The 71284-nt window shown below is 33.9% G+C and overlaps 3 protein-coding genes, 1 long non-coding RNA gene and 2 pseudogenes across 5 annotated transcripts; 3 read left to right on the top strand and 3 right to left on the bottom strand.

Annotated features, from left to right (window-relative positions):
- Positions 1–1776: 1776 nt before the first annotated feature.
- Positions 1777–3245, bottom strand: LOC147382349 (uncharacterized). The gene is made up of 3 exons (XR_015173219.1): positions 2555–3245; positions 2215–2359; positions 1777–1954 (listed from the first exon to the last, which is right to left on the bottom strand). It is a non-coding gene; the product is annotated as an uncharacterized LOC147382349 (long non-coding RNA).
- Positions 3246–7907: 4662 nt separating this feature from the next.
- Positions 7908–10424, top strand: LOC147382348 (uncharacterized). Its single transcript, XM_086429435.1, has 2 exons — positions 7908–10081; positions 10184–10424. Exon 1 carries the CDS (start codon positions 7913–7915, stop codon positions 10067–10069), a length of 2157 nt encoding a protein of 718 aa, XP_086285561.1. The 5' UTR covers positions 7908–7912; the 3' UTR covers positions 10070–10081; positions 10184–10424.
- Positions 10425–10507: 83 nt separating this feature from the next.
- Positions 10508–19574, bottom strand: LOC147382347 (uncharacterized; annotated as a pseudogene).
- Positions 19575–32050: 12476 nt separating this feature from the next.
- LOC147382346 (uncharacterized) lies at positions 32051–34293 on the top strand. The gene is made up of 2 exons (XM_086428749.1): positions 32051–32326; positions 32501–34293. Exon 2 carries the CDS (start codon positions 32639–32641, stop codon positions 33956–33958), a length of 1320 nt encoding a protein of 439 aa, XP_086284875.1. The 5' UTR covers positions 32051–32326; positions 32501–32638; the 3' UTR covers positions 33959–34293.
- Positions 34294–38911: 4618 nt separating this feature from the next.
- LOC147382345 (tRNA ligase 1-like) lies at positions 38912–52170 on the bottom strand (annotated as a pseudogene). The gene is made up of 8 exons (XR_015173657.1): positions 52066–52170; positions 51885–51945; positions 51137–51213; positions 50952–51022; positions 50791–50868; positions 39765–39845; positions 39237–39339; positions 38912–39084 (listed from the first exon to the last, which is right to left on the bottom strand). The product of XR_015173657.1 is annotated as a tRNA ligase 1-like (transcript).
- Positions 52171–59785: 7615 nt separating this feature from the next.
- LOC147382344 (uncharacterized) lies at positions 59786–62307 on the top strand. The gene is made up of 2 exons (XM_086428646.1): positions 59786–61974; positions 62078–62307. The coding sequence occupies exon 1, from the start codon at positions 59821–59823 to the stop codon at positions 61960–61962; it is 2142 nt and encodes a 713-aa protein (XP_086284772.1). The 5' UTR covers positions 59786–59820; the 3' UTR covers positions 61963–61974; positions 62078–62307.
- Positions 62308–71284: the final 8977 nt, after the last annotated feature.

Below are 71284 nucleotides of genomic sequence, written 5' to 3'. Positions count from 1 at the left end.
CTATTACATTCTAATTTGGAGTAGGGCTTAGACCCATAAGCTCAATTCTGAATCAAAACTGTAGACGATTTACAGAAGACCACACAGGCGAGGTCTGGAGCAGAACTGCCTCCCATTAGCTTCCACTACTGCCATTACACCAGCTGTCAAACCAGCCCATAGTATGGAAGACATAAAGTGTTGTGCATTTCGTCCCACAAAAATATAAATCATGGATTGAATGTAAGACACTATCAATTACCTATAGTAATAATCGTCACAAAGCCTTATCCCAAGAATTTTGCAACAATGACTCTGCAATTGCAACTAGATTTAGTGTGCGACGAAAAAAACCAACTAGAACTGAAAATTGAGAGATGTAATGGAGACGCTTTAGAATGTCAAAAGTTTATGGAAAGCTTAATCTAGAAGTTAACAGGCAAGGTATTGAATCAACAAATAATGTTGAGAGAGCAAGAAAGGTAGATGCAATGGAAGGATATAAGGATTGAAGCACTAGAGAGAATGCAGGGAGAGCATCTAAGAGGGATCATGAGGTGCCATTCTTATTGCCTAATTTGTGATGGTGAATATTCTAGTTCATGATCACCTTCTTTTTGCCATTTTACATAACTAGATAAGGTTTTGTAAATTTTATAATTTGCATGCACATGTTTTAGTAAACATGGTAGCATACTAAAGTTTCAGGAAACATGGTTTACTTTAGACATCGGTTTTGTAAAAACAATGTCTAAGATTTTATATTTTTTTAGAAAAAGATACTATTTGTCTTCACCTATGTCTAAAATAGACTAGTTTTCAATAATTTTCTGCTTTTCTCCACCCACCCCACACTCACCCACCACCTTACTAGAATAGATCTTCCAATCTATTCATACTAAACAAATTACATGAATGAAAAAAATCTAGCAATGGGGAATCAACCCCAAAAATTCAAAAATTTTAGTATGCCAGCATATAAAAAATCATACCTTGCATATTTATACTACCCATCTCTTGTGTTCACCCTTTCAATGATCCTACCCAGAAAATTTTATGTTTATATCCGCTACCAATGCTAGGGTCTTATGCTGTCAAGGAGCTTTATCATCCTTATCTACAGCTCATGGATCCGCTCCCCTGTCACCAAAGCCAGTTTTGAGTCATGAATTGCAAATAATGTCACAAAAGGCTAAAGAACATTTTGGACACATTCTCTAATGACCATATGCCAAAATAAGACAATAATTTTTCTGTGACAATCATAAAAAAAGGGGGGGGGGGGGGAGGGATGTGCTAGCAAAATTACTAAATGTATAACCACCACGATGGGGCAAGGATAATAAAGATCACCTTGAGAAACGTAGTTGGGCAAACAAAGTTCTACTTCTGATGAGAATACAATTGTGCAATGGTATTTGGCCTCTTGAATCAGGAGCATTAATGTTAGCAAAATTAAATTAAAACAAGTAAATGATAACCAAATTAAGATTTTAAATTAGTAATGTTCAAATGAGTGCTCTATAAAGCAAGATGTGATACTTTATATTGGAAAAAATATTTGAATAATGGGAGGATACTTTAGGTTCAAGTTGATATCCCCTTTAGTGTACCATTGACTCTCAAACTCAAATGGCCCTTAATCAAACCATGATTTATTTAGGTTAAAATAAAACCTATCAGATTATAAGATACAACAACAATACTAAAAATATTGTTCCTTGAGAAAAAAATCAAGGGCTCCCTCAGCATTCAAACAGTTGGACATCTAGACAGACATGGTAAACTCATCAACGCCACTAGCCATCTAATATGCATGTCTAAAAGGTTGGGTTCTGGGTTCTGGATCATGGGTTCTCACAAACCAAAATAAACAAATGTTCGGGCATATTAACATACCAGCCATAGACATTTTTAACAAAACTTACCATTTCACGTACACAGCTGTCATAGGCACTGCACACAAGACTCCCATCTGAGCCATAATAAGAAGCCACGAATGTAAGGAAAATTCAACATCACCACAAATTAAACTAAAACTAACACCATTGAGTTTAAATTATATTAGATCAAACCTGACTACTATACAGGACGTGGCAAGTAACAACTACATTGCCCTACCTGAACTATGCCATGTGAGAAACAACAACAAATAAGGGAGTTATGCCTATGAGACAAAAAGAAAAAAAAAAAAAAAAGGAGAGAGAGAGAGAGATCAAATATGATTATATTTACCTAACAGAAAATGAGCCAATATGAGTAGCTTCTCTACTGGTAAGAAATGGAGTAGAGATAGATGGAACATCAGCCACTAACCTTCCTTAGTTGTTTCTTCTCATTGTTGTTCTCAACACCTTTAGACTTCGCCGATTCCAACAATCTTGAACATCAATCCAAGATTAGAGATGAATGACAACCCCACAGGAAAGATACACAAACATGAGAAATGAAAAAAGTTTAATCACCATCATCAAAGCATGCCAAGTGTAATAAGACACCTAAGACTTTCCATAAGAGGATCAAACAAAATATTCCAAAAGAAGTAAAAAATGAAGACAAAAGTAGTCCATCTAACCTGGAAGACAAGTGGTTTATCCAAATCCATAGTAAAGCCGTGTGCAATCATCTTAGAGCTTCTTTTATGTTGGTGGAGGTAAATTTTAAATGATAAGTAGGTTAGACAAAGAAATAAAAATTATACTAAAAAAAAAAGACTATGGAAAAAAAATAAAAATTAAAACTAAAAGGCAAAATTAACTTCATTGGATTGACTCATAAATATGTAAAGAACTGGAATTGTAGTTTAATTATGATTCAGAGAGGGGACATGATACAATTGTTCATCTGTTCGAAATATCTAAATGTTGATTGTCGGGATCATTTGAAGATTCCAAAGAATAACATATTAAAGAGATGTGATTAGCAATTCAATAGGATGATTCCAGGGACTGCTATAGTAATTTATGTAGGTTCAAGTTCATCAAAAAACAATAGTGGAAACTCTAGTAAAGAAAGGAAACTCTAGTAATTTTTCTAGTTTTAGTTATAAAAAAAACTTGTTTTTAGATGTGTCCTATCTCGAGTGTTACTAGAAAGTTAGTGGCCCAATAGATGACATTAATAGAGGGAAAGTCAATTGAGATGTTTTGATCATGTGTAATGAAGAACTGTAACATCCACAATTAGATTTAATGTACAAGCGGTAAGGTCTAATTGAAAATGACCTAAATATAAATTATTTTAAGATATGAATGACAAGTGCATCAAGCACGATAACCCAATCATGGTTGTTGATAGCTATAAACAACCATAGGTGATGTACCTATTCTTAACCCAATCAAGGATAACTCAAATCTTAAAATATATAGATGGATGGAGAAATATAAAAGGAATTCCCCATCGATAATCTCATCCAACTTCTTTCCAAAACTCCTCAATCTGAAGAGTCATTTACTAATAAAGTATCTTGTCTTTCAGTTGTAATCTTTATTCGAATAGCCACAGTTGTGCTACCAAATGCCCTTAATTCTTCTCTAATTCGTACATTAGATGAAGACTTTGAAATCATTTATTTCATTGAAAACAAAGAGATTTCCACGAGCGAAGAAAAAAGTGGTCATGTAGTGGCAAAAAAACCCGTGGATGAATAGGAGCAATAAATGTCATTGGTTCCATAAAAAATTCATTGGACCGTCGGTGGAGAAATTTTATTCACATTTGTCTAAAGAATCTATTGATGGGAGTTCTCAGTGTCAACCTCAACTGCCATTGGACTTACGATGTGCACTTGGGCTTATTGAAAAATTAAAAGAAAGATGCGATGAAACTTCATTTTTTAAGTTTGAAGAAGATTATTTTGCAGTTCGTACAATATCATCAGACAAAGGCAACTGCAAACATACTCGTCAATCAACGACCTATACGTACACATGGAGCAACTATTTGTGGACATGTTGCACTTTTTCCTCTCTCAACTCCCACTTGCTATATTCAAGCATCTTGTTGAGAGTCCCATTCAAGAATGTGAAGAAAGAGCAAGACTTGTGCTGAAATTCCTTTACAAACTTGAACCATTGGAGAATAAAGTTCATTGGTCATTTCCTGACGAAACTAGTATCACTAGCTTGATAAATACTCAAGTTCCAATCATAGACACTCAGAGTACCAAACAAGTGGAAGGCAATGTAGATGTAGATGCATATGCTGCTAGTTGAGTGATTGACAGTGATGAAATTGAAGAGCTTGTTTTAAAAGAATGGAATGTAAGTACCTTTTAAATATATATATATATATATGCATGCTGCTAGTTGAGCGATTGACAGTGATGAAATTGAAGAGCTTGTTTTAAAAGAATGGAATGTAAGTACCTTTTAAATATATATATATATATATGTGTGTAGATGTAGATGCATATGCTGCTAGTCAAGCGATTGACAGTGATGAAATTGATGAGTTTGTTTGAAAAGAATGGAATGTAAGTACCTTTTAAATATATATATATTAGCCCTAGTTAGATGATTTCTTTTTTACTTTGTCTTTAGAACCATTGTTTTGAATAATTTATTTTCAAATTAGGAGAATCAGAATAAGGGGAAGGTCTTACTCTGATTTAGGGCCTCCGATAAGCATGAAGTCAAGGGGAGCTTCAAAAAAATTTTAGCCTTGAAGTTTGAAGAATTTAAATGGTTATTCTCTTTGTTAAGAAATTTTAGAACTGTTTAATTCCTCCTTTTAAGTATTTTGCGAAATTTTCTTCTGTACTCTATTAGGGGTATGCCCCTCGTAACTTTAAATTGTATATTATAAATATAACTATTTTTGTGCTTAGTAACAAATTTTCTCCTATTTGTTGGCCTACGAATTTTTTCGAGATCCATGTTTAAAAATCTGGGACGTTATAGAAAATATGACCAAATATGAAATAATTGAGTCGTAGCATGGTTGGACTAGATTGAGTAAACAAGGCTTGTATTACCCAAGTTAAAATCTTTGGGCTATTATATTAATATTATAAAAGGCCTTTGGACTCTTATAACTCATGTAACCTCAAACCCAAATCCTATTAAGCTCGAGGTCAAGTCAAAACTCAAAAGACCATTGACTAAGATTTATGTAATTTTCAAGAGATCATTGACTAAAACTTACTTAGTTTCTCCCATCATCATTCCATTCACCTTGCCACCTCAACTCACTTGCCCTCAATATTATTCACCTCATATCCTATTGTCCCCTACCATTTCACCTCTTCAAATCTTATAAATATCCCTCAATTATAAGTCAAAAAAACATACCAAAAACACCTTAGCACCTATATTTTGCCAAATCATCTCCTTCCCCCCTTTTTCTTATTTTCCATTTTTAGTTTTAATTTAAGTTTGTTGTAAGAGCAAGGAGGGTCATCACGAATTATAATTGAAGATTCAAGAATTGATCAAGCCTCTTTCTCCATCTGTTCTCTCTTTTACTTCTTTTAATATTTTATTTTTAGTTACGATGACCTCCGACTAGACACTTCCTGTCTAAGGAATTGAGGAAATTGTGAGCAAGTATCCGGTTAACTTAGTATTTAAATTATGTCTTAGATAATTCCTTGAATAGTAGATTCCACTTTCTTATTGCTTAAAATTAAGTTCAAGTAATTTTTCTTATTCACCATGCACATCGTGATTTTTCATGCTTGGGTTAAGTTCATTTATGATTGATGCTCAAAATGATGAATAATCATTGAGAATTACAACTCGAGAAGAGAAGAGAATCTTGGATTTGGACTCCGAACTTATGGAATTATGAACTTAAAATATTAACCTAAGTAGTAAAAGGATATAAACTAAAATGTTAAATTAACTAATATTTGTTTCATGGTGGATTCAATCCCCTAGACAACTTTACTTTTTGTTTTTACTTGTTTTCATTTTTGTTATTTACTTTCGTGTCTTAGAATATTGTTTTTTTAACTTTCTTATCTTTAAATGCAATATTTTATTCCTTAATTGTAAACTTTCAAAAACAAAAATTGGTTCATTTTAGTTTTGAAAACCTCGCTTCCTTTTGGACAATCCCTACTTGCCAAAATAAGTAGTTTTTCATTAAATTTATCTCAATAACAGCCAACATAAGTATATCCATAAAATTACAATGAGCAAATTGATGTCACTACCGGGGAGATATTACGCTTTAATTATTCTTTATTTACTGTCCTAGTTATATTAGTTTTCTAATTCCATTTAGTATTATTTAAGAGAGTTTTTATTTTAAGTTAATTAGGAGTTTAGTATGAGTCTAAGTAGGTTTTAGAGTTAAATTAGAAATTGCTGTTGTAGCCGAATTTGCAAGTTAACCCTCTATATATACGGGGGCAGTTTTTATTATTTATAATAAGCAATAATCATAAATTTATTCCCCCCCCCATGTCAGAAACTTTTCTTATTCTTCTTAATCTCTCATTCTCTTCTAATTCTTCTTCTTCTTAATCTAAGAACCGTAATAGATCAATGGTAGCCTAATATCAGAGTTGGAAGATACCAATGGTCCCAATGACATGCTTCCTACGTTTGCCTCATATTCACAGATCTAGCGATTAACACTCATTGCATATTCTCTTAATTAAGTTCCAAACACAATTTTTTCATCAAAACAACAAACAAAAGTAATCGATGAATCGTAAACCCTTTATAAACCATTTATTGACTTGGGTTTTGGCCTAGATCTATTATATTCATAGAAAATAAGTAAAAAAGCGTGCTAAAAACTCACCTTTTATGTCGATTTTATTGTATGGAAGATTGGATAGAGGAACTTGAGGGAATGAGAGTAAGATCGATCTATTAGAGGGATTTCTAAGGTTTCATATCATCAACAACAAAGAACATTTCACATGCCAAAAATGGTGAAAATGGTCTTCAGGGACCATTTAGAAAGAAAAAGTTTACTATATGTCTTATTTAGTTACTACCGAAAATTTAGGGACAATTTAGAAAGGAGTCCCTCCGCGAAGGTCCTTTAAGTAATATTCCCTACATTTAGATATTTTAGATTATTAAATACGACTTGCTAATGTTTGATCTATTAATTAAAAATAATATATTTGGATATTTTAAGTTAATAAGTATGACCAAAGTTAATTAGGAAAAGTCTTTCAAAGCATAAGATTTCAAAAACACTAATTATTTTTTAACTAAACAATTTTCACTCGGATTGTACTCGGTTAATGTGGCAAAAGGATACAAAACTGTAGATCATTTTCCTTGTGTATCCCCAGAAAACAATCTATGGTTATGTGCCCTTGCTACATACGGACCAAGTGAAAATTTTCGAGTGACAAAATCAGCCTCTTCAAACAAAGGGGACATACTTAACTTGAAGTCTTGAACCCTGCTTGTCCGTACAAACATGAATATGGCCTTAATAGCCATTTTCCCTTTAAAAATAAAAATATGAGAATAACTAGCAATAAAGCCAAAGGGTTGGCCGGTGGGCGATCAAATGGGATTATTTAATAGATTTTTTCCTACTATCTTCTTATTTCCAGTCTTATTTTTTTCAAAATCTTTATCAAAAGTCCACTAAAGATTTTAAAAACTCTTCGGAGTCTCGGTCTTCCCCATTATGTGGTAGGTGAAGAATTATGGGTAGGGAGTGAGGACGCCAGCATAATATTTATATTACAGCTGGCATCAGATGGTTTAAAATTTCAAAAAAAAAAAAAAGGTAGAAAAAATACTTATCTCTCTCTCTCTCAAATAGCCGTTTCTACAATATTATAGTTTGGTCACAGGTGCTGCGTCATGATTAATATTAAGAAAAACCAACTTGATTATTATACTTGTTTGTTTACCATAATCCCTATTCTTCACCATCAAGTCTGAACTGATAGAGGAGAAGAAGAAGAAGAATAACACAACTTACTTGATTAGATCAATCCGAAGAAGGAAAAATGGAGAAACAAGGTTGTTTGAATGTAACGTTGGATGATCAAAAGTATTCTTCCCCAATGCCAATAATTGGCCTATACATAGCAGCAGGTACTTTTGTATGTATTCTGTTTATGGTATATGATGTATTTCATGGATTATGTCGTAGGAAGCCATGGATACCATGTAAATTATTCTCACTCAACTCTCTTACACTTTCTCTTCTTGCAATTGCTTCAAAACTCCCAATAGATCTCACCACCCCAATGCCTTCTGGTCATGACCAACCGTCCAAGCTTAGTGGCACTGTCTTAATATGCGTCTCTATGTGTGTTTTCTTTCCTTCACTTGAAAGTCAGAGTGACTCTGAACGCCTTTCAAACATGCTTTCCTTGAGCATCTTCGTAGTAACTGTTGTTGTGAATATTTGTATGCAAATGGTCACTGGTGTTATCTTCTTGTTCATAGTAGAACACGTCATAATCATGTCAGTTATGCTACTGTTGCTCACAGTGTTGTGGTCTGCTTCAGATTTTGGCAGGATTTCTTTCCCCATTTCTAACCCCGTTGATGAACTTAAAACAAGAGATCCTCAAAATTCAGAGAATAAGAGTATGATACATATATTGAAGTCATTTTATAAATCTAGTTCTAAACAAAGCCCTGAATTGGTCATCATTGATTCTCCAATGTGCTTAACTATATGCATACTTTCTACACTTTCTTCACTAGTTCTATTACAGGCTGCACTTCGATCATTTGTTCTTAAGAAGGTGGACTTTCTGTGTGGAATTTCTGACTATAAATGGTCAATGTGGATGGTGCTTGTGACTCAGATTCTCACTGTTCTAGTAGGGAGTATAGTCCCCATATTTAGAGGGTTGTTGATACTCAGCGGAGTTGAGAATGAAACTGATAGAGAAATAGGTCTTTTAAATTTTTCACCACCATTGTCAAAGTTCGACAGTTTTTCTACTTGGGTTTCATCAACTTTGTCAAAGCTTCGCACTATTTCATTCTTCAAAATCTTTAGAATACGTTTCGTGATCCTCTTTCAAACCATTGAGCGGAATGTTCTTATGGTATTGCTCAGAGTGCACTTCATTCTGTCCATACTGGCTTTACTCTTATATTTGATGCTCAAGATACCTTGTATGTGTGCCGAGCAAATTAGCAAAATCTGTTTTGGTGAAAAAAGAAATGATGAAGGCAGAGTCGATATGGATATCAAGGACTGGATAGAGAGAAACTGTGAGGAAGACATTGATAGATGGATGGAGAAATATAAAAGGAGTTCCCCAATGGATAATCTCATCCAAGTTCTTTCCAAAACTTCTAAATCTGAAGAGCCATTTACCAATAAAGTATCTTGTCTTTCAGTGGTAATCTTTGTCCGAATAGCCACAGTTGCATTACCAAATTCCCTTAGTGTTACTCTAATCCGTACATTAGAGGAATCCTTTGAAATCATTTATTTCATTCAAAAGAAAGAGATTTCCACAAGTGAAGAAAAACGTAGCCTTGCAGTGGCTAAAAATCTGTGGATAAATAAGAACAATACCTGTCATTGGTTCCATAGGAAATTCATTAAAACATCGGCAGAGAAATTTTATTCACATTTGTCTAAGGAATCTAATGATGGGAGTTTTGAGTGTCAAACTCAACCTCAATTGGACTTACCTTGTGCACTTGGGTTTATTGAACATTTAAAAGAAAGATGTCATAGAACTTCCTTTGCACCGATTGAAGAAGGTTATTATGCAGTTAGTGAAATACAAAAAGTCTGTGAACTGATCATCGGACAAGGGCCAGTGCAAACATACTCATCAATCGATGCACTATTCAAACACATGGAGCAACTATTTGTGGACATGTTGCACTTTTTCCTCTCTCAACTCCCACTTTCCATATTCAGGCATCTTGTTGAGAGCACCGTTAAACAACATGAGGAAAGAGCAAGACTTGTGCTGAAATTCCTTTGCAAACTGGAACCATTGGAGTATAAAGTTCATTGGTCATTTCCAGACAGAAGTGGTATCACTAGCTTGATAAATACTCAAGTTCCAGTCATAGATACTCAGAGTACCGAACAAGTGGGAGGCAATGTAGGTGATGCAGATGTCGCTCGACATGTTGCTCGTCAAGCGATTGATAGTGATGAAGTTGAAGAGCTTGTTTGAAAAGCATGGAATGTAAGTACTTTTTTCTAAAACTTATATTCTATCATTAGTTAGATGATTTCTTTTTTTATTGTCACTAGAACCATTATTTTGAATAATTCCTTTTCTAATTAGGAGAATCAAAAGAAGGGGAAGGTCTAGCTCTGATTTGGACTCTCCAATAAGCATGAAGTCAAGAGCAACTTCAAGAAAATATTAGAGGCATTCCGATACCTCATCACCTTGAAGTTTGAAGAATTTAAAAGGTTATTCTGTTTGTTTAGGAAATTCTAGAAATGATCAATTTCTTCTTCTAGTGCTGTGTAAAGTTCTCTTCTGTAATTTTATATTATAAATTATATTTATTTTCTTGCTTAGCAACAAAAAAAAATATAAAGTAAGAAAGGGGGTACTCACTCGAATTTACAAGTCCAAAAGAAGGCAAAGCAAGGCAAAGAAAGAGACGTTTCTGACTTCCCTCCATAATCGCCAATTCATCAGACACCACATTACCCTCTCTTTGCATACGTTTCACTTCCCAAACAATATCCGAGTGAGCACTTTGAATACAGCAAAACTACATATCAAGACACCAAGGAATGTTCTTACCCTTTAGACCCTCCACAATCAGCTTTAAGTCCAATTCAATAATTAAATTTATGCCACAAAGATTGATTAATTCAAGAGCTGAGACCAATTCAAGAGCTAAGACCACAGTACAACATTCAGGAAAACTGTTGGTGTCCAAATAAGAAAGCTTGAAGGTAGTCTTATATAGACCATCTCTTTCATAAAGAGTCCACTGGGCAGCGACCATGAATACATTTCCACCCAAATGAAATCATTTTAGTTTTCGGTCCCTAAATTCTGAAGAAGTCTCCATTTAATACTATAAGATCCTTTTTAATCTGACTGAATCTTCAAGCATTTGTTTTCATTTGGAAATGAATTTATCAATCAAAATAAAGATCCATTCAAGAAGCCTCATCCAAAAGGAATGTGGTCATGACAAAATGACTAACAATTGTTCTCAATTCAGCCCAAATTTAGCAGCGAAGGGGGAAAAACATATCAATTGAGCTATTGCTGTCCAATTGATAAGTTCGAGATGGATAAGTGGCACAACTACGAAAAAAATAACTAGAAATGCCTTACAAGTGAATAAATTAGATTGTTAGAGATATTCTGATCAGCATGCAAAGATATTCATGGACTCCAAATATTTCGATAGCATTCTTATGATGATGAAATAGCTAGTGAACAATTTTCATACAAGAAATAATACAATAGCAAATGACAAAGATTACATAATAGGATGAGAAATTATATTTCCCCAATGCCAGTCCAGTTGAATTTAAATATTGTTGAGCATACAGTTTACATTCAATTTCAAGATTTGGGAAAACATTCAACACTTCCAATTGAAGTGATTCATATAAACTAGGTCTAATTATTAAAATGAATCAGAACAAGAACTAGAAAGCCTAATCATCCACACTCAATCAATATGTAGGAATCAAATATTAATAACCAAGTAATAAACAAATAGTAAGGCAGAATATAGTGGATCTCATGTTCACCAAATAAATCGGATATTTCCAATACTTCAAACAAGCAAAAATAACTCAAAAGTATCCCCAAAATCAACCAAAACAATCAAGCAAACACATTGAAAATCCTACAATCCAACACCACATCCCTCTAAGTAGCTTTGAAAAATATAAAGGAAAACAATGCTCCTACTGCAGAAGCAGTGGTCTCGGGATGTTTTTTACAACCATTTTTTCTTCAGGTTCAACTTCGATGATTAGAAGGTATGTATCAGAATTGCGATTACAAATGAAGAAATTGTCTCTAAATGTTCTTTTTTGTCTCTACATCTCAAAATTCAACATTTGTTTCGAGAGGATTCATATTGCTAATGATTTGATCATTACATTCCAACAAAAGATGTCTCTCTGACAAATTTTGATGAAAACTTTAAAGGCTCTGTCGACATCTCCACATTTGGCATACATTTCTATAAGAGCAGTCCCTACTATTACTCCCAATTGAAACCAATCTCTTATCAGTAAAAAAATGTATCCATTTTCCAAACACTAGAGAACCTGAATGGGCGGAAGCCGACAGAGCAGAAACAAACGTAAACCCATCCAAATTTACACTTTCCCATGTTGCATGTAATTTGAAATCATAGAATTCCAAGAAACCAAATTCCTTTTGGGCCTTTTTAAAAATAATCTTCTCGTCGTCTCAAAGTCTCCTGAACTAGCATAGGCTCCAACCATAGTAGTCCAAGACACAACGTTCTTCTCTGGCATCCACTCAAACAAATCTCCCGCATTTTCCACGTCCCCAACTCTAGCATAGCATGAAACCATTGAATTCCAAGAAACAACATCTCTTTCAGGCATCACTTCAAACAATCTTCTTGCTCTCTCAACTTCGCCTAGATATACATAGAAAGATATCATTCGATTCCATAATTCTATCGGTTTCAGAATCATACCGTCAAAAATCTTTCGGGCATCACTTAATTTCCTATTTCTCACAAAAAGTATCTATCTTTATGTAGAAATTTAGAAGCGAGTCTGCAACATAAGAGATCCATTCGAATCCACTTTAATAATCTGACAATGTTCCTTTCTCCCATCTCTATTGTTTCCGATTTCTCCAAACAAGTTCAAGACATAGGGGTATGTGTAATTATTGGATTTGAGTCCTCTTCGGGTCATTCTATCATACATATAGATGCCTTTCTCGTATGGGCCATTGAAAGCATAACCTCTGATCATAGCATTCCAGAGAGATGTCTCTGGGTGAAACATTTGATCCATTTGGGAGAAGATGAGTTCCGAGTATTCCACCCCTCCAAACTCGGTACTTCGTCAAAGAAATTTAGATGAAATTTCAATATTTTGGTTTAGAGAGGTTTGAAACTACATTGCTGCAAAAAATTTGAAATTTTGAATACTATTAGAAAGATAAGGGTTCAATATGTAATTTTCCCTAATTGCTTTTCTCATCGAGTTAAGTGGTAAGACCTTGTGAACCTTGTTCTTAGGTCTTAGGTTTAAACCTCTTGAACGCCTTATTATGCTAACCACAACCCCCACCAAGAAGAAGAAAAAAAAAAAAGAGAGAGAGAAACAAGTTTGGTAAACTAGTTGGCACGTGCACTTTTAGAAACAAGTTAAAAAAAATTAGTAATTTAAGGGATTATTTTAAAATTTTCAAATAAATAATCTTACTATTTTATTGTGTGCATGCTTCAATACTTTCGGCACTAGTTCTATCACAAGCTGCAGTTCGATCGATTGTTCTTAAGAAGGTGGAATTTCGTTCTGGAGTTTCCGACTATAAATGGTCAATGGGGATAGTGTTTGTGACTCAGATGTTCACTGTTCTACTAGGGAGTATAGTCACCATATTTAGATGGTTGTTGGCTGTCAGAGCTTGGGAGACTGAAACAAATGTTTTCACAGTTCTATCAACATTGTCAAAGTTCCACATTTTTTCTACCTGGTTTTTATCAACTTTGTCAAAGCTGCGCATTATTTCGTTCTTCAAAATCTGTGGAATGGGTTTCTTGATCCTCTTCCAAACCATTGAGAGTGATGTTGTTCTGTTATTGTTCGTATTGCAAGTGATTATGTCCGCGCTGGCTTATCTCTTATATTGGATGCTCAAGATACCTTTTATGTGTGCCAAGCAAATTAGCAAAATCTACTTTGGTGAAAAAAGAAATAGTGGCGACATAACTGAAAAGCAATGGATACAGGGAAACTGTGAGGAAGACATAAACAGATGGATGGAGAAAATTAAAAGGAATCCCCCAATTGATAATCTCATCCAACTTCTTTCCAAAACTCCTCAATCTGGAGAGTCATTTACTAATAAAGTATCTTGTCTTTCAGTTGTAATCTTTATTCGAATAGCCACAATTGCATTACCAAATGCCCTTAGTGCTTCTCTAATTCGTACATTAGATGAAGCCTTTGAAATCATTTATTTCATTGAAAAGAAAGAGATTTTCACAAGAGACGAAAAAAGTAGTCATGTATTGGCAAAAAAACTGTGGATGAATAGGAGCAATAAATGTCATTGGTTCCATAAAAAATTCATTAAACCGTCGGTAGACAAATTTTATTCACATTTGTCTAAAGAAACTATTGGTGGGAGTACTCAGTGTCAACCTCAACCTCAATTGGACTTATGTTGTGCACTTGGGCGTATTGAAAAATTAAAAGAAAGATGTGATGAAACTCTCATTTTTAAGTTTGAAGAAGGTTATTTTGCAGTTGATATGATAGAATCCGTCTCTGAAATGATCATCAGAATTGTTTGTGCCTCAATAAAAAATAACCAAAAAGTTGATCTAATAAAATCCACCAAGGAGTCGCCTTAACTTTGTGGGAATATTGGGAGCCAACAGACTACCAACCCCAGCCAAATAGAGTATGGAATTGATAAGGAAGGTGGCTTTCTCAAGTTAAAAAACAAAAAAAAAAAACTTCCCACAGCTCCTTAGAGAAGCTTCACTTGAAGGTTTCTTCATCATTTTTGCATAAAGCACATCTTGAAGCTAAGACTCATAGACCATCTCTTATGTAAAGAATTACCAATAAATTGCATATAGAGAAAAATACGATTGACCTCCACAAATCAAAAGACAATGAGGACTAAAAGTTGGAAGAAACAATGAATTTAAGAGACATCAGACCTCGTCCCAAGACTCAACAAAGTACCAATGTTTCCATTTACTTGGTTTTTGACATGGAAAATGGATCTATGTGATCACACTTAAATAAATGGCACAACATTAGCATATTTACCAAAACGGTACACTGTAGCAATTAATTTCGAAAATGGTAAATTTACCATTTTCAGAATTAATTTTTTTTACCAAATCGGTAAAAACAGTAAATAAATTTTTTTCCAAAAATACCATTTTCTTAATTTTGACTGAAATTACGTATTTGTCCTCTCCTCTTTCATAAATATTTCTGTTTTTATTTGTAATGGTTTCCTTCGAACAACTTCCAAGAGAGTTATTCCTACGTTTTTTTGCAATTTTTTTGGATTTTAAAGGTGAAGAAGATGAAATTCAACTTTTTCTCAAAAACTTTTTTAGATTTTATGTTGTTGTGAGGGTTATAAGTGTAAATCCACACTTAAAACAAAAAAGGGCATTTTCGGTACACAATTTAATGTTGTTACTGCTTTTACCGTTTTGGTAAATATTTTCAAAAAATTTTATTTCCAAAAATGGTAACTTTACCATTTTTGGAAATATTTTGTACAGTGTACTGTTTTGGTAAATAATTTCAAAAAGTCTACCATTTTGGTAATTTATTCTAAATAAATCAAATAGCTTGTTGTTAAACCCACCAAAAACAAATGTGAAACTAATATCCCAATGAAAAACCAAGTAACAAATTTTAAAAGACCCTACAATCATTTGACATGTATTGTTATTGAAATTCTACATGTATGATACAAATAGAGTATAAATTAAAAAGACCAAACTATTATCAAAACTCCCTATCATCAACTGCTGAGGATGACTCGTAAAATAAGAAATAAAGTTCCACCATAGATTGAAGAACAGCGTTCCTAAGACTCATATTGGGACTCACATTGCGACACACCGTTTTGTCTTATATGGGCAAAAATATTTGGAATGGGCTGATTTTTTGTGAGGATGATCTCTATGGTGAGGAGATCATCCTTGCCAAAAATCAGCTCATTATGAAACTTCTAGACCGTCCAATTTTTGTTGAAAAATTATAGACCGTCCAATTTTTGTAAATCAATTTTGATGGGGTTAGAAGTTTTGGAATGGGATGATTTTTTTTCAGGATGATCCCCTCATCACAGAGATCATCCTCACAAAAAATCAGCTCATTCCAAACATTTTTTCCCATATAAGACAAAACGGTGTGTCGCAATGTGAGTCTCAATATGAGTCTTAGGAACGTGACCCTAGATTGAAAGCTGCCAGCAATGATCAACAATATAAAAGTACTCCCTTAAAAAATTGATAGGAGTTGAATATGATGTTTGTATAAGCATGTTTAAACAGAACAAGTAAGATCTGTTTCAGACCTAAGTTGGCCTCTTGGAGGAAACATGTTTCTGAACTTCAACAGATGTAATCACCACAAATTAACAATCCAAACAAAGATCCATTCAAGAAGCCTCATCCCTAAGGTCTGTGGTCATGACATCATCATGCACAATGTGAAAAAAGCCCAAATTTGACGGCCTTGGGCCATCAAATTTCATAAAATTCGACGGACCAAGAGGTCGAATTGACGTCCAATTTTTCATTGTCATATATATATTTTTTTCCAAAAGGCAAAATCTGTCAAATTAGTAAAGGATGAGAGAAGTTCAACAGCTCTAAACCGTCAAATCTGGGAACATCAAGAATTTTGACGGTCCTAGACCGTCAAAATTCAGTCTCTAAGATTTGTGGGCCTTGGCCCATCAATTTGTTCTATAGAATTTTCCAGTTTTCACGTGGTGATGATAACAACCAAATCGTTGAACACATTGAAGATGCAGAGAGAGAGATAAAGAGGAGGCCATTTTATGGACCAATTACTTTATGTGATTTGTAGAAAGAATTACTTTCTCCCACAAATTTTGGGGTAAACCAGAACTTATCAATATAATATTAATCATTTTCATTTAAGTTCAATTTTTACGTTCAACAACACTATTAAGTTAAGGTGAATAAGGAACGGTAGTTTGGTGAATAATTTCTTGTTTTATACAAAACTCACTAATTTGTAATTCATATTCACTACCTTTATCTTTTTGTTAAGTTGATTTCCAATTTCCAATTTCAGAGATCGAATGAGTGGGCTATGAGTTACACTACTTATGTATAAAGAAATTATATCGGGTCTTAATCGATTTTGGATTCAATCCTAGATTTTATCGATATTTTATATTATGATCCAAATCTGATCCAAAAGCTGAAATTGTGTATCTAAATCTAACTTTTTTGGATCAAATCAGATTTCAAATAAAAAGTTGATCATTGCCAACCCTAGTTTCTTGTAAACCGTCTGAAATGGATCATCACTTTCATTACCAGAGTCACAAAGACTTTGGCTAGAATGATGTAAATCTAGTTCTCGCCAATGGGTCGATAGAGGTACTAAATGCAGTGAAATTACGTGCCTCCTATCCAGAGTTTGACTACTCAAAATCACTTTTTGAGCTGATTCATCCCATGTAGTATACAATGCCTTGGACTTTCCTTTCCCTTTCCTAGAAGGACAGTCAATAGAAATGTGTTTTTGACATTTTTAGCATTGCATTGATTTAATTCTAGATTTAGTATTTTATTTCTTTCCAAATTTTCTAGACTTGTCATGGGTTTTGGCTTAGCTCTAAAAGGTTGACTTTTTCTAAAGGGCTTCCCATTCTTGACGTGAGGATTGTTTTAAAATATTTGCTCAAATAAGCTAATTCTTAATCATCGATAGAGTCATCCTCATCTGACTCTTAAAACTCAATTGTTGAACTTTAAAAAGCAATACTTTTTGTGTTCTTGGAGGCATCAAGATTTCGTTCAAATGTCAATCGAGAGCCAACAAGCTCATGTAATACTAGAGAGCCACCATTCTTTCTATTTTTTATGATTGTGACTTTTGGAAGAAATCTTTCAGGAAGATATCACATTACTTTCTTGACCACTTTAGACTCTAGAATGACTTATCCTCGGCTGTGACTAGAATTGAAATGTGTTTGAATTCAGCCTAGAATACAAAAAAAGTCTCATTGTCATGCATCCTAATTATTTCAAACCTAGTAATTAACACTTGAAATTTAGAAATTTTAACAGTGGTAGTTTCTTTATATGTCACCACAAGAACATCCCAAATTTGTTTAGAAATATTACATATAGAGATATAATAGTGGGGGTCGCAAAATATTGTCACCTTCATGAGATTACATAATTACTCAATTTTGAGCAGGATCACCACTTAGGTTGTTAAACCAAAGAAGCTAACTTAGCTCTTATACAAATGAATTTTTTTTTCAAAATTAAAGTTTTTTGCGTGAACAAAACAATTACAATCGATTGATTGAAAGGAAGGGTCGAAAGATCGATTTATAGCTCTATCCAATTGATTGATCGATTTTTAGCTAATATGATTGATCAGACTGCTATGGTTGATTGATCAATATACAATAAAAACACTACAAAATATGAGGTATTTAGAGGCGATTTTAAACTGCCTCCAATTTCGACTAAACCACCTCCAATATATTTAAGGACGGTTTAGTCAAACCGCCCACTATAGTGGCGTCGCTGATTCCTTTTAGTGGCCAACTAAGGGCGGCTCTAAAACCGCCTCTAAATAATGATTTAAGGGCATTTTTTATATTTTTAGAGGTTATTTGAAAATCGCCTCTAATAATAATAATTTAATGGCAGTTTAAAAACCGCCTCTAAAGAATATGATTTAAGGGTAATGGCGGTTTAAAAACCGCCTCTAAATAATATGATTTAAGGGTGGTTATTATATTTTAGAGGCTATTTGAAAACCGCCTGTAATAATAATGATTTAAAGGCAGTTTTAAAACTGCCTCTAAAGACTATGATTTAAGGGCGGTTCTTATACTTTAGAGGCAGTTTAAAAACCGCCCCTAATAATAAATTTAGTTTAAAAAAAAAACAACATTAGAGCCAGTTCAAAACCGCCTCTAATGTTGTAATAAAAATTTAATAAAATATTCATTCCAAAATAAATTATGCAATTATATAAAGAAAAAGAGCTGCAATTGGCACCCCAAATTTCACTTATTACATGTTTATTAAAATATGCTACAACCTGTAAATGAATATTTTACCAAACATGTTTAGGATTCCTCAAAAATGACAGACTTGAGTTCTATCATACACGTTTGGTGACAACAGTATTATTTTATTATAGATAACAATAACATTACTAAACAAATAAATAAATTATAATTAAATGGTATAAAACCAAGACCATATGGTCACTAATATCATAGTGAAACAATACCTGAGACCAGAAGCACCAGTTTGAAGAGAAGCCTCAACAGCTAAATCATCATACAAAAGCCAACCCAGCCTCACCTCACCTCCCACTGTAAATTTACAAAAGCCAACCTTGTAAACTCTATGTACAAATTAAAGACTCTTTGGGTTGCAACCAAAGAATCCATATCCCTTAAGTTTACAAATTAAAGACTACAAAATTAGAATATCACAAAGCCTAGTTCTATGAAGAATTTTCGTTTTGCAAGATAGTACTGAAAAATGCATAAACTGCTAATTTGAGATGGAAACCATACTCATTTGCTCCATCAGAAGCAGATGTAGTGCTCACTGGGGCCCTGTAGCATGAGATTCCGTAAGAACATACAGATTGAAGTCAACAAATTCAAATAATATTGCCAAGAAGCATATAAGATCAACTTACAATGCTTGGGGAGGAACTACAGGTGCCGGAGTAGGAATAGAAGTTGGTGTAGTCATCGCAGGTTGTTCAAATATAGGTACAAGTTTTTAATAAAGAATTATGAAATTAGAAATAGATACATCCTATCACTAAAATGATGCAGCAAAGGATACCTGAGCAGATGAGGCCCCTGCTGAACCTATGAAACTTATTGATGCCTGTACTTGCCAGTGACACATACCAACTATTTGGCATATACACTGATGACAACAAGTTCAATATACCTGGATAACATTTTTAATGTTAATACCACATATTATATACATTTTCAAATTAATTATGTTCAAATAAGGAGATAGCATAAACAACATGTATGAAAATCAGAACATCAGATATGAATTTTGGAACTTTAGGGATGATCAGTTTGGGATCCATCAAAACACATTCATGAATTGTTTCCTATATGCAGGAGCATCTGTCTTGATGAAGGTTCATTTGGACCGAGAGGAAACATTAATGTATCAGATATTTATAGACACACCATTTGAAATGTTGTGAAGTTATCCAGAGATTGGTAACTCTGCCCATCAACCAGAACAAAAAACTCAAAGGGAGAGATTCATTGATATTCAAGTATGGGGGTGAGGCAATATTTTTACCTTTTTGGTGCTCCCCGTGGGGCATGAAGGAAGAAGCAACAGAAAAATCTTAGAAGAAGACCATACACACCACATCCAAGAAATACCACAACCTCCAGTAGGATGGAAAATTAAAAACAGCAGGGATATCCCGGTGGAGGAGGAACAGACCAATGGGGGGAAACGAAGACCATGATGAGGAAAGTGCCCCTAGCCAACAACTAGATGTTCAAGCTATCCTGCATAAAAGGCCCTTCATACAAAGAAGGAAAAGTTGGCTCAATGGTGGATCAGGGGATCATAGCTCCCAGGGTAGTGCCCCCACAACAAAAGAAATAGGAGGCAAACAGCCTGTCTACAAAAGGCAGATGATGGGTCCCTAGGAAAGAATTTAAGGGGAAAGAAGTTATAGTAGGCTTGGCCGAGAGGGAGAAGCCCCGGGGCGTCCCTCTATTCATCTCTTGCACTCCACAAAGCCCAACTAAGCTTCTAGTATACCTCATTGGCACCAGTTACTAGTCTGATGATGATAGATACTTCTATACTATATTTGTGGTTGTGGATTGGGCCTTTGACCACGTAGAATTCAAGATCATTGTTGCAGACGCATCTGCAAAAAAAAAGCGATCAATAAAGCAATAAAAATGAAAAATGGATGGAAATATTGATGCACAAACACTGAATCAATCAATCAGTTATAGGGAATATTCATGCTTTATAACAAATTTTTTGACACAGACCAAAACGAAGAGGAACTTTGGTGCAGGTTGAATATGCTAAGGTGAGATGCTATGTTGCATGGACTCTTCTAAAAGAAGGCAGTACCTGTGTCGGGCAAGTGTAAAGTTTGAAAAACTATCTACCCCAAATGTTATTGAGTTCCTTCTATTTTGGAGGGAGGGAAGGGGCTTTCACAGTGAAATCTTTTTATACTTATCTAGTGGATCAAAGTTGAAAAATATTCTGTAATGTAAATTGGACTAAGAATATACAACAAATATGGCAACTCAACATAATACATGAGAATCTTAAAAGTAATACCACTTATTAAAGCACATGGTGTCTCTTCACAAGCAAAATGATTTTTCTGATGTTCCATTTTTTGTAACCCCCAAAATAATTTGTTTTGCCAATAGTGCACTTTTATTATACAAGAGTTTGTAATGATGTGTCACGTGCCAATATAATTTTAAATTTTCAAAGAAATATACAGGGCATTAAAGATTGGTCTTAAGAAAGCTTGGGTTACTACCTGCACCAATTGTCATGATGCAAAAGATCTCTTCCCCTACCATACCATCCAACACAGCATAAGCTGATCAGTTATTTTGAACTTTCTCATAGAGGTCACTAGAATAAATGACTATACTGAACTCGTACTCACCTCATGCAGTAATTTTGAAATCCTATCACGATTGGCTTGAATTCCCCTTACATAGTTCTTTTCGAATGAAACAGATGCATCTTTGAGTAACCTCAGTGGCTGTCAATGAAGAATCAAGTTAGTAACACATTGATTAGTAGAACTCAGTAAACAAATTTTTTTAACCATATAAATTTTACCAACTGAAAACTCTTCTTTTATCTAGCAATAAGCATGCTAGTAAACATCCAAACAACAACTTGCCTCCTCTGCATGTACAGTCAAGTAGTGATCATTTATGTTATTGTTCTTTTAATTCCATAGGTGAGAAAATTTGCAAGGATGTTCATAGAGTTATGATCTAGACGACGAAGAACAATTTACAATACTATAATAACCTTTATTGCATTAAGCATATCACTTTAAGGGTGAATCACAAGAAACATCAGTCCAGAAACTTCAGTTCCTCCAACAACTCATTTCACAGGGCTCATCACACTGAAGACATTTTAAAGGGTTCTTAATGAGTCTGGACCATGTTAAGGCAAATTGTACCAATTTGACAGAGTTTGAAATCAAGGGATACAAGTTTTTCAGCTCAATTTCTAAAATAATATGACACCAATCAACAAGTATAAGTATGCTTACACATAAGATGAGAGCCACAATTATCACAAAGAAATCATGCATAGTGAGTTTTGTTCCAACTAAGGATCTTTTAAAAGGTTGGCAAATATCACTGCACCAATTTTAGACATAATAAACAAGTTAATAATGGCTGTTAGTGATGACCTAATGAACTGCTCCATATCTAATTGTTTCCATGGAGTCTGCCTCAAAAAAATCCCCCTAAATGAACTAGACTATTTCTATACACAATGAACAAATTTGAAAACAATACATATGTCAATGGTAAGCACAACAAAGAAAAAAAAATTGTCAATCCTTAACAATTATCACTCACATTCTGAAAAAAAAATTGTCACTCACATGACCCTATTGTTGATTTGTAAGGAAAACTGAAATTCAACATTCTGAAAATCACAATCAATTATCGGGATACGATATAATATTTTAGATTTCTTAACCTTGTCTCCTTAACAAAAGGCTAACTGAGACGTCCACTGCACTTCTCTGGATCTCTGTAATGGGCTGCAAAGTCTACCCGGCAAGTACCATAAAATTGTCAATCCTTCAAATCTAATCCGGATTCTAATCCTTATAATCAAGACCTCTAAACAAAACCATGTGGTACAAGCAAATTAGCTATGCGTGACTTCCATATATCAAACTCATTCACAAACTTCTTTATTCTAGAATGAATCTCAATAATAAAATTTCCAAACCTAAATCTACTAATCAAATAGGGAAAAAGAAGAAAAAGAAGCACATAATGTTATAATATGGAACAAATAAATAAAATAATTAGCGGTCAAGTAAATGAAAGATTTGCAGTGAACTGGAACAAATAGTAAAATCTTCACGGGCCTGTGCTCCTCTACTCTCCTTCCAAGCCTTTGCAAAATGCATGGTAATACATGCATTTATAAAAAGGTTTCCCAGTTCCATAGCTTCTATCATGTAAGAATTCCTGCCCAAATTATGTAAAAAAATCAGGTCCATTGAAGATCAATGATTTATGAATAGTGGCATCACCAACAAATGTGAACAAATCAATTGGGAGATGATATTATTATTGGTTACCTTCTTCTAATGTCTCCTGAGTACGGAAAACAGCAGCATTATTTTGCATCACACTTTGCATATTAAGGCGGAGCTTTGAAGTTGGCAATGGACCATTTGAGTTCCTTAATTCACTAAAGCACAAAGAAACATGCTAGTTTAGACTAATATATGAAATGCAAGCCCAACAAAGCAACATCAACTGCAAAACTTGAGAAATTGTTCAATACAGATAAAGGAGCATGAAAATTTAAGAAAAAGTTGCACAGTTTACAAGTTTACAAAGTCACCCACGACTCAAACAAAAACTCACCAAAGCTGGAAAGCTGCGTCTATCCAACTCCTTAGTGCTGCCCTACATTATCTTGGAAAAACATATAGAAATACCATTGGATTCCCATGTATCCCTTCATAGTTTTACTTTGCGTTTACCCACATCTACTTTCATACTTCCATCAACATACACTACTTTTTCTACAAATAACTAACCAAGGCATTTCCTACTTGAATAAGTAGTTAATTCATTCATAACCAATGCAAACATAAAATGGAGGCCAAATTCACAAGTTTTGGAGAACCAAAATTACAGCAATTGTAAATAGAAAGGGCCCTCATTGTTTATTTATTTTTTAATAGGTATAAGCATGCATTATTAGAGAAAAATAGAGTACATTAGGATGTTGATATGACAATTCTAGCACAAACAAAAGGAAACAAATTGCGGCATATAATATACTTGCTCTCATCTTAATATGAAATCCCAAAAGAACATAACTCTAATTCTTTGAACAAATCAACTCTAATTTGTACAAGAATTATTGCATAACCTTGCCAACCAGAGCCATAGATGCCTTTCACTCATATCTCAATGGACAGCATTTATAGTTCACAAACACCTCCTAGTCAGCAAAGTACAATATGAAATCAATATTTGAAGTCACTTCAGCATTATTCAACTTTTAATAATTACTGGTAGGTGTTGGCATGTGCAATGCACCAAGGGTGGATGATTGAAACCCTCCTCCCACACCTCAACACATGCCACGTACACCATGATCCCAAGGGAATTTTAAAAGGAGATGTTTTAGGATTGAAATCCTCCTCCCTCACCTCAACACATGCCACGTACGCCTTGATCCCAAGGGAATTTTAAAAGGAGATGTTTTAGGTGAAGACGATAATGCTTTCACATTTATATATATAATCTTTATTATTATCAAGGTTATTTGAAGTAAAACGAATAAAATTACTTCCCATCCCTCGTGATCACATTTGTTAGATTTTTTCATAGTTGTGCTTTTATTTATGTTCTCAACCCATACCATGTTACCATAAATTCCAGCACCCACCTCGATGGGTTGCACAGAAAGAGACTTTCATGAAACAACATGAGTGCAGTTATCACCAAAGGTTAAAAATAAATAAAGCTAATGTTACATACATCAAAACATTAAAACAAACTTTATTGAGGTAATGAGAATGAGGATTGAGGGGAAGGAATCATTGGGAGCAGATGCTCTATCATGTTTTTTGCCTTTTCAACAATTGAGAGAGCACCACACATATCAAGACAGCAAAATTTCACATTTTAAATGTCCATGTCAAGCAGGGGTGGAGCTAGTAAGGAACTGGTGGGGGGCAATTGCCCCCACAGAACTTTGAGACACCTCTATATTTTCAACTAATTACATGCCCCATTTGTCCCCACTCCCTCACCTCTCTCCCCATTTGCTCTCACACCCTCACCTCCCTCCATTCAAGTTCTTCAACTATACAACTAATCATATTTTGCCCCCACTACAAGAAAATCCTAGCTCTGCTCCTGATGTCAAGCCTTTGATTTGCTAGCCCAAAGGAATCTCTTTTTTTCATTTTATTTTAGATCTAATCAATAACCTGAGTCCTTAGAAGACTGAGTTATTATTATTATTTTTCTACGTGGTGCTCCATCAACCTATATCCATTTGGACCTTTGATAACCCTTACTCAAATTAATCAAATAAACTTTTCTTTTTTTCTAATTTTCTAAAGAAGGGAGGACTGAGGAGTTAATGTAAATAATAGTAAAATTTACAAAGAATGAAGGGCGGGCTAATTAATCTCTATGACTAGTAATGGAACATCTCATGAACCAAAATTCTCAAAATGATTAAGTTCTAATCAACAATTTTAACTGCTATAAATGCTCAATTTCAGTAACAAATAAATGTAAGTTGATTAAGTTCTAATCAATCGAACATCTGACCCATTTAGCAATTAAACCGATGGAAGTATTGAGTGTTTCTTATATAGATATTCAATAATTGAGTTGAGAATTGAGATTCAGAGCTGAAGATAAAATCCAGATAAGTTCGAAATTATAAACAAACATGAGAAGAAAGACTAAAATGCCTAAATTTCAACTTATATGATAAGAAAGATTGCAAATTTTAAAACTTTCTTTAACAAAAATCAAGCACTGATGAGTTTAACATGCTCAAAGTGATTTCAGCAGATAAGTAAGATAAGTAAGGGGAAATCCAAGTGATTTCAGCAGTAGCAGAAATACCTTGTCACCATTAAGTATTGTAAAGCTCCAACTATAATACCTTTGGCATGCTTTGATTGAGGTAAAAATAGTCCTTCTTGAAGAGACTTTACTTCAATTCCTAAGATGAAGTGAATAAGACCAAGATCTTTTCATGCAAACTCAGAACTGAATTGTTCAATTAAGCGAAGAAGAAAGGTTTCATCATTACTAGTAATAATTATATCAACATAAACAAGTAATAAGAGAACCATTCTAGAATAACGAAGAACAAATAGTGACGGATCAGCCCTACTAATGATAATTCAATTCAATATTTACGAAGAACAAACAGTTGAAAATCATGAATAGTTCATTGTAACATTTCTAACTAGACATCGTTATAGTCACATTGATGTTTTGTAAATAATTCATATAAAGTTGTGATGTACTATATTGGTGTTTTAAAACACAAAAGCATTTCTTGAAAGCAACAAAATATTATAGAAGATATGTGGCTAAAAACCATGTAGTACACAATAGCTAGACCCAGAAAGTAATGTATACAAAAATTATAGAAGCCAACACAAACATATCAAGTTAAACCCACAGAGAACACATTTATATAAGAAAATTATCTTGATAATAGAGACCTATCATTACATTACATGTAACCCTTCTTTTTAACATAGCTAATATTTATGCAATCTAATATTTAAGCCATCATTGCAGGCACTTTGATGGTTCTCTTCACCCTCAATTTCCTATAAACACAGAACACTGTTAGTGAGTGATTAAAAAAATCAGTTGGACATAATAAACTAAAAAATAAATGTAATGAAATCTAACCTCCTCCTTGAACAATGGCATCTACCACTACTACTCACCCCTTTCACACCATCGCCCCCTCCCCTAGCAGAGCACCCACCCTAGTAAGTCCCGTAACCGTCTTATATTCATAGTTCTACCCTATCCAACAATTTGGTCTTTTGGAGTAGTTGTTTGGTTAACAAAGTAGATCAATATTTCAAGAAAGTTTGGTTAACAAAGTTGTTTGGGGTTTCCTTATAAGTTGGCTCAATTCCTCTATTTTAATGGATTCGCTTATTGGGCTCTAAATCTGACACACCACTATAAAACTCTTTATTATAAGCCCTGGTCCACTTTAATATAATAATAAGAGAGCTCTAATCCATGGATTGGGGAACCAAGACACCATTTGATCAATGATCTAGAATTCTAATACTAACTGCACCGCAAAGGTTGGACTATATTGATCATCAAGAGAGATTCCATTGAAATATAGGCATAAACCAAAACTATGCAACAAATAATCACCCTCATCATTAGCCTGAATCCTGAAGTGAATTCCCAACAAAATAACTAAGGAACATAAAACTTGCTTGTCAAACTATATCATCTAACTATAGTACTGTATACTGTATACATACATATATATATCTATATATATATATATATGCAAATCCAACTACAAACATGACTGTATACAACACTTTATTAATAGAAAATTGGGCAGTACAAAATTTCAAATAGGGGTCAATGGTAAGCTTCATATGCCACTAAAAGAAAAAAAAATGCATGATTTAAAGAAATTTTGTTTGTGTGAAAAGATTGAACACAGAGTTGTAGATCATGCAAGCAAATCAATCATGTCAAAGTAAATGAGACTCTAAAAAAACAAAAACAAAAACTCCACAAATCTCAAATCTACAGAGCTAGGGCAAAAAATCAGCTACGAGTTGAACTTCCACGACTCTTGTAGAGATGGAAACCCTAACAGAAACAAAAAAGAGAGTGGGAGAAGGAGAGAGAATGAAACACAAGGAGAGAGTGCGAGAGGGAGAGGGTATGAGTATGAAACAGAGGAAGAGAGGGAGATTGACAAATTTTGGGTTCTCCCCAAAAAAATTGTGCCGAAAATGAAGAACACGAAACGTTGGCGCCAAAATGGATTGAGATTCATCCGGTTTTTGTCAAGAATTGATTTTGTTCGTCATCTATTGAGGGTGTTTATGCAAATACCGCCTATAGTCATCATCTCTCTGATGGCGTTTTGACAAAACTGCCTTTATTTAGGGTTTTTTACCGGCGCTTCACGAAATCGCTAATTATTTTCGCCCCGAAATACTTACAGATTTTGCAGTGAAACTTGAAAATCGATTTCTGTTTTCTTTCTATAAAAAAAAAATTCAAGAACTATCACGGGTTCAAAACTCTTTCGATTTCGAGATTTATCATCCGAGTCATCTCGGTATCTCCCAACAACGAGATGTACCCACAAATCAATGTATTAGATGGATTTAAAACCCACGTTCATTTTTCTCATTGTTAAACAAGATATCTCAAACGTATCGGAAAATTCGTCCCAGACGACTCAGTCTTGTTCATGGACAAGACGTCAAAACGAGTTTTAAAACCATGAGAATTGTGGAAGGATAAAATCATTTCCCGTATGGACCATTCATTCGTACCATCCACACGCATCACGAGGTAAACACATGACATCCTTTGAAGAGGACTCTATCTTATTATGGAAGAATCTCAATTTAAACGGATTTTTCGCCTTTTATGTAATTACTAATTTGGATAAGAGATAATAGGGTCAATTATAATTTAAGTAAGATTAAGATTCTTTTTAAAAAATTTCTATTTAAAATGGGAGGGGAAAAAATAGAGGAAAAAAGGAGGAAGGTGGGAAGACCGAGAAGAGGAAGTCATGTAATCTTGAGATTTATAGTAGAATGGCTCCCCGAGCCCATGGAAGTAGTCACAATTGCCGAACCACTTAAAAAATCCTTGTGTTCTCTCTTTTCTATATTTTTTCTATTATTTGATAGATTTAATGATCAAATCGTGATCAAGGTCGAGTTATCACAAAATCGACCTGTACAAAAACTATGGACTCTTGTTTTATGAAACTTCTAATCACCTAAGGTTCCAATAATTCTCCAAGTCACTTACCATCCTAACATGGAATCGAATTGTCTTCAATCTTTGTATTGTTCTTTGACTTTGAAGTTGAGAGAATTCTTGAACCAAGAATGACTAAACTCAACTGATTTTGGAAACAGTACTTTGCAAAAAAATTATGAAAATAATTTCTTAACATGGTATAGCAACTAGAAGAGAAATATAGCGAAAAAGTGTTGAATGAGCCGAAATTATCTGACCCGACCGACCAAAACCAGGTAATTTGGTCGGGTCAGATCCGAATTTAGTGAAACCAAAATGGTTCGGATATGGTTTTAGCTAACTGAATGTGAGTCAGAAACAAATCTAGATTCGAATAAAAAAAAATTGGATCTGAATATGACTATACTCAGATCCACCCCAAACCCAACCATTTTTATGCCCAAAGAGAAAAGGGAAGAGTATAGAAAGGAAAGTTTTTTTTTTTTTTTTTTTGAATTGTGATATATTGACTCGAAAAGAAAATACTCAAACATACTCAACTAACATGGCATGTACACAGAACCATAAAAAAAAATTTCTTCAAGATACATAAGTACAAAATCATGGCTCTGTATACTTTCCACGTCAGTTGAGTATATTTGAGTAGGGCTGATAATCGATCCGTTTGGTATTGGATCAGTATCTACCTTTTACTGATCCGAAACCTTTGTCTTATGATCCAAATCCGATCTGATCCAATCGAATTAATAACTTTTTAAAGCGAATTCGATCTGGTCAAGCTTTTTCTCAATCCTAGATCAATCCGATCCAACTGTGAAATCTAGTTTTGGGGAGAGATACCTAGAGTTTGGGAGAACGCTAGAGAGAACAGAAAATGGTACCAAAGTGAAGAAGAGATCAATGGTTGCCTCAAATCAGAGTTGGAAGATACAAATGATCACAACGACGTGCTTCCCCTGCATGTCCCATATTCACAGATCTAGCGATTAACATGTGGGTTTCGTCAGCAACAATGCCCTCTCACTACATCTTTTCTCAATGCCGAGGAAAACCATTTCTTCCTCTCCATCTCTAACCTAAACCTTAAAAGGAAAACCAAAGAGAGATAGAGACTACAAAAGAGAGAAGCATAGGAGCGTACTTGTAGTAGAAAAATAACCAGATCTATTTTTTATTGGATTGGATTGGAATTGATTCAAATCCAATCCGAAAAAATCTAAAGTCCAAATTAAATCTGAATTCTATTTTTTATTTTTATTTTTATTTTTTTGGATCGGGAGACCGGGACAAATCCAGATCATTGCCACTATAGATTTAAGTATCTTTACTTTTTTGAGTTAGTTTATCATAATTCTTTTCTCTTTTTTTTTCTCTCTTTTTTTTCTTTCTCGAAATTTCTCAAATAATTATTATAATTTTTAAAAATATCGAAAGTGTTACATGTGTTGACAGAGTTATCATATACTGATAACAAATAATTTTTAAAGTATCAATATTATGTTAAATTTCTGTCAAACTTGTAACACTTCCGAAAAAAACAAAAATGCCTATAATTATTTGAAAATTTTCTCTTTTTTTCCTTCTATTTTTTGTCTCTACTTGAGGTGAGTGATTGTCCAATACATTGTGTTTCACATTGAGTTGACATGAATGTGTGCACAAAGCCATAGATTATTTTTCTCAAGTTACGAGTGAAAAGCATCTATGCACTTCCAAGTCAACACATGGAATATTGTGTCTCGCGCAATCACTCCGACATGACTTATTCACGATTGTAAATACCAAAGGACACCTTCTTGTGTTAAAATTTGAGTAATATTTCTTGAGTAGTTAATGGAAGTCAACCCTTTAAAAATAGGGAAAATGACTCTTTAGGTCATATTTGTGAATGCACAAGAGCAAAAGATCTCCAGAGATAAAGTATGTACCATTCAAGATCCTATCTTTGAAAAGTTACCTTGAAGGACGTTTCCAAACTTTTGTCAAAATTATTAACATAAAATACCTAAAATACCTATAACATATAAAGTTATTAATTTATTCTTAACTGTTCAATATGTCATGTAAGATACCTTAGAACTGTTTTTAGGTCTCCCTCTTCCACTAGGTTATTAATCTATGAAAAATACTCACCTTACTAACTAAGATTTGAATTAGGGGCGTTTGGGCTCAAATTTATAACCTGTTATTGCTATCTAAGTGTATCCTCAATAACACTTTGGATATTTTTGAAAATTAAATGTGCTATTACTATCTAAATGTATCTTCAAAAATACTCATCTAAAATATCTAAGACAAATGATATTTGACCTCAACCTGAAACTCACTGATGTGTCATGTGCAAAGAACCATAGATTCTTCAGCTCGGGATACACAACTGTACCTCGGGATACACAATTGCAGATGGCAGGTCAGTTGTGTATCCTGAGGAACAGAATCTACAGTTCTTTGTCAATGCCACGTCGATGAGTTTTGAATCCCCTGTCAGGTTGAGTTCAAAAATCAGCACTCAATATCTAAATGTATCCTCACCTTAGTATCTAAATGTATCCTCAAAACACTGTAGTGGTTTCTTTGCGCAAGCTGGCCCGGACGCTAGGTTAGAAAAAAAACAAAGCAAAACAGAAATTGGAGAACAATTGTAAGAAGAAAAAAAAAAAGGAGCAACATATATACCTATTTAGATTTTGCTGAGAGATTGGTGACAAACACCATGAACATAATTTCTGAATTTTGTCTACTTCTATTGAATGGAAAACACGTCTCTTCAGTGTTTTGAGGATACAATTAGATATTTTAGGTTATTGAATACTACTTACCAATTTTTAGATCTATTAATTAAAATAGATATTTTGTGTATTTTATGATAAAGTTAATTAGGAAAAAGTCTTTCATAGGATAACGTTTCAAACAAAGGATCTTGAATAGTACATACTTCATGACCGGAGCCTAGAAACATAGATATGGCCTTAAAAGCCATTTTCCCATCAAAAACAAGAATGGGGATCCAAAACAGTGTCCGTACCCAACCAAGGTCAAGTGGCACCCAATTTTATGCCACATAGCATTTCTGCGGTTCCACTGACCATATGGATATGTGGTACATCCCTTGATGAATCTACACAATGATTTAGTGGATACAAGTTATCAAACACGATGATTTTTGGTACGTAGGTTTAATAAGTGATGGACCACATATCCATACGGTCATTGGGTCCCAAAAATCCCATATGGCATAAAATGGGGTGCCATCTGACCTTGGTTAGGTACGGAACACTGGATCCCTACTCTAGAAACAAAAATATGAGTATAGCTTGCTATAAAGCCAAAGGGTTGTCCGGCTGGGATCAAAAACTATTCTTAGAGTGAGAACGCTAGCATAATATTTTCTATAACAGCTGGCATCAGGTAGTTTTAAATTTGAAAAAAAATATTACTTCCCTGGTCACAGGTATTGCCCTTAAGATTAATATTAAGAAAATCCAATTTTGTGGATCTACATCGAAGGAATCAACAACGAAACTGTGCTGTAAGCTTCATTGCGTGGAAAGCAAAGTTATATGAGAAGGATCAAGAAGAAGAAGAATGACACAACTTGATTTGGTCAATCCAAAAAGGAAAAATGGAGAACAAAATTGTTTGAATGTAGCGTGGAATGATCAAAATTATTCTTCTCCAATGCCAATAATTGGCCTATACATAGCGGTAGGTACTTTTGTATGTGTTCTATGTATGGTTTGTGATATATTTCATAGATTATATCATAGGCAACAATGGATACCATGTAGATTTTTCTCGCTCAACTCCCTTACACTCTCTATTCTTGCAATTTCTTCAAAATTCCCAGTAGATCTGACCACATCAATGCCTTCTGTTCAGGACCAACTGTCCAAACTTAGTGGCGCCGTCTTAATGTGTCTCTATGCGTTTTTTCTTCCCTTCACTTGGAACTCAGAGTGACTGAACGCCTTTCAAACATGCTCTCCTTGAGCATCCTCGTAGCAACTGTTGTTGTAAATGTTTTGTATGCAGATAGTCACTGGTGTGATCTTCTTGTTCATAGTAGAACATGTCATAATCATGTCATTCATGCTACTGTTGCTCGTGGTGCTATGGTCTGCTTTGGATTTTTCCTTCATAGGTTTTCACACTTCTAAACCTGTTGACGAATTTATAAAAATAGTTCCTCAAGATTCAGAGAAGAAGAGTATGCTACACAAATTGAAGTCATTTTATATTTCTAGTTCAACAAACAACCCTGAATTTGACCTCACTATGTCTCTAATGTGTTTAAATGTGTGCATGCTTTCCATACTTTCTACCCTAGTTCTATCACAAGCTGCAGTTCGATCAATTGTTCTTAAGAAGGTGGAGTTGCGTTGTGAAGTTTCTGACTATAAATGGTCGATGTGGATAGTGGTTGTGACTCAGATTTTCACTGTTCTAGTAGGGAGTATGGTCACTATATTTAGATGGTTGTCGGCACTCAGACAAATGGATATTAATTTGGAGATTGAAACAAATGTTTTTAAACTTTTATCAACTTCGTCTAAGTTCCACATTTTTTCTATGTGGGTTCTATCAACTTCGTCAAATCTTCGCATTATTTCATCCTTCAAAATCTCTAGGAAGGTTTTCATGATCCTCTTTCAAACCATTGAGAGAAATGTTCTTCTGGTATTGTTGATAGTGCACATAATTATGTCCTTGCTGTCTTTTCTCTTAGATTGGATGCTCAAGACACCTTTTGTGTGTACCAAGCAAATTAGCAAAATCTGTTTCGGTGTAAAAAGAAATGATGAAGACATAACCGATATGGTAATGGTGCAATGGATACAGGGAAACTGCGAGGAAGACATAAACAGATGGATGGAGAAATATAAAAGGAATTCCCCAATCGATAATCTCATCCAACTTCTTTCCAAAACTCCTCAATCTGTAGAGTCATTTACTAATAAAGCATCTTGTCTTTCAGTTGTAATCTTTCTTCGAATAGCCACAGTTGTGCTACCAAATGCCCTTAATGCTTCTCTAATTCGTACATTAGATGAAGCCTTTGAAATCATTTATTTCATTGAAAACAAAAAGATTTCCAGGAGTGAAGAAACAAAAAATTTCTGTAGTGGCAAAAATCTGTGGATGAATAGGAACAGTACCTCTCATTGGTTCCATATGAAATTCCTTAAACCATTGGTAGAGAAATTTTATTCACATTTTTCTAAGGAATCTATTGATGGGAGTTTTCAGTATCAACCTCTGGACTTACGTTGTGCACTTGGGCTTATTGAAAAATTCAAAGAAGGATGTCCTGGACGTATGAAGAAGGTTGTTGTGTAGATATTGAAATAAAAAACGTATGTGAAATGATAATCAGACAAAGGCCACTGGAAACATACTCATCAATCGACGAACTATTCGAACACATGGAGCAACTATTTGTGGACATGTTGCGTTTTTTCCTCTCTCAACTCCCACTTACCATCTTCAAGCATCTTGTTGAGAGCACTGTTCAACAACGTGAGGAAAAGGCAAGACTTGTCTTGAAATTCCTTTGCAAACTTGAACCGTTGGAGTATAAAGTTCATTGGTCATTTCCTAACGGAACTGGTATCACTAGCTTGATAACCCCTCAAGTTCCTGCCACACATACTCAGAGTACCGAACAAGTGGAAGGCAATGTAGATGCAAATGTTGCTTGTCGAGCAATCAATAGTGATGAAATTGAAGAGCTTGTTTGAATAGAATGAAATGTAAGTACTTTCTTTTAATTATTTTTTAGCATTAGTTAGATGATTTCCTTTTATTGTCTTTTGGACCATTGTTTTGAACAATTTATTTTATAATTAGGAAAATCAGAAGAAATGGAAGGCCTTGTTCTGATTTGGGCCCTCCAATAAGCATGAAGTCAAGAACTTCAAGAAAATATTAGAGGCATTCTAATACCTTATCTCCTTTATGTTCAAAGAATTTAAAAGGTTATTCTGTTTGTTAGGAAATTTTAGAAGTTTTTAATTCTTCCCAAATATTTTGCAAAATTTTCTTCTGTAATATATTAGGGGTACGCGCCCCTTGTAGCTTTAACATTTTATATTGTAAATATATCTATTTCAACGAAAACAAATTGAAAAATAAAGTAAGAAAAGGGATGCTCACTCAATCAACCACAAATCACTTCATATTGAATTGAAAAGGTACAAAGGGAAAGCCATTAATTTGCATGTAAAAAAGAAGGCGAATCAAGGTGATTTCCTCGTAAAAGCTTTGTACGTTAGAAGAGGGAATTCTCTAAAATTTGAAAGAGAAAGAAAGTTTTGGACTTCACTCAATAATAATTCACCAATGCATCACACACCACATTACCCTCTCTTTGCATATGTTTCACTTCCTAAATAATATCCAAGAGAGCTCTTAAATTATACAGCAAAACCACCCATCAAGAGACCAAGGAATGTTCTTAACCTTTAGACCCTCCACAACCAGCTTTGAGCCCAATTCAATAATAAAATTCACGCCACAAAGATTCCTCAATTCAAGAGCTGAGACCTCGATAAATCGAAAGACAATGAGGAATGAAAATTGGAAGAAACAATGATTTTAAGAGACAATAGACCTCGTCCCGAGACTCAACCAAGCAGCTATGATTCTACTCAGCTTTTGAGATGGAAAATGGATCTATGTGACCACCATAAATAAATCTAATAGCTAGTTGTTAAACTCAACAAAAAGAAACATGTGAAACAAAAATTTCTTTGAAAATAAGCAACACAGTTTCAAAGACCCTTGCTCAGTTCAACTTCAGGTCGTTCATGGTTCATCAATAAAAAATGAACTTAGTTCGTGAGAGTAGACTAAGATGAGGGTATTTGAAGGTTGAAGTGATGAATAGGGTAAAAAATATATTGAAGATAGTGTAGACACCTCATTTTTGTACTCATCTAAACCAATTAGTCAACTCGATTGTAACGGTTCCGGATGATGGATGAATATTTTAAAGTTTTTTATTTGTTACTAGATGGGCTTTCCATGCTCGAATGAGATATTTCATATAAATAAACTTTAGAAATCATATTATGCTAGGGGAATATGACTCAAAATATAGAAATCATTATTTTGAGACAAACAAAAAAGTTTTGCGAGAAAAATCATCAAAAAATAATCAAATTACCAAGATACCGCTGACACCAAAACATTCCTGGAGGCTACGTTACACTTTGAAAAACCTTTTCAAACACATAAAATAATAAACTAAAACCAAATAAACTGTTTCACCAATTTTCACAAAATTTGATAAAATTGCCAATATACCTCTCAAAGGGTCCACGATCATTTCACACTAAAAACCTATAAGTGACACAAACCAATTTCTCATTGAATTTCTTACAAAAAATTGATTCTGAAACATTCAAAAATGTCAAAAAAAGACATCCCAACTCAAAAGTCCTCTTTAGGGGCAAAATAGTAATTTTTCAATCCTAAAATTCGAAAATCAAAAATTAATAATTAAAATATTAATTAACGTAAAGTGAAATCTTAATAAATCGAATTAAATTTTTTGAATAAATAAATTCGATTAATTAGGCCAATGGACCAAATTTTAAGTTGTGACCCATTTATTCAAGTGGGACCCGCCTAATATTTAATAAAGAACCTTTTATCAGGAGTCCCAAAGAATTTATAATAATTTAATAAAGACCCTCCATTGGGGGTTCTCCAAAATTTAAAATTTAAAAAATTTTCATTCTACGTAAGTTAAAAAAGAAAACCTATTTAAAATCTTATCTTATCCCTAAGAAACCTAATCTTATCAACAAAACTTTTTAAAAAGGAGTCTCCACCACCTAATTTCGTAAGTCAAAAAAATTCTAAAAAAGAGATGTCAAACACTCTCAAAATACTTCCCAAAACTCTAAAAGAGATTAGTCATCCCTTCGATGATTTTTCCCCAAATCTATCAAATCGCTTCAAAAATACTTTTTCAACAAGAAAATATACTAAAAAAATATTTATAAAAATTATTTTATAAGAGATCAATATTTTTCTAATTTAAAATAAAAAAATACAACATTTTAAAATTGAAAGCTATGATGCATTGAAAATTATGACTATTAGGAAGATCTAGAAGCTTCCTACCATCGAAAACTATATATATATATATATATATATATATATATATATATATATATATATATATATATATAGATATATATATATAATAAAGATATCATAGAGTACCAAACAACACATCTAAAAGAATGATCTTTTAAAAATATTTTTTTCTCCTAATTTTAATAAAAATAACATTAGATTTTTTTTTTAAATTGAATTTACAATGCAAATCAAAATTAAAACTATTAGAAAAGTCCAAAAGTTGTCTACCATCGAAAACTCAAAAATAATATATCTAAAAGCATGATATTTTAAAAACATATTTTATCTTAATTTTAATGAAAATAACTTTAAGTTTTTTTTTTTTTTTTTATAAATTGAATCTATGATGCAAATCAAAACTAAGAATATTAGGAAGGTCTAAAAGTTCCCTACCTCATATTCAAAGGTTAAAAAGTCTACGAAGCACACGGGAGATTGAGTTGGGTTGAAAGTTCCGTGTCATATGTTATTGAAATTTATAACTTGTCATGTCTCTTCGAAGGTTGCGATAATCCATTCGTTTTTCTCGTTTATGCCGACGTCCAACAGAGGTTCGAATTAGTTGAAAACCTAGCTTGAAGATGGATGGAGACTAGGATTTCTCCAGGGTTTTCTTTTAAAAGAAGAGAATGTAAGAAATAGATGAATAATTCTGAAAATTTCGTAGGTCCTATTATTTATAGTGTTAAAAGGACGTAACAGTCATTATTTGATTTATTTTATTTTAATTAAAAAGTATGTCCCGAACTCCGATTTTTGCGATCTTATTGTCTATTTTGATTAATGTTTTGATGCAGATCTAATGGTGTAATCGGTTTCAAAAAATTATAAATTCAAAAAAAAATTTCCTATTTGTTAGCCTACGAATTTTTTCGAGATACATGATTAAAAATCTTGGACGTTACAGAAAATATGACCAAATATAAGATAATTGAGTCATAGTATGATTGGATAAGATCGAGTAAACAAGGCTTGTATTACCCAAGTTAAAGTCTTTGTGCTATTGTATTAATATTATAAAAGACCTTTGGGTTCTTGTAACTTATGAAACCTCAAACCCAAGTCCTATTGAGATCAAGTCAAAACCCAAAAGACCATTGACCAAGACTTACGTAATTCTCAAGAGATTATTGATCAAAACTTATCTAATTTCTCCCATCATCATTTCATTCACCTTGCCACTTCAACTCACTTGCCCTCAATATTATTCACCACATACCCTATTGTCCCCCACCATTTCACCTCTTCAAATCCCATAAATATAACCTTCAATTCTAAGTATAAAAAAAACATCAAAAACACCTTAGCACCTGTATTTTGTCAAAGCATCTCCTTCCCCCCATTTTCTTATCTTCCATTTTTAGTTTTAATTTAATTTTGTTGTAAGAGCAAGGAAGGTCATCATGAAGATTGAACAACTGATCAAGCTTCACTCTTTCTCCATTTCTTCTCTTTTTTCCTTCTTTTAATATTTTATTTTTAGTAACAATGACCTCCGACTAGACACTTCCCGTTTAAGGAATCGAGGAAGTTTTGAGTGAGTATCTGGTTAACTTAGTATTTAAATTATGTCTTAGATAATTCCTTGAATAGTAGATTCCATTTTCTTATTGCTTGAAATTAAGTTATGTAATTTTTTTTATTCTCCATACACATCGTGATTTTTCAAGCTTGGGTTAAATTCCTTGATGATTGATGCTTGAAATAATGAAGAATCATTGAGAATTTAAACTCGAGAAGGGAAGGGAATCTTGGATTTGGACTCCGAGTTTACAAACCTATGAACTTAAAATCTTAACATGAGTAATAAAAGGACATAAACCACTACGTCATAATGCGCAAAAAACGACTGCCCCTACAGTCGCAAAAAGAGTCGTTTTAAAAGGAGTGGTTTTTTAAAAACGACTGTCCAAGGCTGTCAGAAAAATAAAATAAGGATATAGCGACGGTCAACGACCGTCGCTATAGGGTATTTTTAAAAAAAACATTTTACACCTACCCCCCTTCATATGTTACTGAATATTGGAGATACCCCTATGTTTTGACATTGATGACCTAGACCCCAACAAACAATATGAAAAGACCCAAATACCCCTCATCTTCAACTTTTATAAATCTAACTAAAAATCATTAATGATCTCAAATCGTTCAAACTAAAAATCACAAAGAATAATTCTGAAATATTAGACAGATATACAATCCATTAGAGGTAAACTTGTATCACCACTCTTTCAAATCAAATTCCTATTCCATCAACCTTTTGCAACACTTCTTAGTTGCTTCAACACTTGTTCGACAGCACAATCAAATGGCACCTGGAGAAGAGACACAGTTGAGTGAAAGTATACTGTGGGCACTGGAATAAATCCTCAACACTTACGGTTGACCAAACTATAATACTCGGGCATCATAATCAAATCTTTCCAACAAAAATAAAACAGGAAGGCAGCAAAATATAGATATTGACCTGAATAGAATTAAGAAACTCGGCGTTTCCAGATAAAACCTCTCGCAATCGTTTTTCCCATTTGTCCCAGTCTTCCGAATATGATCCTTTGGAAGGCTCCGATCTAAGATCAATATTTGGGACACATGAAAAATACAAAATATCAATCAATTAAGACCAGTCTTACGTACATTAAGTTGAAATCTGAAAACCAACACAGCCGTCAGTACATAGTACTGTAAACAGATGTATCCAGTGACAAACAGTTAAACTATGGGTTTAATAAATCAGATTGATTTGCCTTGTTCATCTACCAACACTAAATAAAACCATATCCAGATATATTCAATCCTAGTAACAAATCAAAAAGAAGTGTCTGGACATAAATTCCAGAAGAGAGATCACCATTTCTACATTTTTGGTGATTATCGTATTTGTCGACAAAGATACTCTGGATATAGTGAAGTACCAAAGTACCATAGACTCTATTTCTTAAAATTCCATTTTGCAACCATAAGCACGAGGGACTACGTAAAAATTTTCATCTACCTTCCATGCCTGTTTGTGTGAAGCTTATACAAATTTATCCCCTCCTCTAATATAGATTTCACAGGACCTGGTAGAGGACTCCTGCTGATGCAAAAAAATTAATAATCAATGATACAAATATACAATGAAGGAAGGAAGAAAATAATTGCATGTGGATAACAGGGGAAATACTTGTGTAAAATGGTGTTCTATGGTTTGTTCATAATAACCTCGGAGAATAAGCTAATAATTAAAGAAATTCATGTAAATAGTTCAAGAAAGCAATAACTAGAATTCTGCACGCATGAACACATGCGTGTATACACTATCAGTAATAACATTCAATAACATAGCCTTCATCACATCACAAATATATCCTTATCATCACCGTCAATATTGCCACCATCAGCGAAGCCTCATTATACGCACCAACAAATACCAGCTCTTTTATCATGTTTCATCATCATCATTTCCAGAGTTTTACTGAGGAACAAAAACAAGATCATGCATACCTCATTGATTGCTGCAAGTCTTACTTTGTCAATTGCAGCTCTTATATTGTCTTGATGCCTATCAGACTATGGTTTCTCATGGAGAACACCATTAAAGAAGTTTAGACAAGCAATTCATTTTTACCTCACCTTCAATTAGGAGTTTAACATTGTAGACACCCCATTTTTGCATCGCAACGATTCCCAATGATGGATGTTATTTCCATAGCTTTATTTTGTTACCAGAAATATTTCAGAAATCCGGATGAGGTATCTTGAACTACAAAACATTAGAAATCACGCTACGCTAGGAAAATACGATCCCAGAAACATAGAAATCATCATCTTGCAAACAAAAAAAAAGCTTCACTATAAAAATCACTAAAAATTGACCAAATTACCAAAATACCCCTAACATAAAAACAACCCTAGAGCCTACATTACGCTTAGGAAAACTCTTTCGAACACATAAAATAATAAATTGAAACCAAATAAATCATTTCACCAATTTTCACAAAATTTGACAAAATTACGAAAATGCCCCTCATAAAGTTCACAACCATTTCACACAAAAATTTTCATAAATGACACAAACTAATATGTCCATTGAATTCCTTACGAAAAATCGATTCAAAAACATCCTAGAACATTATAAACCGACTTAAAATGTGAAAAGTCCTCTCCGGGGGCAAAACGGTAATTTCACAATTTTCATAATTAAAATTTTCGAAATTAATAAATAAAATATTAAATAATTAAAGTGAAACATTAATAAAATTAATTTAAAATTTTGAACTAAAAAAATCAATCAATCGGGCTCTCATGAAAAATTGTTGAGGGTTCATTAGATATTTCTTTAAGGACCCCTCCATTTGGGGTTCCAAAGAATTAAATATATAATAGAGGGGGGTTCTCCAAAAATTTAAAGTCAATCAAACAAGACTAAAGTCAAGGTTTTAAAGTCAATCAAGTGAGACTGAAGTCAAAATTAAAGTCAATTAAGCAAGACTGAAGTCAAGATATTAAAAGTCAATCAATTAATACTAAAGTCAAAATATTAAAAGTCAATCAAATAAGACCAAAAGTCAAAACCCTAATAGAGTTCTAATTAAATAATAACTCTATTTAATAGAATTATAACTAAAATACAACTCTACCTAAAATAATTCTAATTAAAACACAACTCTACCTAAAACAATTCTAACTAAAACACAATTCTAATTAAAAGAACTCTAATTAAACACTAACTCTATCTAAATCAACCCCTAAATAAATCTATAAATAGAGGTCATCACACCCTATTTTCGGAACAAATAAAAAACCCCAAGAGAAGTAGGTCAAGAAGCCTCCCCAACCTTCCCAAAACCCTAATTTTGAAGTCCCAACTCCTTACCTAACACCCATACTACGATTTTAGCCTAAAAACGTTTAAAAGCCCTTCAAAAACACCCCAAAATCCATAACAAATTCAAAGAATCTAGATTAAAAAAAAAACAGATACCTTGCATCGGAGATCAGAAATCAAATTCGGAGACAGAACGAAGCAAGAAGTACAGTACAAGAAGCAGTTTTTGTCGGATCTGAAGGAACAAGATCTTTGCGTATCAAAGGTAAACTTTCTTTTATTATTATTATTTTTATCTAGGTTACTTGTTAGCAATGTAGTCTTATTTGGGATAAGTAGAGACCGGCATTAGCCGGGCGGGGTTGGTGCCTAACACCTTCCAACCCCGTAACGTGATCCCCAGACCCGTTTTCTCTTTAGTAGATTAGTTTCTTTATCTGTTTAGAGTCAGTATCCGGTTCCTAGACCGTAATAACTAGGTGGCGACTCCCAAACCTCAAGGGTCAAAAGCGAATTCGCGCACCCCGCGGATCGAGGGAGCTTTCAGTGGCGACTCCACTGGGGATTATTGAGGATCAAACTTGAAAAACCCCAAGTATGGGAGCATTGCCAAGATGATCTAGTTTTTTTTATTATTTAGTTTGATTTATTTTATTTATTTTTTTCTATTTATTTATTTTTGTGACTTGATTGTAGATGATTTTGGGTATTGCATTTTTTTTCAATTAAGGATCACTTTTTGATGACACCTAAATAATGAAATATTCAAATTGACATATGAAAATGATGGAATGATGAAGGTTGGGACAGTAATGTTAAAACGTTTTTAAAAAACATTCTATTAAGAATTAAGTCTAGGAACCTTTAATAAAACGTAGATCTCATCGAGTAGATTAATTTAGAATCTGAGTTCACTCAATTTCGTTATCGAAAGCCTTAGATATCATCGATGCAAGTTCAATCTGCAAATATGAAATTGTTGCTGAATGAAGGTTGGGACAGTAATGTTAAAACATTTTTATAGAATATTCTAGTAAGAATTAAGTCTGAGAACCTATTAATAAAACGTAGATCTCATCGAGTAGATTAATTTAGAATCTGATTTTACTCAATTTCGTTATCGGAAGCCTTAGATATCATCGAAGCAAATTCAATCTGTAAATCTGGAATTGTTGCTGAATGAAGGTTGGGAATGCAATGTTAAAACGTTTTTATAGAATATTTTAGTGAGAATTAAGTCTGGGAACCTTTAATAAAACGTATATCTCATCGATTAGATTAATTTAGAACCTGAGTTCACTCAATTTCGTTATCGGAAGCCTTAGATATCATCGATGCAAGTTCAATCTGTAAATCTGGAATTGTTTCTGAATGAAGGTTGGGACAGCAATGTTAAAATGTTTTTACAGAATATTCTAGTGAGAACTAAGTCTGGGCACCTATTAATAAAATGTAGATCTCATCGAATAGATTAATTTAGAACTTGAGTTCATTCGATTTCGTTATCGGGAACCTTAGATATCATCGATGCAAGTTCGGATTGTATTTTCATAATTCACAGAAAATCCGAATTTATCTAATGTTAGCACAATTAATGTTCTTAAGAGTGAGCTCATCTCAACAATTGTCATTCTTTCATCAATGTAACATCTATTGGAATCTCGATTTATTTTGGATCACCCAAAATTGATCATTGATTGGATCTTAAAACTTTTAAAAATTATGCCTATTGCAATGTTTGTTTGATCAATTATTATATGTCATGCTCATTAATTGATTTGCCATGATCTTGATAGATATATTTTGATGTGCATGCTTTGATCTTAATCTTGATGTGATGAATTATGTAGGTAATATTAATATGATATTCATGTTGTGATGGTTTGATTAAGCCTATGGGCCCATTTATTTGAAAAAGCCTCGGGCATACCCTACCCTACTGTGCACACACCAATAACACGTTTATATTATTGCATTGCACACTTACACGTCCTATATAACCAACGTGACACTAGTGCGTGGCCCGGTCTCTTCGGAGATGCGACGTCATTCATGAAAACCACAACTCCAGTCACGTACCTTAGGGTATATCAAACTGGGGCATCAATACCGTCTGATCAAGTGATTCTGAGAGGTATATTGATGCACCCAGGCTGGAGTGACCTGAGCCTTTGACCTATTGTGAGCCACACAGTCACATGTCCCGATTGCCAACGTAGTACTAGTACGTGGTCGGTCCCCTCGTGGGATGCCAAACCATTTATGAAAGCTACAACTCTTGACTCGTACCCATAGGTATGTAAAAGATAATCTAAGTATATCAATTGCACTTCTTGATCAAAACCGATGTCTAAGCGAGATCTTACCCTGCTGTACCCTACTATACGAGGGGGATAGACTATGTCTATTCTAGACGAGAGGTATTTAAGTGGGCCCTTGCTCAGCATCGTGCGCCACCTCTCAACTGGAGATCAAACTGACTGTTTTTTGCTTCAGAGAAGTGAGTTAAGGTTTTAGATTATCACCTATACTGTATATCAAACCAAGTCACCACGTATCGAAAGGTATATAGGTGTGCTTGGGCAAGGGTGGCCAGATAAATTGCATTGCACGTAGTAAACCTAGAGTCTAGAAGCCTTCCTATAGGTCACGACCCGAACTGACTATGGGTGTTCCCGGGTTGCTTTATTCAATCCAACCAATAGGTAACTGGGCGGACCAATCCAGAATAATCAAACAAAACCCGGAATATCAGTCCGACCCAATCAGTGAAATGTACCGATTAATTTGAACCACTTAAACCAGTTGGCCCAATTGACAAATGGATCAAACTGATCAATACCAAATCAGTTGGACTAATTGGTTTCACTTTTAAAGACCCAGACCACTTTGTATAGAAAGATTCGATCTTAGGATCAAATTAATTTGTCTGATCAAAGGTTCAATCCCAATCAGGGGTAGACCCGCGTCTAATCTTTCTCATTTTCTTGGTCACTATAGACTTATAGTGCATTTGAATTCGAAATTTCCCACCGGAGGGCTAATTTATATTAAAATTTTAATCATGTGGTTAAGAAACAAACTTGCAAAATCGATGGTTAATCATACGTGCCCTAAATGTTCTAAACCCTCATCTGTGTCATTTTGGGTCCTTTAAAAGAGTCGTTTAGTCAAAGTACTAATGTCAAATCCAAGTAGTCCATCCACCCAGAAGGACCTTCTCTCTTTGTAGATAATTGTTCCTAGTTTTCTTTGAGTTTCAATCCAATTTTCGTCAGTCTTTAAATCCAGTTAGTTGTTTTAAGTACGTTAGTCTTTCTTCAATTTTCAAGTTTTAGTCGAGTTTGTCAATCTATGTTTTTCAATTCCAATAAAATATAGAAGCTTCTGATTATCATGCGTGTAATAATGATTTGAACATAATATCTAATATGAGGATTGACTTAGAGCTCACTAATCAAACTCGATAAATATTTGAATTAAAGAGTACACTCAAAAAGTGCAAATGGGTACTACATTTTCCTTAGAAGAACATGAGAAGAATAATAAATTTACTTTAGAAATTCAACAACGTTCCTGCATGGTTTCGTGAGAATATATGGATAGATTGCACCAAAATAGATCAAATCCTAAAGTTGAGGGTGAACTTCAAAATCAAATATTATCAAGAATGATGTATTTGAAACCATCAACAAAGGTGTTAAGATCTGCAAGAAGGGATTCATCATGTTTTTCACTTAAGAAATGAGAGTTCTTATTCACAAAAGAACATGAGATTTTATTCGAAGTTTGGAAATGTTTGAACGAGTCAATGTCAAATTCAAAGAACCCAATCACACTCAACTTTGAAAAAGAAGAGTAAAGATCACTCATTCTCAAAAGAAGACTGAAGATTACTCATTCTCAAAAGAAGACTGAAGATTACTCATTCTCAATTTCGTAGAAGAAGACTTTACTCTACAGAGCAATCAAGACATTGAGTTTTCTAAACTTTGACCAAATCAAGTAGTATTTCACTAAAAGAGGCCTTCTACAGTCGAACCATTTTCCTGTCTTATCAAGAAAAAGATAACCTTCTTTAGCCCCTTGCAGCCTTTGAAAAAAATTAATAGCCTCTTCTTTCTAAATCACACCGACCAACCTTGGGGGGGAATCTTAGTATGAACTACGTTTTGACCTGATCCTAAAAGAAAAAAAGTATATTTGGGGTACATAGGCAACCTGAGAAGTTACTTCAGGCCTGGTCACGTTAAAAAAAAATGCAAAAAAATGTATTCTCTTAAGAAAAGTGTCATTCAAAAGGAAAATCCCCTATTGAAGATTCAAAAGAAAAAAAAATGCCAAACTAGGGGCATTAAAAAAAAAATTGCAGAAAAAAAAATGTCAAACTAGGGGCATTTAGAAAAAATCAAAATAATTGACAGAAAAGAGAGAATATCAAACTAGGGGCATTTTGGGAAGTTGAGCCTTATATCTTTTCTTTCTAAATCATATCCTAAGCCCACCTATTAAGTCCTCCTGAATGCTAATTGACTCGGTTAAGGTACAGGGAACCAAGAAATTGTCGAGTTGGTTATTCAAGATCATCAAGAAAAAAAAAAGATAAGCCCGCTAAGTCGAAAATTCGAAAAGACGATTTAGGCAAAATTTAGAGTATAACCATAAGAAAAGCCTACTAGGTTGAAAACCTGAAAAGGCAACCTAGGCAAAAATCAAGGCATCATCAGAAAAAAAAAAAAACAAAGTCCGCTAGATTGAAAACCTGAAGAGGCGATCTAGGCAAAAATTAGGGCATCATCAAATGGGAGGAAAGGTCCCATCAAGAAGAAAAATTCAGAAGGAAGCTTGTGTAGAAATTAGAAAATGCAGAACCATTCAAGCCACAATATTCGTTTTTCAGCCAAGAGCTCACATCCGACGAAGACAATGTTGAAGTCGAAAAAATCAGAAGTCATCTTGAACATTGTAGGATCTTCAAAAGTATGTTTACTTGTTCGCTAATGGAAGATGTAGAACCATCAATCACTTTGAAAAGAAAGATCTTCTATTCTAATATTTATCAAAAATTTTTAAAGTCCAGCTCAAGCATTTTTCAAAAGAAATTCGAAAGAAAATGATCAATCCCTTATTGCACATATGATAATCTTAAGAGTCTTATTTTTAAGAGAATGTCAGTTCTTCTATCTGTCATACATCAGAGTCCATATTTTTCAAGCGTAATTCATTCTATCAGTCTCGTAGTCAAGTTCCAGTTAAAGCCAACCTTGAAACTAAGGGTATTTTTTAAAGTCATTTAATTCCAAAGTTTTGTTCTTAATTACATGATAAAAATGAAAATCTTACTTAAAAGTCTGATTAAGTCAATGATAATTATGAATCCAAATGCATGATAAGCTAATAAAGGCCCGATCTTTCAAACTTTGAGCTCGATTTTGAATAATAGAATGAGTAGGTTTTTTGAAGTCCCTACAAACCTAAGTTCGAGTCCGAGAAACGATACTCCAACTTTTTGAATCATAGAATGAGTAGGCTTTTGAAGTGCCTACAAACCCAAGTTCGAATCCGAGAAACTCCAACTTTTTGAATCATAGAATGAGTGGGCTTTTTGAAGTGCCTATAAACCTAAGTTCGAGTCCGAGAAACGAGACTCCAACTTTTTGAATCATAGAATGAATGGACTTTTTGAAGTGCCTATAAACCTAAGTTCGAGTCCGAGAAAACGAAACTCCAACTTTTTGAATCATAGAATGAATAGGCTTTTTGAAGTGCTTACAATAATAAGTTCGAGTTCGAGAAACGAGACTCCAACTTTTTGAATCATAGAATGAATAAGTTTTTTGAAGTGCCTATAAACCTAAGTTCGAGTCCGGAAAACAAGACTCCAACTTTTTGAATCATAGAATGAATAGGCTTTTTGAAGTTCCTACAAACTTAAGTTCGAGTCCGAGAAACGAGACTCTAACTTTTTGAATCATATAATGAATAGGCTTTTTAAAATGCCTATAAACCTAAGTTCGAGTCCGAGAAACGAGACTCCAACTTTTTGAATCATAGGATGAATAGGCTTTTTGAAGTGCCTACAAACTTAAGTTCGAGTCCGAGAAACGAGACTCTAACTTTTTGAATCATAGAATGAGTAGGTTTTTTGAAGTGCCTACAAACTTAAGTTCAAGACCGAGAAACGAGACTCCAACTTTTTGAATCATATAATGAATAGGCTTTTTAAAATGCCTATAAACCTAAGTTCGAGTCCGAGAAACGAGACTCCAACTTTTTGAATCATAGGATGAATAGGCTTTTTGAAGTGCCTACAAACTTAAGTTCGAGTCCGAGAAACGAGACTCCAACTTTTTGAATCATATAATGAATAGGCTTTTTGAAGTGCCTATAAACCTAAGTTCGAGTCCGATAAACGAGACTCCAATTTTTTGAATCATAGGCTTTTTGAAGTGCCTACAAACCTCAGCTCGAGTCCGAGAAACAAGACTCCATGTTTAATAGGATTGTTTAAGTTCCTCTAAACCTTAGTCAGAGTTCGAGAAACGAGACTCCAATTTTGTTTGAATCATATTGAATTAACAAGATTGTTTAAGTTCTTTAGCCCGAGAAGTATGGCTACAATAAGCTCGAGTCCGATAAACGATACTCAAACTTTTTCGAACTCTAAAAAAAAATTTAAAATAAAATTTAACGAAGTTTCTACAATGTTATGACTCCGATTATCACATTGTTAAATCTTACCATGATTGTTTTCGTTGCATAAGTGCATCTCAATTTTGAATCATTATTGTCAGTGAGGGAAGATCTCTAGGACCTGACACATTTTTACTCAGTAAGCATCACACCATTGCACACACGTTTGCATTAGTCAAGGAGAATTTTCTAAAATTTGAGGATCTGACATCGTCAGTGAGAGTTCAAGCTCGAGGACCTGACAACCTTTTAGTTCGGGGAGAGTTTTACCCTCAAGGATCCGAACACCTCGACGAATTGCTAAATCAAGCTGCAAAATGAACTGTCACTAGCTTTGGCATTCAAATATCGCACTATCTACCAAAATAGATTTGCTATCTAGTTTGCTTCAACCCTCTGCCAAAGAGGGGCATCTGTAGACATCCCATTTTTGCATCCGCCTGATTAATCAACTCGTCAACCCGATCGCAACGATTCCCAATGATGGATGTTATTTCCATAGCTTTATTTTGTTACCAGAAATATTTCAGAAATCCGGATGAGGTATCTTGAACTACAAAACATTAGAAATCACGCTACGCTAGGAAAATACGATCCCAGAAACATAGAAATCATCATCTTGCAAACAAAAAAAAAGCTTCACTATAAAAATCACTAAAAATTGACCAAATTACCAAAATACCCCTAACATAAAAACAACCCTAGAGCCTACATTACGCTTAGGAAAACTCTTTCGAACACATAAAATAATAAATTGAAACCAAATAAATCATTTCACCAATTTTCACAAAATTTGACAAAATTACGAAAATGCCCCTCATAAAGTTCACAACCATTTCACACAAAAATTTTCATAAATGACACAAACTAATATGTCCATTGAATTCCTTACGAAAAATCGATTCAAAAACATCCTAGAACATTATAAACCGACTTAAAATGTGAAAAGTCCTCTCCGGGGGCAAAACGGTAATTTCACAATTTTCATAATTAAAATTTTCGAAATTAATAAATAAAATATTAAATAATTAAAGTGAAACATTAATAAAATTAATTTAAAATTTTGAACTAAAAAAATCAATCAATCGGGCTCTCATGAAAAATTGTTGAGGGTTCATTAGATATTTCTTTAAGGACCCCTCCATTTGGGGTTCCAAAGAATTAAATATATAATAGAGGGGGGTTCTCCAAAAATTTAAAGTCAATCAAACAAGACTAAAGTCAAGGTTTTAAAGTCAATCAAGTGAGACTGAAGTCAAAATTAAAGTCAATTAAGCAAGACTGAAGTCAAGATATTAAAAGTCAATCAATTAATACTAAAGTCAAAATATTAAAAGTCAATCAAATAAGACCAAAAGTCAAAACCCTAATAGAGTTCTAATTAAATAATAACTCTATTTAATAGAATTATAACTAAAATACAACTCTACCTAAAATAATTCTAATTAAAACACAACTCTACCTAAAACAATTCTAACTAAAACACAATTCTAATTAAAAGAACTCTAATTAAACACTAACTCTATCTAAATCAACCCCTAAAAAAATCTATAAATAGAGGTCATCAGACCCTATTTTCGGATCAAATAAAAAACCCTAAGAGAAGTAGGTCAAGAAGCCTCCCCAACCTTCCCAAAACCCTAATTTTGAAGCCCCAACTCCTTACCTAACACCCATACTACGATTTTAGCCTAAAAAACGTCTAAAAGCCCTTCAAAAACACCCCCAAATCCATAAAAAATTTAAAGAATCCAGATAATAAAAAAAAAAGATACCTTGACTCGGAGATCAGAAATCAGATCCGGAGACAGAACAAAGCAAAGAATACAGTACAAGGAGCAATTTTTGTCGGATCTGAGGAAACAAGATCTTTGCGTATCAAAGGTAAACTTTCTTTTATTATTATTTTTTTTATCTAGGTTATTTGTTAGCAATGTAGTCTTATTTGGGATAAGTAGAGACCGGCATTAGCCGGGCGGGGTTGGTTCCTAACACCTTCCAACCCCGTAACGTGATCCTCGGACCCGTTTTCTCTTCAGTAGATTAGTTTCTTTATCTGTTTAGAGTCAGTATCCGGTTCGTAGACAGTAATAACTAGGTGGCGACTCCCAAACCTCAAAGGTCAAAAACGGATCTGCGCACCCCGCGGATCGAGGGCGCTTTCAAACATATAATAAGATTTATTTATTTTATTTTGTGGGGTTTGGGGGGAGGGGCAACTTTTTACTAATACAACTTTATTTTGAAGGAAATTTATTACAAAATATTATGTGTCTACAATAAAATATAAGCACACTATTTTATTTTGGTTCGGAGAACAATCCAACATAAATACGAGAGAACAGAAATTATAGCAATATTGGTGCATCTACACCCACCATCTTGATACATGTTTCATCTTCTTAATCAATGATAAAGAAATTGAATTACATTCTCTCTGACCTACGAAACACCCCTCATTGGAAAAAATAGCCATTTAATCAGAGCTTGCATCTTACACAGAGAACAGGATCCTGACCTGTCAGACTTAAGCAATGGCATCTTGACGAGACTTCCAAAACGTTCAATCAATTCACTCTCGAATTCTCTACGATCCGGGAAATTGGGCAAAACAGAAAAAGTAAAGAAGATGCTTTAAGGGATGTGCATACACACTATGTAACAGCAATGGCACGTACCTTTCCCTCATAAAGGTGGTAAAACATTAGCAGGACGTAACCAGCATTTGGAGATGTCTTGTTAGGATTTCCCTTTAAAAATGTACAACAACAAAAAATCAAGTATTAGAAATTGATCAGCTACATTTTGTGTGCAGAAGTGACTGCTTAGATTGAACACAAAAGTAGCAAGACAAATGCAAATACCGGGTGATTAACTCGCTGAAGTACAAGAAACATGAAAGCAGCTAATGAATCGAGAGAGAACGGATTTGATTCAGTTCCTGCACATTTCAAACGATTATGAAATTTCAATCCAACAAATCAAAGTTGCTAACATGACATCAGTAGCTTCTTCATGGTATTACTTCTTAAGCAGATGAAAATCCGTTCACTACTTATTAGTCAAAAAGCAACAGGATATTAAAACCTTAAGGCAAGAGAAAATGATGGTATGATGGCACTATGACGAGTTTCCAATATTTTAACTAGATGCAATCGTTAAACTACAGTTTTAGCACTAACCTGGGTAATATGGCATTGTGACAACAGTGGTTAACCAAAAATTTGATTTCATCTAGCTTTGAGTAACTTTCAGTAAGCTAAAATATTGGAAAGAGAATAAAAACATAACGATGAAAGAATGCGGGAGAATATTTGATGAGTTTCTAAACGCCACAACTATCAGTTGGCCAATCAGTCATCAAACCTTTAACCCAAAATATCTGGGGTTGGCTGGATCAACCAAGTGATTGATATGAAGGATTGGGACTTGTGGTTGGAGTTGGAGATAACTAAGTTTTTCATTTATCCATAATAATTAAAATTTAGATTGATATTCATGCACAGAGCAAAAACTGAGAAAGTAGTTATCACGAAGCCAAACAAGTATAATTAATACTCAATTGAGGAAAAACTTAAATACAACAAAATGTTATATTTACAGGGCACGAACCTTCAGAATCAGGAACCACTAGAACAGCTGAAGCCCTTGTGCTCCGACACATGTTTTCAATCTGCATGATCAGAAAGTGTCCATCAGAAGGAAACTCAGATGAAAAGAAAAAAATGGCCATCACCAATCTTTTGGAACCAATCAACACATGCAAATTCACACAGGAGAAGCAAAATGTTACCTGGCTCTAGACTTCTTCATTTGGTGCATTTTTGTCAGCGAGGGTTATGGCATATGGTTTTCTTCTGCGTTCATCAACAACCTTCTGCCAATATTTTCCTGTCATGAATGCATTCAGAGGAAATAAGATAACTAGTATAATAGTTAAATAGAATACATTCCCAGAAATGATTTTAGCAAGTAAAACTTCTAAATAATTGAGTAACATAACAATCTCATGCCCACAATGTTTTTGAAATTTGATAGAAGGGAGGGGAAGAGAGAAATAATGTCTTCTTAGTCATTCGGATAGTAATCTTGATATCTCATAACACTCATATCACATCATCTATGATCAAACATCACAATTTTCCATTACCCTGTCTAGTCCTGCTCGTATATTTTTCATACCTATAACCATGGAAATATTTAAGAAAGCACAAAAGGCCTCCTTAAAATATACTTCAAATTAAAAAACATTTCATATTATAGTTTTCACATGCACCAAAAGCAATGATAGTAAACATTAATACATTCTTTATGCAATTTATACACTTACCTCAAACATATTTAAGTATCGAGTAAAAAGCACTGGTAAGAAACACTCTTAGTCAATAAAATTACCTCAAACTAATTCATGCTTGAAACAGAATTGAAGTTAGAATAATTACTTGAACTCAGACCATATCTCAGATGCAGCGCCTGATGGGAAGAACTTCCGACAGGATCGAACAAGGGATGTCACAGCCTCAAAATGTCATTGTCTCAATCTCCATCCCTCTGGGCCTGTATTTCTGCACAATTTATGCACCTTAAAACTTACTAGAAATTCATGAAACAGGATTTGGAAGTAAAAAATCACAAATCCATTACTCCGAATCTAAAAGTGAAGGATGATATTAAGAATATAGTTAGTATTTAAAAAATCTTTGCAAAGTTCTATAGTTTGGTACTTTAGTTACTACAAAAGTTTATTAGTCTTTATTAGGAGAAATGTCCTACATTTAAACCAAATGAACAAAGTCAATAAGAACATGGAGAAAATCCAACCAACCCATGAAAATGTCCTATATTTTGAAACACTTATCTATGACATTTAGGAAGTGTAATTGGGCAGCATACCTAATGTCTGATTGATCTGAATGCATGAAGGTCTTCTTCTGCTCCTTATCAATGGTGTCAACAGTCCTTAGGCCTATCAATAAGAACAAAAATGTACAAAACAAATAACTGGAGAAAAAGGTGGTCAAAATAAAAACTGAAAAAAAAACAAAAAAAAAAAACAAAAAACAACACCACAATATAGTTTCCCGTTTATCCTTTCTCAGCAATCAAGATCAGACAAGATAGACCATATATCTACCATGGTAACAAGGATACACCGGGGAAGGTTGTTTGGATGTATAGGTAGAAATCCACCATCAGGTTGCAGGTTTAAGAAAAATGTTCTCAGCAGAAGTCTTCTAGGAAAAGAAAATTCAAGGAACCAAATCTCTAAGGGCAAATCAAAGAAAAAATAAAAGCAGAAATTGATATAAACTGACTGACAGCGGAAAACTACCAGAAACAATCAGCGATGATCTCCTCCTCCATTAAGAACCAGATTGCTCAGAGCCCTGAAAAGTAACCAGACGTCACAAGGTATAATATTTGTGCATTACATACTGAAAAGTGAAAACATCAAACAGAAAACCTATGAACATCATCACAATACAATAAGATTTTAAGTTATTTTGATTAGATTATTAAGTCAGAAACTAACATGTAAATCTAGTTTGAGTTTTTCAGATGTAACAACTAACAACCACGCCCTGGATTGAAAAACATAGCATCTAAGAGATTTTCCACTTGAAATGCATCAAATCGAAATCTTGACACTTGAAATAGATGTTTATTCACTTTCAAAGGTTCCAAATCCAAAAATTATAACAAAAACATGAAGAAACAGAAAGAAACCCTAACTAACCTTGAGATCTGATTTCGGTCGATGGAGTTTCTGAAACCGAACTTGCAAGTAAACACAGGCTGCCTTCTATTCCCTTGGATAGGATTTGAACTTGACCATCAAGGATCTGAGTCTCTGGATGAATCAAAGGGATTGTAACCGTTTTATGAGGAAAGTTCTTGAGTTTGATCTTGCAAAAACATGGAGAACTTGAAGGGTGAACGCCAGATCGAGGAGGTTTCAAAGCTATGGGGATCTTCAGAGCTAGATTTCCAACAAGGATTCGAACGAAAGGACAAGGATCCACAAACCCTAGATCTGGAATGCTGTGGAGAGAGAGTGCGTGCAAGAGACAGATACATACATAGAGTGTGAGAGAACGAGAGAGCGAGGACGAGAGAGAGAGTGAGTGAACGAGAGCGAGGACGAGTGAACGAGAGTCGAAGACGAGAGAGAGAGAGAGAGAGAGAGAGAGAGAGAGAGAGAGAGAGTGAACGAGAGACCGCAGAGACAGAGAGTCATTTTTCTCTCTCTTTTAGAATGGCTATTGGCACCCCAACTTTTACTTCTTCCGTAGAAACGACGGTTAAACGACAGATTAAAACTGTCGCAATTAATGACAGCCTTAAGAAGCCGTTTTTAGCGCAATTACGGTGTCGCGAAAAACGCAATATGACGTAGTGAACTAAAATGTTAAATTAACTAATATTCGTTTCATGGTGGATTCAATCCCTTAGACAACTTTACTTTCTGTTTTTACTTGTTTTCATTTCCGTTATTTACTTTCGTGTCTTTGAATACTGTTTTTTTTTACTTTCTTGTCTTTAAATTCAACATTTAATTCCTTAGTTGTAAGCTTTCAAAAACAAAAATTGGATTAATAACTTTCTTGCTCTTAAGTTGAATTTTCATTTTAATTTTGAAAATCTCGCCTCCCTGTGGACGATCCCTACTTGCCAAAATAAGTAGTTTTTCATTAAATTTGTCTCAATAACAAGCAAAATAAGTATATCCATAAAATTACGAAAAGCAAATTGTCTCAATAAAAACAAAAATTAAGTATGGCTTGCTATAAAGCCAAAGGCCGGCTGCGATCAAAAACTCTTCTTAGAGTGAGAACGCTAGCATAATATTTTCTATAACAGTTGGCATCAGGTAGTTTTAAATTTGAAAAAGAAAATTACTTCTGTGGTCACAGGTATTGCCCTCAAGATTAATATTAAGAAAATCCAATTTTGTGGATCTACATTGAAGGAATCAACAACGGAACTGTGCTGTAAGCTTCATTGAGTGGAAAGCAAAGTTATATGAGAAGGATCGAGAAGAAGAAGAATGACACAACTTGATTTGGTCAATCCAAAGAAGGAAAAATGGAGAAACAAAATTGTTTGAATGTAACATTGGATGATCAAAATTATTCTTCTCCAATGCCAATAACTGGCCTATACATAGTGGTAGGTACTTTTGTATGTCTTCTATATATGTTTTGTGATATATTTCATGGATTATATCGTAGGAAACCATGTAGATTTTTCTCGCTCAACTCCCTTACACTCTCTATTCTTGCAATTTCTTCAGAACTCCCAGTACATCTGACCACATCAATGCCTTCTGTTCAGGACCAACTGTCCAAAATTAGTGGCACTGTCTTAATATGCGTCTCTATGTGTTTTCTCTTCCCTTCACTTGGAGCTCAGAGTGACTCTGAACGCCTTTCAAACACACTCTCCTTGAGCATGCTCGTAGTAACTGTTGTTGTAAATGTTTGTATGCAGATAGTCACAGGTGTGATCTTCTTGTTCATAGTAGAACATGTCATAATCATGTCATTCATGCTAGTGTTGCTTGTGGTCCTATGGTCTGCTTTGGATTTTTCCTTCTTCATAGGTTCTCACCCTTCTAAACCTGTTGATGAATTTATAAAAAATGTTCCACAAATTGAAGTCATTTTATATTTCTAGTTCAACATGAATTTGACCTCATTATGTCTCTAATGTGTTTAAATGTGTGCATGCTTTCCATACTTTCTACCCTAGTTCTATCACAAGCTGCACTTCGATCAATTGTTCTTAAGAAGGTGGAATTTCGTTGTGGAGTTTCTGACTATAAATGGTCGATGTGGATAGTGGTTGTGACTCAGATTTTCACTGTTCTAGTAGGGAGTATGGTCACTATATTTAGATGGTTGTCGGCACTCAGACAAATGGATATTAATTTGGAGAAATTTTATTCACATTTTTGTAAGGAATCTATTGATGGGAGTTTTCAGTATCAACCTCTGGACTTACGTTGTGCACTTGGGCTTATTGAAAAATTCAAAGAAGGATGTCCTGTAACGTCCCTTCTGACGTATGAAGAAGGTTGTTGTGTAGATATTGAAATAAAAAACGTATGTGAAATGATAATCAGACAAAGGCCACTGGAAACATACTCATCAATCGACGAACTATTCGAACACATGGAGCAACTATTTGTGGACATGTTGCACTTTTTCCTCTCTCGACTCCCTCTTACCATCTTCAACATCTTGCTGAGAGCACTGTTCAAAAACGTGAGGAAAGAGCAAGACTTGTCTTGAAATTCCTTTGCAAAGTTGAACCGTTAGAGTATAAAGTTCATTGGTCATTTCCTAACGGAACTGGTATCACTAGCTTGATAACCCCTCAAGTTCCTACCACACATACTCAGAGTACCAAACAAGTGGTAGGCAATGTAGATGCAAATGTTGCTTGTCGAGCAATCGATAGTGACCAAATTGAAGAGCTTGTTTGAAAAGCTGAAATGTAATTACTTTCTTTTAATTATTTTTTAGCATTAGTTAGATGATTTCCTTTTATTGTCTTTAGGGCCATTGTTATGAACAATTTGTTTTCTAATTAGGAAAATCAGAAGAAAGGGAAGGTCTTATTTGGGCCCTCCAATAAGCGTGAAGTCAAGAACAGCTTCAAGAAAATATTAGAGGCATTCTAATACCTTATCTCCTTTATGTTCGAAGAATTTCAAAGGTTATTCTGTTTGTTAGGAAATTTTAGAAGTTTTTAATTCTTCCCAAGTATTTTGCAAAATTTTCTTCTGTAATATATTAGGGGCACGCCCCCTCGTAGCTTTAACATTTTTTATTGTAAATATATCTATTTCAACAAAAACAAATTTAAAAATAAAGTAAGAAAAGGGATGCTCATTAAATCAACAACAAATCACTTCGTATTGAATTGAAAAGATATAAAGGGAAAGCCATTAATATACAAGTAAAAAAGAAGGCAAATTAAGGTGATTTCCTCGTAAAAGCTTTGTACGTTAGAAGAGGGAATTCTCTAAAATTTGAAAGAGAAAGAAAGTTTTGGACTTCACTCAATAATTCGCCAATGCTTCAAACACCGCATTACCCTCTCTTTGCATATATGTTTCACTTCCTAAATAATATCCAAAAGAGCTCTTAAATTATACAGCAAAACCATGAATCAAGAGACCAAGGAATGTTCTTAACCTTTAGACCCTCCACAATCAGCTTTGAGCCCAATTCAATAATAAAATTCATGCCACAAAGATTCCTCAATTCAAGAGCTGAGACCACGGCCTGACATTCAGCAAAACTGTTTGTGCCTCAATAAATAAATAAAAAGCTGTGCGTGAATATTGGAACCAGTGGTCTCTGAACTCTGTAAAACAGAACCTCCACATCTCCTTTTCTAAAACATATCTAGTAACAAAATAAAATATTGGAATATTCATCCATCATTGGGAACCGTCACAATCGGATTGACGAGTTAATCAATTAGGCGAGTGCGAAATGGGGTGTCTACAATGGGGGGCAATTTTTATTATTTATAATAAGCAATAATCATAAATTTATCCCCCTCCCCCCCGCTTTGTCAAAAACTCTTCTTATTCTTCTTAATCTCTCATTCTCTTTTAATTCCTCTTCTTCTTGATCTAAGAATCGTAACAAATCAATGGTAGCCTCATATCAGAGTTAGAAGATACCAATGACCCCAATGACATGCTTCCCCCGTTTGCCTCATATTCACAGATCTAGCGATTAACACTCATTGCATATTCTCTTAATTAGGTTCCAATACAATTTTTTCATGAAAACGAGAAACAAAAGAAATTGATGAATCGTAAACCCTTTATAAACCATTTATTGACTTAGGTTTTGGCCTAGATCTATTATATTCATAGAAAATAAGTAAAAAGTATGCTAAAAACTCACCTCTTGTATCAATTTTATTGTATAGAAGATTGGAAAGAGGAACTTGAGGGAATGAGACTAAGATCGATCTATTAGAGGGATTTCTAAGGCTTCATATCATCAACAACAAAGGACATTTCACATGCCAAAAATGGTGAAAATGGTCTTTAAGGACCATTTAGAAAGAAAAAGTTTACTAAATGTCTAATTCAATTACCATCGAAAATTTAGGGATAATTTAGAAAGAAGTCCCTCTGCGAAGGTCCTTTAACTAATTTTCCCTACATTTAGATATTTTAGGTTATTGAATACAACTTGCTAACGTTTGATCTATTAATTAAAAATAATATTTTGGATATTTTATGTTAATAAGTATGACCGAAGTTAATTAGGAAAAGTCTTTAAAGCATAATGTTTCAAACAACACTAATTATTTTTTGACTCAAAAATTTTCACTCGGACTGTACTCGATTAATGTGGCAAAAGGGTACAAAATTGTTGATCATTTTCCTTGCGTATCCCCAAAAAACAATCTATGGTTACGTGCCCTTGCTACATACGGACCAAGTGAAAATTTTCGAGTGACAAAATCAGGCTCTTCAAACAAAGGGGACATACTTAACTTAAACTAGGGGTGTCAATGGGTCGGTTTCATTTCGGTTCCTATGATATTTGGAACCATAACCTTTATATTTTATCGGTTCCGGTTCTGGTTTTAAAATAAGTGGAACCGGAACTGGAACCATCAAAAATCACGAGTACCCGTCGGTTCCGATTCTCAATAAAAGAATGAGAAAAATTATTTCAAAATCATTATAATAAAAAATTTCTTCTAAAAAATAACATATTATTTGTAAAGTATCAACTTAATAATAATTTGTTCCATTAAAATAATGACTTAATGACTTTTATTTTCAAACATTAAAATGTATTTCCTTTACAAGTAATAAATTTAAAAAGAAATGACTCTTCTTAAATTCAAATATTTAGTTTATATGAAATTTGAAGAATTTTATATCATATATATTAATTTTAAAATATAGGATTATCTTGAATCATGTATAATATAAAAATAATAAATGACAAAATAAATCAGTTCCGGGTACCCGCGGGTACCCATCGGATAGAACCTAATGGTTCTAGTTCTTATCTGTTCGGTTCCATATTAGACCCGACTCTAATCGGTTTCAATAAAAAGGGAACCGGAACCGGGTTTTTCGATTTCGGTTTCGATTCAGTTCCAGATAAATGGGTACCCATTGACACCGCTAACTTGAACCTCGCTTGTCCGTACAAACATGAACATGGCCTTACTAGCCATTTTCCCTTTAAAAATAAAAATATGAGAATTGCTAGCAATAAAGCCAAAGGGTTGTCCCTGTCTTATTTTTTTCAAAATCTTCATCAAAAGTCCACTAAAGATTTTAAAAACTCTTCGGAATCTCAGTCTTCTCCATTTTGTAGTAGGTGAAGAATTGGTCACAGGTGTTGCGTCAGGATTAATATTAAGAAAAACCAACTTGATTATTATACTTGTTTGTTTAGCCTATTCCCTATTCTTCACCATCAAGTCTGAACTGATCGAGGAGAAGAAGAAGAAGAATAACACAACTTGATTAGATCAATCCGAAGAAGGAAAAATGGAGAAACAAGGTTGTTTGAATGTAACGTTGGATGATCAAAAGTATTCTTCCCCTATGCCAATAATTGGCCTATACATAGCAGCAGGTACTTTTGTATGTGTTCTGTTTATGGTATATGATGTATTTTATGGATTATGTCGTAGGAAGCCATGGATACCATGTAAATTATTCTCACTCAACTCCCTTACACTTTCTCTTCTTGCAATTGCTTCAAAACTCCCAATAGATCTCACCACCCCAATGCCTTCTGTTCATGACCAACTGTCCAAGCTTAGTGGCACTGTCTTAATATGCGTCTCCATGTGTGTTTTCTTTCCTTCACTTGGAAGTCAGAGTGACTCTGAACGCCTTTCAAACATGCTTTCCTTGAGCATCTTCGTAGTAACTGTTGTTGTGAATGTTTGTATGCAAATGGTCACTGGTGTGATCTTCTTGTTCATAGTAGAACATGCCATAATCATGTCATTCATGCTACTGTTGCTCGCAGTGTTGTGGTCTGCTTCAGATATTGGAAGCCCTTATTTCCGCTTTTCTAACCCTCTTGATGAACTTGAAACAAGAGATCCTCAAAATTCTGAGAATAAGAGAATGATACATATATTGAAGTCATTTTATAAGTCTAGTTGTAAACAAAGCCCTGAATTGGTCCTTATTGATTCTCCAATGTGCTTAACTATATGCATGCTTTCTACACTTTCTTCAGTAGTTCTATTACTTCGATCATTTGTTCTAAAGAAGGTGGACTATCGGTGTGGAATTTCTGACTACAAATGGTCAATTTGGATGGTGCTTGTGACTCAGATTCTCACTGTTCTAGTAGGGAGTATAGTCACCTTATTTAGAGGGTTGTCGGCACTCAAAAAATTTGATGTTGGTAGAAAAACATATGTTTTAGATTTTTTACCAGCTTTTGCAAAGTTTGACAGTTTTTCTACTTGGGTTTCATCAACTTTGTCAAAGCTTCGTATTATTTCATTCTTCAAACTCTTTAGAATAGGTTTCATGATCTTCTTTCAAACCATTGGGAGGAATGTTCTTATGGTATTGATCATAGTGCACATGATTATGTCCTTACTGGCTTATCTCTTATATCGGACACTCAAGATACCTTGTGAGTGTGCCATGCAAATTAGCAAAATCTGTTTACGTGAAAAAGGCAATGATGAAGGCAGAGTCAATTTGGATATCAAGGACTGGATAGAGAGAAACTGTGAGGAAGACATTGATAGATGGATGGAGAAATATAAAAGGAGTTCCCCAATTGATAATCTCATCCAAGTTCTTTCCAAAACTTCTAAATCTGAAGAGCCAATTACCAATAAAGTATCTTGTCTTTCAGTGGTAATCTTTGTCCGAATAGCCACAGTTGCATTACCAAGTTCCCTTAGTGTTACTCTAATCCGTACATTAGAGGAATCCTTTGAAATCATTTATTTCATTCAAAAGAAAGAGATTTCCACGAGTGACGAAAAACATAGCCTTGTAGTGGCTAAAATTCTGTGGATGAATAGGAACAATACCTGTCATTGGTTCCATAGGAAATTCATTAAACCATCAGCAGAGAAATTTTATTCACATTTGTCTAAGGAATCTAATGATGGGAGTTTTGAGTGTCAAACTCATCCTCAATTGGACTTACCTTGTGCACTTGGGTTTATTGAACAATTAAAAGAAAGATGTCATGGAACTTCCTTTACACAGATTGAAGAAGGTTATTATGCAGTTAGTGAAATACGAAAAGTCTGTGAACTGATCATCGGACAAGAGCGAGTGGAAACATACTCATCAATCGACGGACTATTCAAACACATGGAGCAACTATTTGTAGACATGTTGCACTTTTTCCTCTCTCAACTCCCAGTTTCCATATTCAAGCATCTTGTTGAGAGCACTGTTAAACAACGTGAGGAAAGAGCAAGACTTGTGTTAAAATTCCTTTGCAAACTGGAACCATTGGAGTACGAAGTCCATTGGTCATTTCCTGACAGAACTGGTATCACGAGCTTGATAAATACTCAAGTTCCAGTCATAGATACTCAGAGTACCGAACAAGTGGGTGGCAATGTAGATGATGCAGATGTCGCTCGACATGTTGCTCGTCAAGCGATTGATAGTGATGAAATTAAAGAGCTTGTTTGAAAAGCATGGAATGTAAGTACTTTTTTCTAAAACTTATATTCTATCATTAGTTAGATGATTTCTTTTTTTTATTGTCTTTAGAACCATTATTTTGAATAATTCCTTTTCTAATTAGGAGAATCAAAAGAAGGGGAAGGTCTTGCTCTGATTTGGACTCTCCAATAAGCATGAGGTCAAGAGCAAGTTCAAGAAAATATTAGAGGCATTTCGATACCTCATCGCCTTGAAGTTCGAAGAATTTAAAAGGTTATTCTGTTTGTTTAGGAAATTCCAGAAATGATCAATTTCTTCTTCTAGTCCTGTGTAAAGTTCTCTTCTGTAATTTTATATTATAAATTATATCTATTTTCTTGCTTAGCAACAAAAAAAACAATATAAAGTAAGAAAGGGGATACTCACGCGATCAATAATAAATCACTTCATATTCAATTGATAATAAAAGTTATATAAAAAGGGATAACCCTGAATTTACAAGTCCAAAAGAAGGTAAAGCAAGGCAAAGAAAGAGACGTTTCTGACTTCCCTCCATAATCACCAATTCATCAGACACCACATTACCCTCTCTTTGCATACGTTTCACTTCCCAAACAACATCCGAGTGAGCACTTTGAATACAGCAAAACTACATATCAAGACACCAAGGAATGTTCTTACCCTTTAGACCCTCCACAATCAGCTTTAAGTCCAATTCAATAATTAAATTTATGCCACAAAGATTGATTAATTCAAGAGCTGAGACCACAGTACAACATTCAGGAAAACTGTTGGTGCCCAAATAAGAAAGCTTGCAGGTAGTCTTATATAGACCATCTCTTCTGTATAGAGTCCACTGGGCAGCAACCATGAATACATTTCCACCCAAATGAAATCATTTTAGTTGTCGGCCCCTAAATTCGGAAGAAGTCTCCATTTAATACTATAAGATCCTTTTTATTCTGACTGAATCGTCAAGCCTTTGTTTTCATTTGGAAATGAATTTATCAATCAAAATAAAGATTCATTCAAGAAGCCTCATCCAAAAGGAATGTGGTCATGACAATGACCAAATCAGGCTATTATCAACTAACATTCAGCAGTTATAAAATGTATATGGATTCGGAAGTCTTTAGCCAAAATGACTAACAATTGTTCTCAATTCAGCCCAAATTTAGCAGCAAAGGGGGAAAAACATATCAATTGAGCTATTGCTTTCCAATTGATAAGTTTGAGATGGATAAGTGGCACAACTACGAAAAAAAAAAAAAGCTAGAAATACCTTATAAGTGAATAAATTAGATTGTTAGAGATATTCTGATCAACATGCGAAGATATTCATCGACTTCAAATATTTCAATAGCATTGTTATGAATATGGAATAGCTAGTGAACAATTTCCATACAAGAAATAATACAATATAGCAAATGACAAAGATTACATAATAGGATGAGAAATTATATTTCCCCAAAGCACTATAAACATTCAACTAAAGGTCCAAACACATTCGATCTTCAAAGCAAAAAAACTGCAGCTACATTTGATCATCAACATTCTCTTTTCGAATATGTTTAATATCATTCCACAAATTATTCTCACAAGTAGTTCTAAGTCATTTTTTATCATTAAAAATTTCTATTACACTAATATCTTTTTTTTTTTTTTAAAGGAACCAGGAACTGTATTTAGAGCTCCACTAGTTTCAACAAAAACATCATGTTCAGTTAAGAATCCCAAAAAAAGTTAGACCATGAAGGATGCAAGAAAATGTAATAATTATTAACTTGTCAATAAATTAAAATACTTTCACATGCAAGTACCAAAGAAGTCAAAGAAATACAACATTCATGTGATGTTTAGATAATCAGTAACCAGAGCTTCAAAAAATGAAAAGAAGTAATTATATGGAGATGACATTTTTTCAATTGGCTAAATAATCACATGGCTTTTCGCAAATGAAGTGCTCTAATATTTGAAGATATAATTCGGTGTCTTTGATTTGTAAACTACTATTTCAAAGCAAGATTTTCTTTTGTCACTTATAATATTTTTCCGATTTTCTTTGGCAAAATGAGCAAAGAATGTATTGATAACAGAGAAAGAAGGAGCCCCCTAATGAGCAAAGAATGGTTTACTAAAGCATAATCAACAACATTGCATTCTCCTCCAAATATGCTGAATTTTCCAATTAAAACCTTGAAAGAGCTTTTCTTATATGATGAATCAAAGGATCGATCCTCCAAGACATAGAGCTACTCATTAAGCGCTCTTTTTAAAAGCATGGAATCCAACTCAATGATAACATCTGAGTCATGGAAATTTAGCAATTCCAGAGTTTCCACCATATTATTTGAAGACTCACCAAAAAGCACTAGTAGACCGCATTTAGAAATTCTCCATCGCTACATATCCCTTAAGATGCACCCACTAAAGACTTTTTTAACACAGAAGTTGTACATAATCTTTCTCCAAGGTGCTGTCCATTGTCCTTTGTGTGCTTCAACGGTAGGTTTGGATCATAGAACTTTCCATGTTTATATCTCTACAGCCAGATGCTATCCATGATTGGTGGTGGCCATGTTGACTGATTCTCTGGCTTGAGAGGCATCTTTTGATTGAGGATTTCTCTGTACTCCCCTCAAAATGGGCTGGGGAGCTGGCCAGAGGCCCAATTTGATGCATAGCATTTCAAGAGAACCTCAGGGAAGAGGCTACGTCAATATGTCCACAACTTGATTTTCAAAAGAGAGAAAATAAGTTACAAGAGATCCAAGAGACTTCTTTTTCTGACGAAATGGTAATCAATGTCAATATGTTTTGTTCTGGTCATATGAAGGGCCGAGATATTATCGCAAAATCAGGTGGGTGGTTTATCAAGATAGAACCCAATATCTCGTAATATAAAAGAAAGCCATGTAAGTTCGGCTGTAATAGAGGCAAAGGCTCAATACACAGCCTCGGTGCTAGATTGAGCAACCGTAGGTTGTTTCTATGCACTTCATGAAAGAATGCATATAAGACATACCTAGGTTCCGCTTGCTTGTAGCATCAACGTTTAGTTTTAGCCACCCTCTTGGGGGTTTGAACCATTTAATAGCCAATATTTGCTAGGGACAAGTTGCTCTAATGTCGACTCCAACCTCTATCAAGTATCTTGGTTCTTTGGGAGATGGAGCATTGGAATATATGCTAATCGAATTTGAATCCAATTAGAAATATTCAGAATTTCTTGTTTAGAGAAGATTTCACATTATCATGTATTGCTTTGTTTCTTGACAACCAGATTGACCCACTAGATCACCCAAGGGACCGTCATAGCAAGGAAGCCCAATTGAGACTTGGGAAAGGAAAACTTCCAAGAAAAACTACAATCCAAAAACCAAGAAGTTGTTAATTAAGTTATAGGCCCATCACATACAATGAATAAAACATAATACTAAAAACATAAGAACTCTAACACCATCTAAATTTTTTGGACTTAGAACAATTTTCAAACAAAAATATTTCTCAAAGCACTGGTTTTCACCCAAGGGAAAAACAAGTAGAACTAGAAAACTCTGCAATAACAATTTATAAAAAAATACATAAACAAGAGCTCAGTGATCGACCTTAGCCAATCCTCTGTTAGAATCTAATTTCGTGTGGCCCAATTGACCTATACATTTTAAGTATTTTATTTTCACGAAGACTATATATATTAAAATAGTCAATAATTAAGGATAAATCCCGATGTAATTAGAATTAAAAATATTTTTAATGACCCATGCCAGAAGCAAAGAAGACCAGTAACTGAGTTTATTTTTTTTTTTGATAAGTAGTAATTCATTCATAAACAAAACTAGGCCAGTCGAGATGACCGACCTAGCAAGACCTTACATCGGTGGACTACTCATAAGGAATAAAACAAATCCCATCCCAATTAAAAATAAAATCCTCGAAGAAAACTCCCCTAAACTCTTTGAATACTTTGGACCAGAAAAAGATAAGACCCACAATGGATATAATTGTATCTCTACAGTCTTTTTGTTTCCCCTCGATTATACGCCTATTTCTCTCAAGCCACACTCTCTAACAGATTGCAAATGGTGTAATACTCCACAACAGCCTCTTTGTGCCACCAAACGAATAGCCAATTGAAGACCAACAAGTGAAGAGTTCTTTTAATGTTTGTGGTAGACAGGATATAACTCCATACAAGTTCAAAAAGTGTGTCCATATGCCATGTGCAAACTTACAATGAAGAAGAAGATGATCCGAAGATTCTCTATTGTCCATACATAGCACACAACAACTCGCCCCGCACAAACCACGACTCATCAGAAAATCCACCGTTTGAATTCTTCCTAAGGCGCCGTCCAAGTAAAGAAAGCAACTTTACTTAGTACTCTAGGAATCAACACGTGAGGAAAGGAAATATCTCCATTATAGCATAGGGAGTGATAAAATGAGCGCACCGAAAACTTCCCATCTTTATTTGCCATCCACACTCTCTCATCTTCCCTTCCTGAACGAAATTATAAGCATGAAACTCCATCTACTAATCTAACAACATCTTCAAGCTCCAAATTGTCAAGACCTCTCCGAAGCCCTAGGTCCCATGCACATTCTCCTTCTATGGATCATCGGACTGATGTGATTGGACTCTCTTTTTTTGAGGATAAGGAATACAAATTCGGAAATACCTCCATAAGTGATCAGTTTCCGCGCCAAATATCTTCCCAAAATCTTACCCGATTACCTTGACCCACTTTGAATTTAATTCTCGGATTGAACATTGGCATGATCTTCATGACACCTTACCACATCCCACAACCATGGGGATGTCTAACTGACCCGCTTTCCCACCCTGTCTGTTTAACGCCATACTTTCCTTCTACAACTTGTCTCCACAGACTATCACCATCAGTCACAAACTTCCAAAGCCATTTTCCCTTCAATGCCAAATTCATTATCCCGAGTCTTCTAATTCCAAGGCCACCATACTTCTTGTTCGAGCAAACCTGTCTCCAACTCACTAGATGATGTTTCCTACACCCAACTCTATCATGCCAAAGAAAGTTGCGAAAAAGCTTATTTAGTCTTAGTTCCACACTTCGGGGAATTGAGAGTAAAGAAAGAAAGTAGACTGGGATACTAGATAGGACACTTTTTATCAGCGTCAATTTGCCCCCCTTGGAGAGATAATTAGCTTGCCACGCTGCTAGTTTCCTCTCAACTCTGTCTACTATCGGATCCCAGATCTCCACCCTTCTATATTGGGCACCTAGCGGCAATCCCAAATAAGTGGACGGTAAACTGCCCACTTTCCAACCCATCAAGGCCGCGAGAAGAGTGAGACATCTAACCATGCCCACCAGAAAAATCTTGTTTCTCCTCATATTTATTGGTATACCTGACACCGCTTCGAAACTACATAACATTCCACTCAGTCTCCTTGTCTACTCTAGAGTTATCTAAGAAAATTAGTGTATCGTCCGCAAATTGGAAATGTGAAACAGTAACATTAGATCCTACTGAGAATTTAATATTGTTAATAGCTGAGTTTATGCTATCTCACAAGATCATTTCTTACAATTTAATATTGTTAATAGGTTAAGAGATAGTTAAAGGTTGATGTATTCTCTAATCGTGCAGCAGCTAAGGTGTCCAAGTCTATTATTAGTTTTGTTCTCTGATTGGCTAAACAAGCCTATTAAAATCAGTCTTGTAAGGATGCAAAAGGCAATGAGAATATTTCTATAATCCCTTGAGAATTAGGCTTTGTTACTGAGTTAGCACAGAGATTCCTTTGTTGAGTTTGTAGTGCAAGACCGATTCTAATATTAAAATCATATCCGAAGTCTTATCCCTAAAAGATTCGAGTCCATTTCTATATTCAAATTTTAATATCTCTACTATTATAATGAGAGAAGGCGTTGTACAAGTGGGTGGTTAACACTAAAATTTGGATTCCAAAAATGCTCACCTTAATATTTAAACTTAATATAATAATGATTATTTTTATCAAACTCACCTTTTCAAAATTACGTAATTATCCTTTTTACTATGTAATCTTCAAAACCATCTTTTAACTAATATATTTTAAATTACAAATAAGCCCTTAGATACATGTGCATTTGCACTTGCCACCTTATAATTTTTTTTAATACAAATATAATGAATAAGAAATATACTTTTTACTATTTAATTATTAAATTAACTATAAATATTATTTTTATTAATTAGTAAGTTTTTCCATCAATTACTTAATTTAAATTAATTTTTCTTACGTTCTTATTTAATAAATATAATAATAATTATTAAATTAAATATAAAATATTATTTTTATTAATTTGTAAGTTTCTCCATCAATTATTTAATTTTAAAAATAAATAAATAATTACTTTTATTCCTATGTCCTAACTCTCTCTCAATAACACGTCTCTCTGATATTTACTAATTAGTAAGTTTTTTTTGTCAATAATTTAATTTAAATTGTTTTTTCTTATATTTTTATTAAATAAATAATTATTGAATTATTAAATTAAACTAATACAATGCACGTGAAATACTATAAAAGAATATTTTTGAAGATGTTAAAAAATAGTTTTATTAATAATTTTGGTATTATAATATTTAAAAACTAATACACTCTTAAATTATAATATAAAAAAATTATTTGAGTGAAATACATAAATCATAAAAAAACATTACCAATATAATTGCAATACCTATAATTTCTTCGACCACAAGGCCAGATAAATAATTATCTCATGAATTTATAAACAATTATAAATTCAACAAAAAAAAAATTTAATAATTTATGGTACTGTTGAAAGAAATAATAATAATTTTTTTTGTTATTTCGTCTATCATTAGATTTATAGAAGGTAGGGAAAAAAAACATTGCTGAAGATTTTATAATATAAAATCTGGAATAATATACATATGAAATCAGGAATTAATTTCTATTTATTTATTCAATTAAAAAAATAGTGGAATAGAATAGTCCTTGGAGCTAATTTCTATTTATTTTTTGAAATTAAAAAATAATAATATTTTTAAATATTGGCATACCAAAAATGGTTTGGCTTTTTAGGAGAAGTAGAGGCTAAATATTTTTAAAATGTATTTTTAATTATTTGTGGTATCTTGATAGTGTATATTTCCTTCTATAATAACACGTGTCCCGCCAAAGTAATAATAAAAAAATATATAAAAATTGTGTGATACTCTCCATAGCAATATGTTATTCTTTCTATGTTCCTATTATATTAAAAATTAAGTGGCAATCATTTATTTTTCAAATAACCATAGATGAAGCCTTTGAAATCATTTATTTCATTGAATGAGGATGATATCTACGGTGAGGAAATCATCTTATTTTAAAACTCCTAACCCAAGTTTTACAAGGTAAAGAATTGTAGATCGTTAATTATTTGTAAATTATTTTTGTTGAGATTAGATGTTTTGAAATTGACTGATTTTTTATGAGTCATCACCTCAGTTCTAATTTCAATAAGACAAAATATGTTCAATAGTTGGTTGTCAAACATGAATTTATTAAACAACAGTAAAGTTAAAGGAATATTATTGAAAAAATGAATAAAAGAGAAAAGATAATAGAATTGTAACAAGAAAAGTGTGAAGAGGAGAAACAATAAAATGGATAGCTTGAATCTTATTTTCTTAGAATTGAAGTGGACATTTATACCCCCCCAGCTTACCATTGTGATTATATAAATTTTTTGTTTTTTATAATTTAAAAATATATTATTAAAATCAGTTAATAAATAGAAAATTAAAACAAATGCAATTATTTAGCCAATCCACGTGCATGTCCACAGTATAAAAGCAAACAGATAAAGAGAAGAGAGAGAGAAGAGAATTGCTTTTGCTTTTCTCTACTTTGTTACAGACATCTTTGAAAATCGGACGTGAAAAAGAGAGAAAAATATATACAAAAAGAAAGCGAAAGCGAAAGCGAAAGAGAGAGTGAGAGAAGGTTTTCAGTGGATTTGGATTCGTTGTGTTGTAGTTTTTTGTTCTCTTTCTCATTCTCACTCTCACTCTCACTCTCACTCTCTTGAAGCACAGCTCTCTAACATACGCAGAAGAAGTAATTGAATAGGAACAGTACCTCTCATTGGTTCTATGAAATTCCTTAAACCATTGGTAGAGAAATTTTATTCACATTTTCTAAGGAATCTATTGATGGGAGTTTTCAGTATCAACCTCTGGACTTACATTGTGCACTTGGGCTTATTGAAAAATTCAAAGAAGAATGTCCTGTAACGTCCCTTCTGACATATGAAGAAGGTTGTTGTGTAGATATTAAAATAAAAAACGCATGTGAAATGATAATCAGACAAAGGCCACTGGAAACATACTCATCAATGGATGAACTATTCGAACACATGGAGCAACTATTTGTGGACATGTTGCACTTTTTCCTCTCTCGACTCCCTCTTACCATCTTAAAGCATCTTGTTGAAAGCTCTGTTCAACAACGTGAGGAAAGAGCAAGACTTGTCTTGAAATTCCTTTGCAAACTTGAACCATTGGAGTATAAAGTTCATTGGTCATTTCCTAACGGAACTGGTATCACTAGCTTGATAACCCCTCAAGTTCCTACCACACATACTCAGAGTACCGAACAAGTGGAAGACAATGTAGATGCAAATGTTGCTTGTCGAGCAATCGATAGTGACCAAATTGAAGAGCTTGTTTGAAAAGCATGAAATGTAAGTACTTTGTTTTAATTATTTTTAGCATTAGTTAGATGATTTCCTTTTATTTTCTTTAGGACCATTGTTTTGAACAATTTGTTTTCTAATTAGGAAAATCAGAAGAAAGGGAAGGTCTTATTTGGGCCCTCCAATAAGCGTGAAGTCAAGAACAGCTTCAAGAAAATATTAGAGGCATTCTAATATCTTATCTCCTTTATGTTCGAAGAATTTAAAAGGTTATTCTGTTTGTTAGGAAATTTTAGAAGTTTTTTATTCTTCCCAAGTATTTTGCAAAATTTTCTTCTGTAATATATTAGGGGCACGTCCCCTCGTAGCTTTAACATTTTATATTGTAAATATATCTATTTCAACAAAAACAAATTGAAAAATAAAGTAAGAAAAGGGATGCTCATTCAATCAACAACAAATCACTTCGTATTGAATTGAAAAGATACAAAGGGAAAGCCATTAATTTACAAGTAAAAAAGAAGGCAAATCAGGGTGATTTCCTATGTAAAAGCTTTGTACGTTAGAAGAGGGAATTCTCCAAAATTTGAAAGAGAAAGAAAGTTTTGGACTTCACTCAATGATTCACCAATGCATCAAACACCGCATTACCCTCTCTTTGCATATGTTTCACT

Source organism: Akebia trifoliata, chromosome 16 (genome assembly GCF_017979445.1).
Source record: "Akebia trifoliata isolate Shusen 1 chromosome 16, ASM1797944v1, whole genome shotgun sequence".
Classification (NCBI taxonomy): Eukaryota; Viridiplantae; Streptophyta; class Magnoliopsida; order Ranunculales; family Lardizabalaceae; genus Akebia; species Akebia trifoliata.
This window is presented reverse-complemented; position numbering and strand designations above follow the sequence as displayed.

Bases quoted from the DNA above. Each gene is read 5' to 3' on its own strand.
- LOC147382348 (XM_086429435.1), top strand. From the start codon at position 7,913: ATGGAGAAACAAGGTTGTTTGAATGTAACGTTGGATGATCAAAAGTAT.
- LOC147382346 (XM_086428749.1), top strand. From the start codon at position 32,639: ATGTTTTGTATGCAGATAGTCACTGGTGTGATCTTCTTGTTCATAGTA.
- LOC147382344 (XM_086428646.1), top strand. From the start codon at position 59,821: ATGGAGAAACAAGGTTGTTTGAATGTAACGTTGGATGATCAAAAGTAT.